The 72,089-nt window shown below is 34.0% G+C and overlaps 4 protein-coding genes across 4 annotated transcripts in view; 2 read left to right on the top strand and 2 right to left on the bottom strand.

The window, feature by feature from the left end:
- LOC125683706 (uncharacterized) overlaps window positions 1-4,272 on the bottom strand; it is a 5,678-nt gene extending 1,406 nt beyond the window's left edge. Inside the window, exons 1-2 of the mRNA XM_048925141.2 lie at window positions 4,106-4,272; window positions 1-835 (exon numbers count right to left, since the gene is read on the bottom strand). The exon at window positions 1-835 is cut by the window's left edge and continues 407 nt beyond it. Of these exons, the coding sequence (XP_048781098.1) occupies window positions 1-437 (437 nt within the window). The 5' untranslated portion in view covers window positions 438-835; window positions 4,106-4,272. The remainder of the gene's footprint in view (window positions 836-4,105) is intronic.
- The window catches only part of LOC125683707 (glutathione S-transferase A-like), a 14,432-nt gene extending 2,217 nt beyond the window's left edge, over window positions 1-12,215 (top strand). The window contains exons 2-6 of the mRNA XM_048925143.2: window positions 1,247-1,312; window positions 3,985-4,065; window positions 7,296-7,376; window positions 8,378-8,446; window positions 11,818-12,215. Of these exons, the coding sequence (XP_048781100.2) occupies window positions 1,247-1,312; window positions 3,985-4,065; window positions 7,296-7,376; window positions 8,378-8,446; window positions 11,818-12,036 (516 nt within the window). The 3' untranslated portion in view covers window positions 12,037-12,215. The remainder of the gene's footprint in view (window positions 1-1,246; window positions 1,313-3,984; window positions 4,066-7,295; window positions 7,377-8,377; window positions 8,447-11,817) is intronic.
- A 5,833-nt stretch (window positions 12,216-18,048) lies between these two features.
- On the bottom strand, window positions 18,049-46,029 carry LOC125646419 (FAS-associated factor 2-like). The gene is made up of 14 exons (XM_048872680.2): window positions 45,730-46,029; window positions 38,628-38,696; window positions 35,964-36,082; window positions 33,972-34,087; window positions 33,499-33,528; window positions 32,785-32,885; window positions 31,196-31,281; window positions 28,114-28,205; window positions 26,896-26,994; window positions 26,480-26,558; window positions 25,909-25,990; window positions 22,332-22,421; window positions 21,783-21,926; window positions 18,049-19,621 (listed from the first exon to the last, which is right to left on the bottom strand). The coding sequence occupies exons 1-14, from the start codon at window positions 45,793-45,795 to the stop codon at window positions 19,442-19,444; spliced, it is 1,353 nt and encodes a 450-aa protein (XP_048728637.1). The 5' UTR covers window positions 45,796-46,029; the 3' UTR covers window positions 18,049-19,441.
- Window positions 46,030-46,178: 149 nt separating this feature from the next.
- LOC125646162 (prenylcysteine oxidase 1-like) lies at window positions 46,179-70,982 on the top strand. The gene is made up of 5 exons (XM_048872334.2): window positions 46,179-46,298; window positions 57,267-57,473; window positions 59,535-59,712; window positions 64,640-64,848; window positions 66,854-70,982. Exons 1-5 carry the CDS (start codon window positions 46,196-46,198, stop codon window positions 67,630-67,632), a joined length of 1,476 nt encoding a protein of 491 aa, XP_048728291.1. The 5' UTR covers window positions 46,179-46,195; the 3' UTR covers window positions 67,633-70,982.
- The last annotated feature ends 1,107 nt before the right edge of the window (window positions 70,983-72,089 follow it).

The following is a 72,089-nucleotide window of genomic DNA, read 5'->3' as shown; positions in this document are numbered from 1 at the left end:
TGATCTGTAAAATTTCTTGTTGCTGTAAGCTTTTCATTTTCAGATCTTGCATTCAAAATGTGCTCTCTGTGGCGCTCACAGGTATTGCATACATCAGATCTGGGGTTGGCAATTTGAATGTTAGGAAGGCAGGCAGACCAGATGGAATAGAATGAGGACAATTTAACAGCACGAATTTGGACCTCATGACAAGCTTCAACATATAACTGATGAATTTCGTTCTTTGGTGTTGAACAAGGTAGAAAAATGGGTGGTTCGGAGTCGCGACCTCTTGGAGCAGCTGGCATAGGAAGTCCATTATCTTCAGAATATCGATTGATAAACTGCACGACAAATTTAATTTCTTCAAAGGACAGGGCATTGTGTGGTTTTTTCCCGATGTTTCCATGTGTCCGTGGTTTTATTCCATGGGTCTTCATATGCTTCACAATATACATAAGGGCCCTTTTTGCATGGGACGGCTTCTATATTATAGATATGGAAATGTATTTTTTTAAAGAAAGTCTTTTAAGAACCATCTAGTTTTATAACTGCTGCTGAATATTATAATTTAGCTAACGCTTAAATGCATGCAGAACTGGAATATTATTATAGATTCCATAGCCCTTGGAGCTAGTGTCATATCTTATTTAGGGGCTTCCGTGGCTGAGTAGTTAGAGCATCGCGCTCAAAATCACGTGGCCTCTTACCTCTGGTCAGCATGGATTCAAATCCCGCTTGCGCCGGTAAGTGAGAAAGTTTCCCAGTTTACTTTCGGAAGGTCGGTGATCTCTTCCCAGGTATATTGTATCTGTGTTCTCTCTTCCACCAATAAAAATTGGGCACCACCAGATAACTGAAAAATTGTTGAATGTGGCGGAAAACAGCAAAACAATCAATCAATCATATCTTTAATTAATACTTGGGTGACTGATAAGGCCTGTGGGCCTATTGTCAATGTTTATAGTAGCTGCATATCCTCAATGTAGTTGAAGAGGAAGGCAATTTTGTTGCACCCTCTTCAATTCTTCCATTTTCCTGAATTTATCCATGCATATTTCACGAACATGTACGACAACATAATTTATACAGATAAGCAGTCGAGATTGAACATTAGATTTATGGTGGATCCTAATGAGAAATGACCAGTACATTGGCATGACGTTTCATATCATTGTCAGTTTATTGTGAAATTCAATGTTTGTTATTAGTTCTGTTTCTATGTAAGATATATATATTTTAGCTATGCTGATTATTTTTATTACAGATGCCAACATTCAAGGATGGTGACATTGTAGTAAATGAGTCCAATGCCGTATGCGATTACCTAGAGGTATTGTACTATTTACTGTCGTTTGTGATTACCTAGGGGTATTGTACTATTTACTGTCGTTTGTGATTACCTAGAGGTATTGTACTATTTACTGTCGTATGCGATTACCTAGAGGTATTGTACTATTTCCTGTCGTTTGTGATTACCTAGAGGTATTGTACTATTCACTGTCTCTTGAAGAGTTTGAGTGACTCAATATTTCTGTCCTTTCTATATTTTATGTAATTTTGATTTCATTACTGATATTTTTATTGTAGCTTTGATTTAATTTTTTACATGTCCATAAGAAATTTTGACACAGAAATTTATAGTAAATGATAAGATTGGGGTCACAATGAAAATCATCATTACATTTAGCTCACCTGAGCCACTGGAAGATTAGTGATTATGCTATGGCACTGTTGTGATTCAGGGTTCTTCTTTATTAGGGCCCCATCTATATGTGTGCGAGTCCGTGCATGCATGTATTGACAGTTTTCTGGACTTCTTTTGGTTATACCTGAAGCTATTAAATTGAATTTTTTTTAATGCATTAATGTTTAAGTTTGGGATTTGTTGACCATTTGTTGAAAGAGTCATGGACCTTGAATTTAGCAAATAATGCCACAGAGTGGGGCCCCTTTGTTATGCAAAACTTTAGAAATTTGAAAGCCATGGGGAGCTATGTATTTACAGTACTGGGTTTCAGACATGAATTTAAAATGGAGCATCTCAATCATCAGAAAAATGGAGTAAAATGTGTTTAGGAAGAAATGATTTTGTAGACTCTACCCTCTCATATAATGGAGGATATGAACACTAACCTCACTGATTTAAATTTTTATGGACTTTAACTTAATTCTGACTATAAAGTGTCAAGTATTCGGGTCTTTTGAGGCATGTCTTAATTGTGCAACTTGTTCTTGTGTTACCTAATGCTGTGCAATCGTTTGTCACCCAACCTGAAAAGATTATAATCTCTTTCAACCATTCACAAATTACAAATAGAATTAAAAAGCTTATCTGTTGTCGAATGTGTAATTTGTGTATGCAAATGATTAGAGTAATACCTGTTTCATTATTTTGTGATAGTTTTTAAACATGCTTTAAAATAACAGACCTAAAAGAGACGGCAAACTTCAAGGTTGTTTGATCAATACGCCAGTTTCGAGATACGAACTCTTCTGTATAGGAGGTGCATTTAGTGGAACTTTGAATGCCTAAGTGGGACAGAGTGGATATACAGTCAACGAGGAAGACGATGAAATGTATTAAAAGCGGCTTCTCTTTAAATATGTAAATGTGGGAAATACTAGATACTATCGAAAGAAATGTTTTACCGAAGTGGAAACATACAAACAATGTCATATTTGCAAGAAATATCTTGGATATGGTACTTATGAATAGCGAAATAACGTGATAGGATAAGAATTTTATGTATTTAAATACTCTCTAAATACGTATCACTTACTTTGTTTGTGTATCAATCGAATTCGGGTTATCAAACAGCATATGAGAAACTTACTGAGTACATTCACTTATGCTGTGATGAATATCTGTCCCACTCCCGCGTGTAAACAAATTCTTTCGCGCCTTACTATGTACGAGAGTTCTCCAAAGGGAAATAACTCGGACGTATCTCGAAACCGGCGTATTATAAGTTCATATTGCTAAGTTATAAAACTTCTGTCCCGATTTAAACTGCAGAACTGTAGCTCTCTGAGAAAATATTGAGACAAATCAGAGACTCTCATCTGATCCAATATTTTCTCAGTAAGCTACAGCTCAACAGCTGCAAGTTCATTTAGTGAATTTGATTCTCCTGGGAACTGTGGTAAATATGGATTCTTAGTGCATTAAAACTTTTACAAGTAGTTTTACAAAATTCTATAACAGATATTTTGGAGGTGATCCACCTGAGATAAAAAGAGAAGAATTATCTCAACATTGTTTGCCAAATTCCCATTACCATTGATCTTGTTTCTTATTGGTCAGTTTCAGAATATATTTTCAAAACTTCTAATGGAAAATAGGCCTCACAATGGCTGTAAGTGTTGTTTTTCCAGTGCATGCAGACAAAGTTAAAAGTCTGCCCTGAGTTAGATGATTATGCCTTGAAATGAAGATACATATTCTCTCAAAAATTAGTGTACAGTTGGAATTTTTTTTTCTTTTCAAAATATACCTCTTGTACACCATGCAGGATTTGCATGAAACACAGCTAAAATTTTGTATGGTATATATGCAATCCAACATCAGATCACTTGAAATTCTGTCGGAAATCTTGTTACGACTGTATATTTGTTGCCATAATATATTCACCTGCATGCAAGATTCTTGTCAAATACAGTTTGTATATCTGAAACACTTCTGTTTAATACCAGACTGTAGACTCTCACAAAAGTGGCAGCTAGAACAAGAGAGAGACAATCATAATACAAATTTATCTCCCAATCAAAACAAAAGATATTTATAAGAGGAAATAAAATAAATTTTTACTTGATTTAGATTTTATCTTCTAATTAAGGTCCATACCTGATAAAGGATCATATGTATATAAACTGAAACAGATGACTTATCTCTTGTGTGTACATATCATTGATGTATTAAAGTCATTGTGGTTTGAAAAACAAAGATTTTGGGGATGGGGGTGTTGAATTTTGAAATCTTTGATTTTGAGTGATATATTGCAGAGCACATACAAAGATAAAGGGACACAACTCATACCAGCTGACACAGCCCAGAGAGCTCAGGTTCTACAGCGTATGCATGAGGTATTCATTTCATATTAAATAAATTTCATTTTATGCTCACCTGAGCTGTAAGCTTTTTTGAGCACCTGTTGTCTGTCCATCTGTCTGTCAACTTTACATGTTTTTTGTTATCTTCTCCAGAACCATTGGGTCAATTTCACCTAAACTTGGCTAAAAGCAGTATTTGGTGTGGTTCTGTTTAAAAGGAAGATAATCAAGAAATAATGAAATTATGGCGACTTTTTAAAGAATCTTCTTTTCAAGATAAAACTTATGTGAAAGCTTTCTTAAAGAATGCAGATTCAAAATTATTTGAATCATGGCCCTAGGAGTAAGGTGGGACTACAAAACAGGTCAGTTTTACATGGAAACATCTTTCAAAATCTTCTCAAGAAATACAGGGCCTTGGTAAGTCATGTTTGTATGCAAGCATTCTCAGGTAGTGCAGATTCAAGTTTGTTCAAATCATGTCCCAGTGGGTGGGATGGGGCCACAATATGGGATCAAAGTTTTATAAAACTTTAAAATCTTGTTATGCCCCAGTACATGTAATTGGATATTCAGGGGTGTATAATTTTGGTCTCTCTCTGTCTGTTTGTCCACAAAAACTTTATCCTGGCAATAATGTTTGAATGGTTAGTGATAGGGCTTTCTTATTTCACATGTGTATTCCTTGTGACAAGATCTTTCTTTGGGTACTAGAATTTGTTAATTACTTTGCTGTACAAGAGCATCAATATTTTATAAACACGTCTTGTTCTGATGAGCATGAGTAGTCATACTGATAAGCTAGCATCATAAGGTAGTGCAATGTCAAGTTTGTTCAATTTGTGGTTCCCGGGGGTTGGATGAGGCCACAATAGGGGATCAAAGTTTTACATGGAAATATATGATAAAAGTGTTTAATAATCTTTAGAAATCTTATGATGAACAGTTCAGTCATAATTTATGATGAACAGTTTAGTCATAATTAGTCATGTTAGCAGACAGACATCAATATCCTCCAGAGTAGGATAGGGCCACAATAGAGGTTATATTGCTAAATTTACATGAGAGTATATGGAGAAAAAACTCCTTTAAAATCCTTAAGAGTAACTGGGCCATGATAAGTGATATTAGAATGCAAACATCCCCAGGTAGTGCAGATTAAATTTTTTTCCTTCAAATCAGTGTCCTGGGGTAGGTATGGGTCACAATACAGATTCAAAGTTTTGCACGAGAATGAATGCAGAAAAATTTGAAAGGGCAGGGGAGGGGGGTATAACATTTTACATGATACATGAATATAGGGCATCCCTATGTTGTGTTGATTGAAGTTGGATTAAGTCATGACCCCATCAAATGGGGTTTGATGGGGGTCATATGGGTTAAAAAAAATTCATGGGAATAAAGGTATAAAAACAATGTTTTATAACAGCAGAACCAAGTTGACTCGGGTGAACATTGTGGCTCATGGGCCTTTTGTTGAAAAATAAGTGATAGCATGAACTGCGACACTTCACGCCGATGTTTTCAAAGGGGAGATGATCATGAAAATGCAAAAATAGGGTGATATCTTTTAAGAATCTTCTTCTCAAAAACCACTGGGCCAGGAAAGATTAAATTTGTAGGAAAGCTTCCTGCAGATTAAATTTTGTTAAAATCAAGGCCCCCGGGGGGTAGGATGGGACCATAGTAGGGGATCAAAGTTTTACATTGGAATATATAGAGAAAATCTTTAAAAATCTTCTTCTAAAGAAACACTGGGCCAGAAAAGTTCAAATTTACATTAAACCTTCTCGACATAGTGCAGATTCAAGTTTGTTAAAATCATGGTCCCCGGGGGTAGGATGGGGCCATAATAGGGGATCAAAGTTTTCATGTGAGTTTATAGGGAAAATCTTTAAAAATCTTCTCAAGAACCACTGGGGCAGGTACATGCAAGTTCAAATTTACATGCCAGTTTGCTGACATAGTGAATATTCAAGTTTGGTAAAATCATGGCCCCCAGGGGTAGGGTGGGGCCACAATAGGGAATCAAAGTTCTACATACAAATATACATTAAAAAAAAGTGGAAATTCGCATGAAAGCTTCCTGAAATAAAGTAGATCCAAATTGTGCTGTTCATAGTCCCAGAGGGGAGGGTGGGGCCACAATAGGGGATCAAAGTTTTACATACGAGTATACGGGGAAAACCTTCAAAAATCTTTTCAAAAGCCTTAGGGTCAGAAAAGTGGAAATTTACATGAAAGCTTCCCGATATAGAGTAGATCCAAATTTGTGCAATTCATAGTCCCCGAGGGTAGGATTGGGCCACAATAGGGGATCAAAGTGTTATATGCTGATATATAGGAAAAGTCTTTAAAAATATAGAACTATTTAAGCTAGGGCTTTCATATTTTATATATATATTCTTTATGATAAGACCTTTCATGTGATGCAATGGTGTGCGATTTTGTTACCTTGACCTGGAAGTTTGACCAACCTTTAATGAAAATCTGACCTATTCAATATCTCCATCTATTTAAGATAGAGCTTTCATATTTTGTATATAGATTACTTTTTGCAAGGTCTTTCGTATTGATCATACCATAATCTATGACCTTGGTCTTATCCAGAACAGCAAGATCATGTCATATTGGTGTGCATTTCTGTGTCATGTGAATTTATTTTCAGTGATGTGATCCTTTGGGATTAGGTTGGGGCCACAATATGGGATCAAAATTTTCTATGAGAATAAAGATTGATAAAAAAATCTTTTTAAAATCAAAACAGCTGAACAATGGCAGGGCAGAGATGATTCAGGTGAGCGATGTGGCCCATGGGCCTCTTGTTACATTTTACTTTGATTTCTGTCAGAATTCCCAGCCATTGAAATAGATGTGCTGTATTTATCAAGATTCATATGCAAATTGTTCACAACTGCAACACATTCATGAAGAAATGGCTATCATTAAGATTAGTTAGATAACATTGGGAAAAACATTAAAACTGTTGATTGATTGATGTACCCACCACATATGCTCCATCCCATCCAACACAAAAGTATAAAAGAAATGTTGGGTGCATTCTAAAGTTTGGAATTCTACTTTCTAGGCATGTACAGTTGAAGATTAAACCTGTGCTTAATTTGTAATACATTGTACTGGAATTCACAAATCTGTTAGTATGGAACATTCATTAGAATCGATTTGGAAAGTTTTGCTCTCAAGATACAATGTAGCAAGTTATTTAGATCAAACATATTCTATTTGTATTTTGTTTTTACAAGGCTTTCAACAACATGCAGCAGAAAATGCTTGTGGATGTACTTTTTTACCTCTTCAGGACAAAAGCAGAGGAACGCTCAGAGGTAAAAGTTTCTTAAGCATATCATTGTGCTCTGTTTCTAGCAGGTCATATTTAGAAGCATCAACATTTTGTTTACAGCATTTGTGGGGATACAGTAACGGAACTGTTCTTGTGTGGGTTTAACTTAGTGTGTATAACACTGAGCTTGTAGACACTCTTGTGTGGGTTAGTATGTGTGTATAACACTGAGCTTGTAGACACTCTTGTGTGGGTTAGTATGTGTGTACAACACTGAGCTTGTAGACACTCTTGTGTGGGTTAGTATGTGTGTATAACACTGAGCTTGTAGACACTCTTGTGTGGGTTTAACGTAGTGTGTATAACACTGAGCTTGTAGACACTCTTGTGTGGGTTAGTATGTGTGTATAACACTGAGCTTGTAGACACTCTTGTGTGGGTTTAACGTAGTGTGTATAACACTGAGCTTGTAGACACTCTTGTGTGGGTTTAACTTAGTGTGTATAACACTGAGCTTGTAGACACTCTTGTGTGGGTTTAACTTAGTGTGTATAACACTGAGCTTGTAGACACTCTTGTGTGGGTTTAACGTAGTGTGTATAACACTGAGCTTGTAGACACTCTTGTGTGGGTTAGTATGTGTGTATAACACTGAGCTTGTAGACACTCTTGTGTGGGTTTAACTTAGTGTGTATAACACTGAGCTTGTAGACACTTTTGTGTGGGTTAGTATGTGTGTATAACACTGTGCTTGTAGACACTCTTGTGTGGGTTAGTATGTGTGTATAACACTGAGCTTGTAGGCCATATATTTGCTCAATTGATTTGATACTTCTCAGGTAGCTTTGTTATCAAGAGAGGAAAAACCCTATTGAATTTGGGATCCAAAGGTCAAGGTCACTACAAGACTTCATAGAAAAAGCTTGTAGAATACATCCCGCCTTGTGTACTTGTTCTATACATATTCCATGCATTTACTGAATATCAAGAATCGTGTACAGTATTGAAGTAAGATATTTCTAGAACATGACTTCTGTGTTGTAGGAAACAATTGCAGAAAAGCTAAAAGCTTTGCGAGAAGAACTGACAATCTGGGAAGGCTACCTAGACAAGGTAATATTGTTTACCGGGAAGATATTCGCATGGGTTTTATTTTTGTTATATTTATGCCTCCCCCCCCCTTCAAAGAAGAGGGGCATATTGGTTTGCACTTGTCGGTCGGTAGACCACATGTTTTCCGCTCAATATTTTGAGAACCATTCACTTGATCGTAATGATATTTCATATGTGGGTTGGTTATGAAATAAAGAGGACCCCTATTGTTTTTAAGGTTAAAGGTCAAGGGTCAATCTACTCTGGACATAGGAATATACTGTGTGCTCAATATCTTGAGAACCCTTTCTTTGACAGACATCAAACTTGGTACACTGGTACATCTTAAGGAGTAGATGACCCCTATTGATTTTGAGGTCACATGGTCAAAGGTCAAGCTGGACATAGGAATATATTGACCACTCAATGTCTCAAGAATCCTTTGCTTGACAGACATCAAACTTGGTACACTGGTATATCTTTAGAAGAAAATGACCCCTATTGATTTTGATGTCACATGGTCAAGGGTCAAACTGGACATTGGAATATACTGTCCGCTCAATATCTTGAGAACCCTTTGCTTGACAGACATCAAACTTGGTACACTGGTACATCTTCAGGAGTTGATGACCCCTATTGATTTTTAGGTCACATGGTCAATCCACTCTTGACATAGGAAGATATTGTCTGCTCAATATTTTGAATTGATGATACTACTCTCAATTAAATGATGTGTGTGTGTATAATCCTTTTCAATTTTGCACCATGGGGGGCATATGTGTTTTACAAACATCTCTTGTTATGATTGCATTAAAAATTGTGAAAATAAAATCATCCCAAAGTATTTTGGGTTATGACTTCATCTAAACATAATTCTATACGTCTCTCCGTTTAGTGTGCTATATACTGGAGACTTGAAAAACACTTGTTAAACTTTATTATATACAAGATAGAGGGATGACCGAGTAATCTTTATTACAGTAAAACACACTTATAAGAAATACGTTGTAATGAATTTTATAATGTTATTGTGAAGTGATATATTTATACCCCTACGAGAGGAAAATAAAAAAAAATATTTGATATAATGAAGTTTCTTTATAATGAACTTTTTTCACTGGCCATAACCATGTTTTACTGGAGGTATATATACAATGTAATAAGTATTATAAACAATTTCATTCTATCATTTGTCAAACTCGAACTGCATCAAGTATGATAATTTAATCATCATCAGTAGTCTGTACTAGTATATATAACTCGTAGAACACAGAATTAATTAAATGTAAATACTGATCTGATCAGTTTATATTGATCGACATTCAACACTGCTCAAGCCACCTACATGTAACACTGCAGATCATTTCATGTCAATTTCTATGTAATTGATATCAGATCCGTCTCTGTAAGATTTTTTGATCTTGCATAATAATTCTGAAAAGAGACAGATGTAAATAACTTCTGTGATTCACAAGTAAACATACCTCATGATTACAAGTGTAGTATTTATTTTTAATATTAAAGGGGAAACTTCCATTACAAGGTCTATCAACAATGGTGAACACTTATCCACAGGGCTCGATATTAACATGTCAGTCCGTGACTGGTTAAAAGTCTGGCGGACTAATTGACATTTGTTTTAGTCAGTCTGACGGTGACATTTGTTTTAGTCAGTCTGACGGGACTGGTCAGTTTTCTATAACGTTATTTTGAAAAACTTGCTTATCGAATCTTAAACACGCCTTTGGCATTCCTCTGTATAGACATCAGACGAACGGGATTGATGTTGCAATATTGTCTGAAGCATATCGAGTTGAATCCCATTATTTTATTTGAATAAAATTAACGAAATATGTTTAAATTACTTCTGGAAAACCCTGATGAAATTTTTCTTTGGACTTGTTGAAAATAAACCCTATCAGAAATTTTTCGTTGGACTTGTTGAAAATAAACCCTATCAGTCCGGCTGGACAGGTGATATAAAGTTAGTTTCAAGCCCTGATCCTAAGGTAAATACGTACTACGAGGTATGGAAGGTAATTCTTGTCAGCATAGGGAGATAAAACACAAAGTATTCACAGGGATTTGTCTGTGAAATTTAAACCATCATGAAGCATTGTATGATTAAAATCTTGAAATTTTAGCCCAGCAAAATGGAAGCCCTTTACAGATTTTATTCTTCAGCCAGCTAGGAGATTTAGGCTTGGTCTGGATTTCTTGGAAAAAATAAGTCGCAACTTTGATTCAATTCTAAGATTTTAATCAGATTTTGACAACTGAAATAAAAGAAAAACATAGTTTGAGAATTTTTTGAGGAATCCAAGCCTGGCTATTTTCTGTTCATTGGTTTTTTAGCCAGTTACAATTCATATGTACATGTATGTAAACAGTCTTGACTTTAACAAAGCTTCTACTTAGTCTTGTCAGGCATATGGAATGTCAAATTAACATAAACTCAAAGAATTGAAGATATCATCAATTCAATTACTGCTCTCTTTGATTTAATTAATGCGCGCATTAAATCATTATTGCTCTCATCAAATGAATTAATGCGCACTTCAATTCAATTATTGATCTCATCAATTGAATTAATGAGAGCAATAATTGATTTAATGCACGCATTAATTCAATTATTGCTCTCTTCAATTCAACTGATGAGAGCATCAATTTCGTAGAAATATTGCTCTCAATAATTAATTTAGACCTTGGTATAAATAATTTGATGATCTCTTTAATTCAAATGAAGAGATCTTTAATTATTTACAATGCTTTTGTATAAGGAATTAATGCGCACATCAATTCTTTTAAAGAGAGCAACAATTCAATTAGAGATCATTAATTCAATTGTGGAAATGTTGAATTGAAGATATCTTTAATTCTATAGTTGCTCTCTCTAAAAGAATTATTGCTCTCTTCAAATGAATTAAAGATATCATTAATTCAATTGAAGAGAGCAATAATTGAATTAATGCGCGCATTTAATCAATTATTGCTCTCATCAAATGATTTAATAAGCGCATTACATCAATTATTGCTCTCATCAATTGAATTGTAGCGTGCATCAATTCAGTTGTTGTTGTCATTAATTCATTTGAAGAGATCATTAATTCAATTAAAGTGCGCATCAATTCAGCTGAAGAATTAATGCTATCATCAAATCAATTAATGTGCGCAATAATTCAGAATTGAAGATATCATTAATTATTTGAAGAGATCTTTAATTGAATTATTGCGTGCATCAAATGAATTGACGATATCTTCAAATAATTGAAGATATATTTAATTATTTGAGTTTATGTTAATTTGGCACTCAAAACAGGCATTTCCTACAAAGAAGATATTTAGGAAATTTTGGAATTGTATTTAACTGTACCACAATTTTTATCTTGCAGACCAAAGCTTTTTTGGCAGGACCAAATTTCACGATGGCGGATGTCTACTTTTACCCATTCATTGCATTTGCTGTTCGTCTAGGCTTTCAATTTGGCGACAAATTCCCAAATCTGAAGAATTACTATGAAAAATTATCAGCCCGCCCAAGTATTGTGGCATCAACTCCCCCTCACTGGAAGGAAGAGCCAGCCAAAGACCAGCCCCTCAAAGCACTCTAAACAAGTCTAATATTGCAGCATATATATGTAATGTTAATTCATAGAGGTTATACATCTTTTGGATGTGTCGTGTTTTGAACTCTTATCATTTTATCTTCATTAATAAAATCTTCAATGACTATAAATGTTCAAGTACCTGCCAATGTAGTTATTTATACTAATAAACAAGTACCTGCCAATGTAGTTATTTATACTAATAAACAAGTACCTGCCAAAGTAGTTATTTATACTAATAAACAAGTTGTCGTCATCTTGTCTTGAAAATTACTTCCTACCAATGTTGAAATTCCTTGTAATTTTTGTACTTTTGTTACAAAATGTGAGAAAGTTCCCTTTTTGGGTCACAGTCACTCAGGTGGCCTACTACTATCCATTTTCATCAGTTGTTTATTAGTCAGATGTAAACTTTTGAATCCTTTACTAGGTTGGGAACACTTCCCCTATAGCGAGATATTCTCGTTAAAATGCGATTATCCCTCTTTAGCGAGAGAGTAAACGTTACCATAAACAGGTATTTTGGCGTCTTTATTGAAAATAATGGCAAATCTCGTGCAACGCTGAATAAGTGCGACACACACTCAACATGATGTGAATTGTTTCGATGAAATTGACAACATAGTCAAGAAATTACTGCATAAGAAGGAAGCAGTCTGAAATCCAATACACATATCGTGAGTGTTTTTGTTTTGATTAATATATTTTTAGAAGTATCAGACATTTTAGCACTTTTCTTTCTTTTCACGTGAAACACGAAGAGATGTACTCCACAGGTGTTTTTCTCGGTTGTACAGGATATATTTAATCTCGCTAGAGAGGGATAATCGCGTTTTAGCGAGAATATCTCAATATAGGGGATGTGTTCCCAACCTGTTTTCCAAAACTGTAAAATTCAAGAGTTCAGGGTTCATGTCCCAGGGTGGAGTCAAGTTGGTCATAAACTGAAAATACATCATACACCTGATCTTGTAGCATCTTTATTCCTGGACGTCAAACTGTTGGCATGATTTAGATAAACAATGAGCCCTCTACCAAAAATGTAAAATTCATGACCTCAGGGTTCATGTCTTGGGGTGGGGCTAATTAAGTTGATCATACACTAAAGATATATCTTAGGAAAACTTGTGCTTTACTTCTGGACATCAAGGAGTTGAACTGTCTGCATGATTTGAAAACTAAAAATTCATTTGCCCTGGGTTCAATCCCCAAACAAAGTTAATCATATAATGAAGATGCATGATATTCTGAAATCCATGGAACCTGGACTGAGGCCCAGGTTGGGGGAAAGTTAATCGTATTAAAAGTGCATTATATTTAAAAATCTTTTATATTGATCTGGATATCCAGCAGGTAAATTAAACTTGTCACATTGAGCAAATGGCCTTCTACCAAAGTTATGGAAATGTCTCGTGGTTGAATAGCAACTTCTAGTCCAAGAATGTATGGAGCACCAAATCAAAATCAACTCAAATAATTGAAGGCACCTTTAAAGTACACTTATACTCGGCCTACGTCACGATCAAATGTAAATGCGGAACCACGCTTCCATTTTCCGAAATGTGATATTTTAACGATATCCATTTGATTTTTACATGGCGATACGAGATATGAATATCCGGTATCAATTCCTTCCTGGGTGTTCTTATCTTCTTGTCAATCAAATCTTAAGTTGATATTTTGTGGTGTGCGTTTTTTTTTTTAAGAAGGGGGAGATAGAGATGATTATAGCTTTAGAAAAAAAAATCGGTTGGAGAACAAACAACAATCTGGTGGATGAGAGTTTGTCAATTACATTGTACATGTCCGTGAGGCATTCAGTGTACATTGACTATTTATGTATGTAAAAGTTTTACTATGATCCAAATGTTGAACATGGGAATTGCAGAGCATCAGAAAGTGGGGGAGACAGATGGGAAAGGGGGGAGGTCAGGCCAATTCAGATTTCCATGAGCATCATGATAATATTTCTTTTGTGAGGATCCGGGTTAGAATAGGTTCCAAATTATCATCAACAAATACTTGGTACGCTCGTGTAAAAAAGAAAAGTTCACATTTTGCTGTTCCAGTGACCACAGATATTGTAGTTGTGTTCGCTGCTACAATGTTACAGATATTGACGCAAGCTTCAAAGATCAGCTGCAAATAATTTGTTTTATTTCACCGACCGTCATGAATTTGTCATTTTTCCCTCATCCTCTCTCCTTTTTCAAAATTATTGGGGCGGCATCTATTCCTTATTGAGATTGCATCTACTTAGACTGGCGTAAGTGGTGTACGTGTACATACATCCAATTTATGTACATGTAAATGATTTCATGACCTGTAGAGATTCATATAAAACTTTGTCCCATGATATAAGATATATCGCACATTACACATACATTAATCATATAAGCAAAATCATCAAAATTCAGTTTGTTACTTTCGTTTTACATTTACATTGTGCAAAGCCTTCTCTAGAATATTTTTTTTCAGATAAAATGTAAAATTTAATTGTAAACCACATGTATCTTATAATAGTTATAGTTTAGCATAGTTCAAATTATTATCCAAGGTTGTAAATATGCTCAAACTTCACATGTCTTATGAAAATATGATAATGTATAATTTTTCAAGATTTTAAGGGGGTGTACTTGTTGTAGAGCTGATGGCTTCTAAAATAAAACTTCAACATATGATTTTCTTACTCAAATCCTTATTCTAATTAGATAATAATCTGTAAATCAAAAACAATTAATTCAAGGTTTAGTCCATAAAAATTAGGGAAAAGACCAATATTGACGTCAAATGGTATTTGCTACAGTATTTCCCTTAACATTTTTGGGCTCACAAAGTATACATTGAAAATATTTATTCCAATTTATTAGAATAAATGATTACATACCATTAAATAAAGGGTATATAGTCTATGTTGCTTATTATAGCCCATTTGTTTGGGGAAATAATAATTATTAAGAAAAATAAAGGAGGAGTGCAGTTTCCTTAATGTTGATGGGGTGCTTACTTTTGAGAAGCAATAACAATGAAAATAGCATGTCAACATATATATTTTTCAATGTCTATCTATTACTGGAATGTATATTTATCTTGTAAAGGCAATTTTTTCATGATTGAGTCCATTTAAGGCCGAGTATAGATCTACCTTAATTATTTGAAAATATTGTTCGCAACAATCAAGTTGGAGATCTCTTCAAATAATTGATACCCTGGTATCTTAAATTCTGAATTATTGTGCACATTGTGTTGATAGCATTAATTGAATTGATGATTGGTAAATTGATGAGCACTATGATTGAATTGGTTCTCTTCAAATGTATCAAGATATCAACAATTGAATTGATGCATGCCACAATTCAATTGAAGAGAGCAATAATTCAATTAATGCACACAATAATTGAATTATTACTCTCTTGAATTGAATTGATGATATTAATCCAATTGATGCATGCAGTAATTTATTTTGGAGAGCAACTATATAATTAAAGATATCTTCAATTCAAATCCACAATTGAATTAATGATCTCTTTAATTGAATTGTTGCTCTCTTTAATATGTGCACATTAATTCCTTATACAAAAGCATTTCAAATTAAATTTTGCGAGCAATATTTCACCACATTGATGCTTGCATTTGAATTGATGAGAGCAATAATTCAATTGATGCACGCATCAAATAAGTTATTGCTCACATCAATTGAATGAATGCACATGTATTAAATATTCTTGTATGGTATGCTTTTTTTCCCATTGCACGTGCTTCTGTTGAGAATGGATGATTATTGTCCTTGGAATAAGAGAGCAACAATTCATTTGATGCACGCATCAAATAAATTATTGCTCACATCAATTGAATGAATGCACATTAATTAAATATTCTTGTATGGTATGCTTTTTTTCCCGTTGCACGTGCTTCTGTTGAGAATGGATGATTATTGTCCTTGGAATAAAAAAGCCGAAAGCCAGGGCAGTTCCACTTGACTGCGTTTCTATTATCTCTTTTAATGAATGGATATGCATTCAAACCAGATTTATTGAAAGAAAATAGAAATTTGCTACCCTTGTCTGTTTATTCCTCCATATCAAAATACACAAACTATGTGCATCTTCATACCAAATATATATTCAGACTTTTAGAACTCTAATTAATAGAAAATTGAAACTTTACTGACGTGTAGATTTTAAATTGTTCAAATCATGACCCCAGGGATAGTGCAGATTTAAGGTTGTCCAAATCAATGCCATAAATGTCAGTTCACCGAAGTATGAGACTCTGCTAAAATTAAATTAATGGTTTCAATGTTATGTAAACTTGCCAGACGCTTACATGCAGATGTTTACAGGTTTGAAGTCTTGATATTTACTGAAATCCATAAAGCATTGGGGATGTTGCAATGACAATGTAAGTGAATTTTCGATAAGATTGATGATAAAGATCTGCAATATGTACATATCCTCATGCCTATAGATTTTATTAGTTATAATGTGGAGAATGAATCAATTTGAGACTTTTCATGTTCATTTGTGTAAATTTTTCAAACACCACTGAGACAATTTCAACCAATCTTCTTGGGTAATAGGGACCCCAAGTTCGTTCAGATGAAGGGGGAGGGGGGGGGGGGGTCACAACTCCTTTCAAGGGGAAATAATTATGGGAAAGTTATAAATGGATGCATTGTACACAAAAGATTCCAGATATAATGAAGATTCATGTTTGTTCAAACCATGATCTCTGGGATCTAAACAAGGCTTCAAAGTTTTACATGGGAATATGCATGAAATTTCTTTTCAAATAAATCTCTCCAGAACCAAAGGCTGCAAATTATAAAATTAATACACAAATATCCTCATGTGGTGAAATTCTATATAAATCTCATTTAATCGAACAATGGTAAAAAATGTCAATATGCAAATAACCTTATGTAGTCACTAGCCCCCCAAGCCTAGCACCAGAACTCCTGACCCAAGGGGACCTTGAACTTGAAATGGCAAAGGGCTCCTCGGTCACCTTGAATTTTTATCTGCTAGATGTCCCTGTATATGATATAAACTCCTACATGTATTATATAGGTACAGCTGTACACTCTATCATGGTACATGTACATGTTTTATGGGGATATCAAAAACAGTGGCAGACATAGGGAAATTGTGCCAACATTGCATATTTATATGATTTTAGCAGTTACCTAGCAAGTCACAAATTCAGCAATGGCATGTAAATAATTTCCAACACTTCCTGATTTCAATAATACCTAGAAATCTAATCTCCATAAATACAGTATTCGAGTCTTTAGATTTCAAAGTTTATGACATCATGAAAGACATACCAAGCTATGAAGTATATGTCCTTGCAGCAACCACATCTGGTTAGTTAACAAGAGGCGGCCACATCGCTTACCTGAGTCACCTTGGCTCATCCTATATATTCGCATGTAAAACTTTGATTCCTATTGTGTCCCCAACCTACTCCCGGGGACCATGATTTTTACAAACTTGAATCTGCACTATGTCAGGAAGCTTACATGTAAACATAAACTTTCCTGGCCCAGTAATTTTTCAGAAGAAGATTTTTGATGATTTTCCCTATATATTTGATGTATGTCACTTCAACTTACCTCCGGGGACCATGATTTTAACAAACTTGAATCTGCACTATGTCCGAAAGCTTTCATGTAAATTTCAGCTCTTCTGGCCCAGTGGTTCTTGAGAAGAAGATTTTTAAGTGACCCCACCCCATTTTTGTGATTATCTCCCCTTTGAAGGGGGCATGACCCTTCATTTGAACAAACTTGAAAGCCCTTCACCCAAGGATGCTTTTGGTTAAGTTTGGTTATAATTGGCCCAATGGTTCTGGAGAAGGTAAAACGTTTACAGACAGACGGATAGATGAGAGAAAACAGGCGATCAGAAAAGCTCACTTGAGCCTTCAGCTCAGGTGAGCTAAAAAGCACATAGACCCCTACTTTTTTCTCAGATTTTGATAGTCATTAAAGATGTACAATAGATAATAAATATATACCCTGCAAGATTTATTTTTATGACTTTCATACTTAGGAGGCAACATTTTTAAATAACCTGTTCATGAAATCAGAACACATAATAAATTGGTGAAGTTTATAAATACAGAATATAATCTTAATCGTAAGAAAATACATAGAGAATGGTATCACTATGACTTAACAAACTACCAATATTTGAAATTTTAGAATTCAACTTGCATGCTACATGTACTTGTATCCCACACTTGGTCAATATTAGCATGTTTGAAAATGTATGAGGCTTGTCTCAAAATTCCATACACAACTGTGATCATCAAGAAACTTTAACCTTTTGGAACAAACAATGTACATACTTTGGTGTATCTTGCAGTGTTTTAACAAAATCTCCCATCAAAATGTCCATGAATGTAACGCACATGTACATGTATACCAAGTTTCACAATATCACTGTCAGTTAAAGGGGTGTTAGCTGTGAAAGCGATGGCAACCTTTTATTCTCCAAATCTCTCTATGACATTGGAATATATATAAATGACTAATAAAAACAAAAACAAGAGAAACCTAATAAAACTACTTTAAATAACCACTTTTAGTGTAAAGAAATATATAAGAAAGAATTATTGTCTTGCAATGCAAAAAATATTTAATCACCAAAATTACATATTCATGTGCCTGCTTTGAAGTTAAAAAGTGTTTAAAATAATCAAATACTGGTGTGATTACTGAAATATATGAAATAAAACTGTTTTCATTGAATTTTTAGTGACAAAATGACAGCTAATCCCCCTTTAAAATCAACATTTGAAACACATTATGATTGTGTTCAACTGTTGAAACACATTATAATTGTGTTGGTGAAACATGAACCACTGTCCATTTACCACTGTAACAAGTATGACTTTGACTAAGTTGTAACCTTGATTGAACATGAAGTTCATATTTTATTAATAGATGAGTTTTAAAATTTGACATTGACCTTAATTTGACATAAGCTTGTCCTTTCGCTTGACCAAAAGTCTTTTCCTGTTATACATGTATCTTGAACGTTATGATCATAGACAAAGCTGTGGACAGATTGTCCCCAGCCTTCAACCTTGGGAAAAACTGACACTTTCTGTGTTTGTAAATACATCTACTTTGTAAATGTAAAAGCATATATAGGTTTCATCTATCAAATATTCTAAAATTGAAACAACTAAAAATAAGAACACACTGTATCCCAGTTGTTCAATGACGGTGCAACAGCAGCCAACAAAATCTGGAAATAGCAATATCCTTGTAAACGCACATCAACATCATATAAAATATCCTTCCTTGGTGTATTCTTGAACAATTCAATTTGCTTTCTAACACTTCCACTTTCCTGACTGTTCTTTCCTGCCATTTTCACGGGTGGACAATATATTGTACACATCATGCCTCATTATCTTGAACGAAGAGCATTTCATTTTTGCCGAGTCCTGCCTCCACAAATGAGGGAGGGTCAGGCCCCTGGGCTGAGGGCTCACAGGGCAGAGTCCGGCGGGGAAAATTTGTCACAATGTGAAAGTCATCAGGACAGTCTTCATGGCAGAAAGCAAAATAATATAAATACTGGAAAAAAATATAACAGCAACATCAGTTATTAAACTACATCATACCCCAAAACAATATAGATACTGGGAAAAAAAGAGCTGCATCAATTATTAAACTGCATCATACATAATAGACTTTTCTAGCTACACATACATGGGGAAGGCAGCCTACCATTAATGTAGTTTTCTTTAGTAATTTCCTATCCAAAAAGGTACTTCCATCTATAACATCATTTTCAAAGGTGCAAAATACTAAGTACTGTATGTGCACGTTAATGAAATTCTACATAAATAAATGTTTGTACAGACAGGGTTTACACATGTCATGTGCATCAGCTATTTGAGAAATTTATTTCATTTTTGAAAATGTATGAAGGTATGAACTGCGATGCTTCATACTGGCATACTTCATGAAGCATGTTAGCCCTTAAGGAAAAGTATGCCAGCATGAAGCATTGTAGTTCATACCCTCATGCATTTTCAAAAATGAAATGATTTTTTTATATTTATATTCTACTTCCATTTCTGTCTGAATTCCCAGCCATTAATTTGAAAATAGATGTACTATATTTATCAAGATTCACATGTGCATTGTTCTCAGCTTCAACGTATTATGAGGAAATGGCTATCGCTACAATTTCTAAAGATATGAAAAACAATCAAAGGCCTCAAGGGCCTCAGAGTCGACTCGTCCACAATTTCCAACAAGGAGTGGTAGTGGGTATATACAGCACCATCTTATATTAAGCTTTAATTCTCAATCTTTAAAGATTGATATTAAAACAAAATGTATATGCATACGTATTATGCTTATCTACGGAATTTCAACGTCACAAACTAGGAACACAACATACCCACTTGAGAAATTTACCCATAAAAGCTTCAAATATTGTGTGAACATAAAAGTTCAAAATCAAAGGTCAGTATCCATGGTACCCAGCACATCTGCATCAGATGATCACTTATCGGTACAAGTCAAATATCAAAAGCCTACCGCAAACACAAAACAGTTACAGCCCAGACACAATTTTTAGCAGGTATTAATAAAAATGATCTCTTGAAGTCTTTAAATATCTTCATCGCCTCTTCCTTCGTTCTGTTTATACGAACTATTCCGACAAAAATGTACTAAGTGTGTACATGTATGTAAATGATGTTAACTCATTCGTTGTTTATCTATTTAAACAAAGCAAATATAGAATTTGTTAATTCTTTACAGATATATTTTCGTCAGAATTCTGTTAGAATATTAGTTAAAGAATCGCCATATCATTTATTTCCAAAGAAAATCGAAGTCTTTATTCATCTAACCCGAGTTCTAACCCTCCCCCTCTTTATATTCATGCGCGATTAAAAATATTATTTCAATAGACTTCATCAGTCTTTCACCATTACTTTTAGGCTAAAATTTGATATCATATCATATATAACTTTACCAACCATGTTAACAAACCTTAAACTCAATGAAAGACATACAGTGTCTGCTTTCATCTTCTCCCAACTGTAGCCTACAGTGTAGGCCTATTCAGTTGCAGATCTGCTAGATCGATGCCCGATTCTAAAATATTTTCACATTCTTTCATAAACAATGTGTGCGTTCCATTGACATTATGAAGAATTTTATGTGCACGGTAATGATTTTATTTACCAAATCAATTAACATACACTGCCAGTCAATCTATATTCAGTTGCGTATGAGCTAGGATGGTTCCGTAGTGAAGCGGTGAATCTGCAGGACGGACGTGATGCCAAGGAGTAGCTCACTATGCGAGTCGACTCAAAAACTTAGAAAATGTGCTTTATCTCACACTTTATTGCATCCAATGAAAAGAAGACTGAAGAAAATAACAGTTACTTGACAGCTGGGAGTTAAATGAATATGAGAGGTGATTTCAAATGATTTCTTTAAGGACAACATTAGTCCTGCTGAAATAATCAATAAAATGACATAATGCCATTTGCTGCAGACACCACCCAATACTATGTGTCTGTTTAAATTGCCTTCCTTTGGTATCATGTACAAATATGTTTAACTGTAACAGCCATATAAAATAGTAAATAATTTTACCTAATTTTCATAAGGACAAAAAAGTAATCATTCTTATAATTTCTTCTACAATACCTTTGTAAACAATGACATAGCTTTCATTCCCTGAAATTCGGTGCATTCTTGACCTCACCTTTAAAGATTGATTTTTGAGAAATTTTCTCTCTATTCTAGATCCATGAGGTAACTTGAGAACTATTCGAACAACATCTGGTTCATCCGCTGTAGGCTCTTCTGGAATTTCATTCTTTAATTCTTCTTTCATTTTCTCCCTCTCCTGTAACATACATGCATCTGTATATTTCTCCTTATCCAGAAAACAAGACGTGCAGTCTGTGAGACACGTGCACTACTAGATTGGCAAATTTTACCTGTACAAATGATCTTCATGTTCACCTAAAATAACACTTTAACCAAATCCAAGATAAGAAGTTCAAATGTTCCCTTTCACAAGTTACAACCAAGGTCATTCCAAACACAGAGAGACCAAGATTTACAACCACGGCCATTTCTATACACAGAGACCAAAAGGGACAAAAATTCCCCAAATGATTGATCACGTATAATTCCATTTGTTTCTAGATTTCAGATTGATAGGAATCCACAACACAAACTTATAAAATCCAATATTAACTGTAGATATATGTTTCTTACACTTTCTAAAAAGTAATTCTCACCCTACCTGTATCATTTGTATTCTTTTGTTTTCTTCGTCCTCTAATCGCTCTTTCTCTTGGTTGATTTTATCTAGTTCTTCTTTCTTTTTCCTTTCCTACAAAATGGAACAAATCCATGATAGAAGCAGCAGATGAACTGAATATTTGGACATGATCAATCTACATTTCAAAATACACACAGTGTACCTGTTGTATGAAATCACAATCACTTTTTGATTTTTCCATCTCTTTATTGATTTTCAGAAATATTTGAACATATTTACCTGAATATTCACATTTCATTTTATATTGCTAAAACTACTGTACCTTTTAAAAACTAGATGTCCAGAGTGACATAAACGCCTTAATTCAATCAGATGTCCAGAGTGACATAAACGCCTTAATTCAATCAGATGTCCAGAGTGACATACACGCCTTAATTCAATCAGATGTCCAGAGTGACATACACGCCTTAATTCAATCAGATGTCCAGAGTGACATAAACGCCTTAATTCAATTAGACGTCCAGAGTGACATAAACGCCTTAATTCAATCAGAACCAAAGGATGTACATGACAGGGGCATAAAAACAGCAGAAACCAACTCTATTCTGCTAAATTTGATATGCGTGTTAACAGTTATTTTTCTATCTCTAATTTTAGTCAAGTTTAAAGTTACATTTAAGCAATGTTATTCACTTTCATTAACCCAGTTATTTTAAAGTATTACTAATCTAATGATGCAATAATTATTCTATAGATTAATAAAACATAATAAAGTGAACATGATATGCCCATCTAGAACCACATGTACATGTACATGATGCATTGTACATTTATTGCATGATAGTGAGGGAGATATGAAGATTTATTCACCAAAGAAAAATCATTTTCCCCGCGGGCAACGCCCAAGGGGAAGATGATTTTTCTTGGGTGAATAAATCTTCATAACTCCCTCACTATCATGCAATAAATTGTTTATTATACCAAAACATAGCAAGATTACAAATATGCATTTGAAATTGGAGTTTGCTCATCTAATAGTATACATTGTACTGAGCTGAGATTGCTCTAATGGTAACACCGCACCGTCAACGTATTAGAAGGTACAAACAACGAAACACAGTGATATGATAACCAGTTTTTGTATTTCCATTCTCCTTGAATGTTGATTTACTTGCTTGTTTTTGTATCAACCAAAACCAGGCGATTTAACTGTGTATCAGAGACTTATTGTGACATCACAATAAACTTTGTCTACCTTGACGTTAAATTTATGGAAAGTGCACGAGGCTGCCCAAGGGGTGAAATATGATGTGGAGATATGATGTTTGAGAGGGAGATATGAAGTTTTATCATCCCTGGCATGTGACTGTCTAGACCAATCAGATTATGTGTTGCATAGAATTCTCATACTGAGATATAATAAATTTATTTGTATGCTTGAAATCACAAGTTGTGACAGTGTCAATTGCAATACCAAAATGAGGCGACAGTGACCTACTTTTGGGTTATGACAAACATTGCCTCCCCCTCCCCAAAGATGCATCAACTGACCAAGGTTAATGTAGCAACAACCACGCTCGCTAGGTGGCGCGTCATGTTCTATTTTTATTTCTACAGGAAAAGTGGGACAAGGTTCCACCCTGTTTTTTACAGGCTAGTATGGATAAACCTAGAGCCTACGAATGATGCGAAGTTGATCGTTCGGATCTAAAATAGCTATATTTAGCGAATCTCACGTGATTAGGCACATTCCAGAAAATCCCTTCGAGATTGAAGTGGTTAAGCAGAGCGAGTATATGTAAACATTGACTTCACGGTGAAATACGCAACAAAGAGTGACATATCAATAAATTTTATGCATGAATAAATTATACTGAGGTCAAGCATGGACGATAATTGCCAGTGTTCATATAGTTTTTGATTGATTTAGATATCCAAGGAAAGATAACTCCCATTATCACCGTACACACAACATACCGGAAGTATACAATAATACAATGTTTATACATTTCTGAATGATGAGTGAATCTTTATTTTCATCAGAATCTTTTCCATCACACTCACAGACTAGGTCCCCATACCCCTACCAGTGTCAATATGTGACTGATAGTAGTGCGGTATTTAATTTGATATAGTCTAGAGGAAATTCGAAATATGGTAGTGACATTTTCTTCCTCACTGAATTAGCTGGATTTTTAGCGTTTAAAAGTGGGGTATGGACTGGGGGTTTAAAATGCTATTTGCCAAATTTTCAACAATATTAATTACAAGGCAAGGCAAATTTAAAAGGGGTCATAAGCTACAGATGATACAATTTTCACTTGCAAGTTGTACTGCCACTAGTTACACTTAATTAGTGACTTACTTACAGATAAATAAAGTAACTTACAGACAAATATTTTATTTATTTATCTATCATTTTATTTTTTTTAAAATATCATGGTTTGTACTTGAAGAGTCATCGCAATAAAGGGACATTAATTATTAGTGTTACAAAAAAATTTGATCATGCAGTTTTTAAATTTCCGAATTTTGAAAAAATAAAAATAAATAAATAATAAACATTTCAACCATTCATTCTCAGACAGATTCTGATACCACTCAGCCCCCCGACTGGCCAGAGAGTTCTGCTTCTGTCAGTTCTGATGCAACTCAGCCCCCAGACTGGCCAAAGAGTCCAGTGTTTCGGTAAATTCTGATAATGATGCAACTCAGCCCCCCCCCCCCTTCCTGACAGCTCTACCAGGAGTTCAAGGAAAAGACTTGCTGATGTTTAATAAATCAGTTTTCCTATTAATTTTACTTTTGCTCCTGTTCATCAGTTCATTAGGCTATGGCCCAATCTGATTAAATTTAAGAGCTTTGATCTGCTCCGTATACCTCTTCCTTTCCTGTATCTGTGAAGTCCAGAGGTGAGATATATTCTTTCCAAAACAACTAAGAATGTTCATGGAACAATTCAGTATCATTTGTTTTCCTTTTATGTTGTATGCCTTATTTCAAGAAATAACTTTGGGTCACTTTTTAATGTGAAATGGAACATTTTCCGTTTTTGACAACCTGACGGTAGGGGTGTTTAAGACACTATACCTCATTTTCTGTAAGGAAGTGGAGTAAAAGGAATTCAGATTTGGATTCAGCATACTCAAAATTGGTAATTACACCTGATTTTTATTCTTTTGGGTAATTTTTAAAAAATGGGTGGTGGTTGCTAGTTAATGGTCCTGAGCTTCACAATGTGAAAGATCTAGATAATTTTATATGTATAGCCATAAAATCCCAAATGAGGCCATAATGACCTCTTTTGTTTGTGACACACCTACTAAGATGTTTAATTGGTCTGTGAGTACTGCGTAACATTTCGTTATATAAATTGCTAGATCACCACAAGTAAAACTCCTTAGGATGCACCTATAAGTCAAACATAAGATTGACTCGGACTTAGACGAGAGTATATCCAGTACAAACTCCTTAGGATGCACCTATAAGTCAAATATAAGATTGACTCGGAATTAGACGAGAGTATATCCTGAACATAATTTTTCTTGGTCAGCTCTCGGGGATTTTAAACATAAGATTGACTTGGACATAGACATACTTTTTCTTGGTCAGCTCTCAGGGATTCTAAATAGGCTGCATCCTGTTCCCTCCTCAGCGTCTGAGTAAAATTTCTTTCTTCCCTGTAGAAGACTTTCATGTATGTACGATGTAACAAAACCAATTCATGTAAAACATATCAGAATCCAAATATCATCTTAGAACATTTTTTATCACATTTGCTCCTTTATCTATTGGATATCACCTATTACATAAATTATAATTATTTCCCCACACCGTTTGTGACGTCACAAACAAACGTCAATTCTACATAGTTTGTTTACAAAATGTCAGGAAGCAAAATTCCAAACAATATAATAGCGTAAATAAATAACCGGTGTGTGTGTGTTGTTCACGTGATAAAAAGAATATTCCCTTGGTGTTTGTGGTTTGATATGATTGGGGATCGAAAACACACAACTCATTGAATGTAAATCCTATCAAACCACAAGAGATCCCATATATAAAGCTTTGGGAATGTCACTATAAAGCAATTGCCTGGGAGGGGGGGGGTGTATCAATAGTTACTGCCTTCCTGCAGCATGAATACTATCTGCTGCACCTGTACTCACCTATCAGCACGTGCTGCTATTAAAGATGCCTCATTATCCTGCATAATTCTGTCTAATTTTTCAATTAGTTCCAATGGACCTGCAAGTAAAACAATGTGAAAATAATTTGCCAATAACATCCTTCAAACATGAAATATCACCCAAAATAAAAAGCACCTACAGTGTATCCGATGATTAAAACTTCTCAATGCTAGTTACAAGTGTAAACAATTAAACTGCAGAATCAATAGAAAATACAAGTGAAATACAAATCTGTAGCATTTGTATAATACCAGAATCCTTTAGATGTAAAGTACAGAGCAAAGGTACAAATGTAATTTGAACCAACAACCTTAGCCATTCAAAGGAAGTATAAACCACCTTGTGCCTGTGCTTATTGAGTCGAGCTTGGAGTGGAGGATTTTTGAATGACTAACCTATAGGTCCCTCTATGCGTGCTACCACTGTCATTCTGTTTTGCCTTAGGACTATCAATGCAAGAAAGGGATATGTGTTTTCTTTCAATGCCCTTGACACTGAAAAATAAGGTATCTAAAATTAAAGTACATGCATCATTAATGTTAGTGTTTTTCACATACAATGTACTATACAGATATAAAGTGCACTGGATTGAGTTATTTATCATGTTAAGTCTGATATCAAAGGAATCTACGATATGATGAGTTATCTAATTCAGATTGGGAAATTCCCACGATGTTTCAAATGTTTTCGCCTTTGATATCTTTACAAATTGCAATGAAATCCATTTCCTCATGAATATGTCACAGTAGTGAACAAAGTGTGTATGAATATAGATAAATACTAGTATTATAGTATTTCAATTATAAGGACTGGAAATCCCGATAGAAATGAATTTCAAAGTAGAATATAATTATGAAAAATAAATTTCATTTTTGAAAATACATGACTGTGTATGGACTGCTTCTTTTAAAATACATGTACATGTATTTATTATACAGGTGACTTGAGATGAATTAAACAGTGACATTGATTTCTCAAAGAAAGATAATATGGTACCAATTTCCACCCAAAGAAACTACATTGTAGTAAATTTACCCTTAAGTTTTTGAACTTCTGCTTTCTAAAAAATCCCTGACCTCTTGTAGTTAAAATTCTAGTTCTGTCACACATATTTAATTTCATCCTTGAAGTACCAGTTTGATATGAAATTGAATGGCATGACAATCTGATTAAAATCAGCTCCTCGATCTGCTCCTTTATTTTGCTGTTGTCGCTAAATGATGCGACAAAAAAAAAAATAAAGGTGCGGATCGAGGAGCTGATTTTAATCAGAATGAATGGCATGAATTCTTCATGCAGGTCTTGTAAATTGTTTACAAATACATCTACATGTGAAACTGCACCGTATGCACAACAAATTTACTGTTATTTATGATGATTAATTACAACTGATGATTAAAGTAATAAATCTAGTAAGACACCTTAGACATTTAAAATTTTGAAGCATGTCACACATTTATGTTGACTAAATCATAACCTACATAATGAAAATGAATATCTACTGCACATGTACAATTATAACAGACAAAGTGACAATCATAGGCCTCCCACAGCTTTGATGCAGTGCTCGAATAACTTGACTGTTAATTGTCCATGGATTCATAATACATTACCTCTAAATCCCTCCGGACTATTTGTATTGCATGCCCAAAACAGCAGCCTCGTGTTCATGAAATTGATTACTTCTTGATTGCCTAAAGTGTTCCTGTTCAAAATAATCACACATGTACAATGCTGACGAATACTGTATATCATGTAGAACTCTGAGCAAGGATCCCATTCTTGCATTCATACAAGGGTGTTGGGATACTGCCTAAGACTTTTGAAATTTTTATGCAGCATTGTGTTACTTGCTTTACATTTTGGTAGCTCAGTCATGCAGAACTTTATACACCAGTTCAATTCCTGCTCAACTTCCTCCGACTCTTGTAGCATAGCTTATACTCACCAAGTTACTGAGCATCCCTAAGCACAGTCAGACTTTGCCCCAAAACATTAGTACTTAGCTTGTAGCTGACTACCACCTGGCAGAATAGTGCATCTTACTGTCCTGGATTAGGGGAGGAACATTAAAGGTATAGATTTTCTACTGTTCTGTTTCGCTTCCAAAAGTACCTTGTGTAGCTGAGTTTGTTCCATTGCCAAATATGTTTTGTTTCTTAATCCAGCACTACGTGTAAATTTCAGTCTTACAGGCAGAACATGTATGAACATGACATTCCCACATGGAGAGTTATTAAATATTACTAGGGAATATAATAAGTATCAGAGATTTGTCAAAAATAAATTTTTCACCATTTTTTCCCGCAAACATCACACAAGTTTTGCATCCCTCCTAAATAACCATACTGTATGAATCAAACAATGTCACAGATCATGTTAAACAAGAGGCCCACAGGCCTTATCGGTCACCTGAATACTAGTGAAAAAATTTCACTACTTTCATGGGCTATGAAATCTAGAACAAATTTCCTGTTCTGAATATCTAAGCTAAATTCTAATATTCGGCAACAGCATAAAACAAGATGTGTTCTTAAAACTTCACTGCCCTCAAAATTGCATACACTGATGAAAGGTTTTAAATAATAGGTGCATTAACATTAACACATCAAAAGATATAACTAATTTGGACTCATCCTAAAGTCATAACCCTGGGTTATGATCGAAATTCACCATTTTTTGTACATCCTTTTCTGCTATTCCTAAGTATGCATTTAGATTTTATACAGTATCAGCAAACTTACACATAAAATACTATATACTAAGTTTGGCCCCACCCTGGGGTCAGAACCCTTACTCCAGGGATCATCAAATTTACAATTTTGGCAAAAGACTACCTGCTCTATCCATTTAGTTTCAATTTAGTATCAATAGCACTAAAGAAGATGTTATCTAAATGCTTTACACATAAACAGTATATAACAAGTTTGGCCCCGCCCTGGGGTCAAAACTCTCTAACCCTGGGATCATGAAATTTACACTTTTAGTAGAGGCCTTCCTGCTCCCATCACCATGCATTTTGTTTTTCTTAGTACATGTGTGCAGTTCTTAAGAAGATTCTTGAAAATTGGTCAATTTTGGGCAGTTTTTGCCCCACCCCTAAGGCCCCATGGGTGCAGGAATCCTGAAATATACAATTTATGTCCCCCTTGTTCCAAAGATGCTTCATACCAAATTTGAAAAGAATTGGAATAATAGTTATCAAGAAGAAATTAAATACAGTAAAATATCTCTATCTCGAAGTCCCGGACGTGCCTGTATGCTTACTTTAAGTTTACTGATGTCCAGGCTCGACTGGAATGTAGTTATTGCGTTGTAATGAAAGAACCTATCACGTAAAAAAAACAAAAAAAATGGATTTGAAAAAAAACAAACCTTTAAATGTTTATTAAATAAATTTTCGTGTTTTCTCTGTACTAGTTTTAATGATGAAGCGTGTATTATTAAGAGCATTACTTCAAGCGTACTTCGACGATTCTGTGCGTTTATCTAACCCACATGTTAATGATAGAGCGTGTGTCATTCAAAACACCATCCCTGGAATCGGGTGTGTTAGGTCATAATTGGCGGTGAACTTTAGCCGTATTGTTGAAGGCTTCACAAATCACCCAAGCTGATGAACCATTTATTGCGACCTGGGTCTACTCGGAAAAGGCGAGCGTGGATTAGCGGTCATTAATTATAATTGATGAAGCCGCGGGTGTGAAAGTGTGACTTAACAACGCCAGGTATAGTAAGCAGAGCTGAAAATTGACTGCACTTCGAGTCAAACCAGGTGAATTTAGGGTATGGGACCTTGAAAATACTTCGACATAAGCGGAGTATTCGAGATTACTGTGTTCGAAATATCAGAAGTTTTTTAAATCATTTATATAGGGAAAACGGCCGGGACCGGTGGTCGACTTCGACTCAAGCGGGGTATTCGAGATAAACCATATTCGAGATACAGATATTTTACTGTATGTCTATTGTTCACACATTTAATAACTGACCATTTTGGCCCCACTCTGATACCAAAACCCTTACCCCTGGGATCATCAAATTTATAATTTTGGTAAAGGACTACCTGCTTTTTCTAAATATCTATTTAGTTTCAATATAATATCAACAGCACTAAAGAAGATGTTATCTAAGTGTTTTACACATAAATACTATATAATAAGTTTGCCCCCCCCCCCCCCCCCCTGGGTCAGAACTCCTACCCCGGGGATCATGAAATTTATAATTTTGGTAGAGGCCTTCCTGCTCTCCATCACCATGCATTTAGTTTTTCTTACTTATGTGTGGTTCTTGAGAAGAAGATTTTTGAAAAATGGTCAATTTTGGACAGTTTTTGCCCCGCCCCTAAGGCCCCAGGGGTGCTGGAGTCCTGAAATTTACACTTTATGTCCCCCTTGTCCCAAAGATGCTTCATACCAAATTTAAAAAGAATTGGACACGTAGTTATCAAGAAGAAGTAAAAAATGTTCAATTGTTAACGCACGACGACGGACAACAACCAATTGCAATAGATAAATGAGGTACACAATATTAGGTGTACGATCAAGCATAAATTACTTACAGTAAAAAAAAGAGCAAATCATTTTAACATGCAAAATATGAATGTATTAAACAGGAAATTGTGGATTAGTAGAGAAAGTGATAAGGAAACATCTGCGTGAATTTAAATGGAGGACAAATTCTACAACGACTTACCTACAAAAGTCAGTCGTATCTTGGTGATCATCACCATGGAGATAGACACATAAGAACCGTAACTCTCTTTTGGCATCATTCAGAGCCTGAAAAATAAATACATGTATAATTGACAAGTAAATTCAATACAGGCCAAAAAACACATTCCTGCACTCACACTTCCGGATACTTGTACAGATCAATACTTACAGGTATAATTCACAAACACAAGTTTTTTAAATCTACACGAAAATATCCTCAATATACAGGTATATACTGAAGGGAATGTTCAGTTTTTCAATAACAATATACATATATTAATACAAGAGGCCCAAGAGCCACATCGCTCACCTGAGTCATCTTGGCTCATATTTAAAAAAATTTCCCTATATATTTGTATCCAAAATCCCCCCTTGTGACCCCATCCTGCCCCTGGGGGGCATGATTTGAACAAACTGAAATCTGACATATGTCAGAAAGCTTTCATGTAAATATCAGCTTTTCTGGCCCAGTGGTTCTTGAGAAGAAGATTTTTAAAGATTTTTCCTATATATTTGCATGTAAAACTTTGATCCCCTATTGTGGCCCCATCCAACCCCCAGGGGCCATGATTTGAACAAACTTGAATCTGCACTATGTCAGGAAGCTTTCATGTAAATTTCAGCTTTTCTGGCCCAGTGGTTCTTGAGAAGAAGATTTTTAAGGATTTTTCCTATTTATTTGTATGTAAAACTGTGATCCCCTATTGTGGCCCCATCCAACCCCCAGGGGCCATGATTTGAACAAACTTGAATCTGCATTATGTCAGGAAACTTTCATGTAAATCTCAGCTTTTCTGGATCAGTGGTTCTTGGGAAGAAAATTTTAAAAAGATTTTTCCTATATATTTGTATGTAAAACTTTGATCCCCTATTGTGGCCCCATCATACCCCCGGGGGCCATGATTTGAACAAACTTGAATCTGTACTATGTCAGGAAGCTTTCATGTAAATTTCAGCTTTTCTGGCCCAGTGGTTTTTGAGGAGAAGATTTTTAAATGACCCCACCCTATTTTTGCATTTTTGTGATTTCTCCCCTTTGAAAGGGACATGGCCCTTCATTTGAACAATCTTGAAAGCCCTTCACCCAAGGATGCTTTGTGGCAAGTTTGGTTGAAATTGGCCCAGCAGTTCTTGAGAAGAAGTCGAAAATGTGAAAAGTTTATGACGACGACAGACAACGGACAAATTTTGATCAGAAAAGCTCACTTGAGCCTTTGGCTCAGGTGAGCTAATAATGGCATCAAAAACCCTTGCTTGTAGGTGCTTCTGTAGTAAATCTGGAAATTAACCTCAAAAGTAAATTTACAGGTACCATGATTGACGTGATAAGCCATCACTATGACTAACCACAGGCAATTATATCACTTGAGTTTGAATTTAATATTAAAGATTTTATAATCCTTTAATAGTAAATTCCAATCCAAGTGATACAATTGCCTGTGTGACTAACGCACTCAATGGAGCTTTCCTTTCTTCCATTTATAAGGCAACTGAGATAATTCTAAAGCTTCAGGCAATGGCAATGCAAAAATGATTTCAACTTCATAAATTTCATCATTTCAAACTTACCTGACTGTATGAGCCTTGGTAAAATGTGGGGTGCGGGGTGCCTAACATCTCATCATAGTTTGCTATAAATCTTGTTATATCCCCTATAGGGTCTGTTACATCTTTGAGAGAAAAATAAAGTTTATGTACAAATGAAATTAATATAACAAAAAGACAAGCACTAAGACAAAAGTTGGGCTCAAGACTTGACGAGTGCACAAAAATCTGAGAAAACTTTGACAAATATTAATTGTATATTATTCATTTCATTGCAAATCAAAATCACACATCAAAACCATTTCTCATAGCCACCCCCCCCCCCCTCCCGGAAACAAGTGTACTACTATGCATTAAAATTCAATGAATCAATGGCCTTTCCACTGAAACTTATGATGCCACCTCTTGAATATAATATTCAGATAAAATACAAAACATACGCACAAAAAACAACAACCATTTTTGAAATATCGAGGACAAAAAAAAAATTGAATAGGACTGATATGAATAAGTCAGTAACATCACAGAATAGTTTTACTGACAGAAATTTTTTTAATCTGTAAAAAGGACCATGCTGATTACTTGAAAACAAAGGAATGAGCTCAAAACAAATTCCTGTGAACAGTAATGCTTATTCAGTATAACAGATGAAACAACCCTCACAGATAGACCTTTGTAGTGTTTATAGAATGATCAGAATTAAAGTTACATGACTGAAAAACTTCATCTAAAACTTACTTCTTCTGGGGTCTGGACGAATTAGCCGAACTACAAAAGATCAATAAATAAATAATGTGACTAACTGTAAAATAGTACATTAAATTTTAAATCATCAACTGTATCATAAATGATATTCAATTCTGAACATCAAAATTTCTGGGAAGAATCTCCCAAGCTTTTATTTCAATTCAGTCTCAAACTAAACTTTTCTTAACTAGACTAAAATTCAATATACATTAATCTTTCCTAACTGGACTAAAATCCAATACGGGGCTCATCTTCCCTATCTAGACTAAAATCCAATACTGGGCTCATCTTTCCTGACTAGACTAAAATCCAATACTGGGCCCATCTTTCCTAACTATACACAGGCTCAAACACATCCACATATTCATCATGGTCTCGAAATCCCTGAAAATATTGTGCAAGGATAATAAACTTTCATTGCACAAAACAAATTCTAAAATTTTTCATACAGACATAATACTTACCAGTAAATCTGATCAAATCTAATAGAGAAGTGTAAACTAATCGAAATGGAAAGAAGACAACATGGTACAACCACTGGAAAATGCCTTGAGGAGGAGGTCTGGACACTGTGAAAACTCTACAAAACACAAAAATAACTGCTATCAAATAAAACAATGTATATACATGTATATATATACATGTAAATCAGATTTAGTCTACCATATATAACAAGTACCGTAAAACATGTTTATAGCTAAGCGTGAATTCATTATACACGTATTCAGTTCAACAGTGTTTGCATTGTTTATACAACAAAGATACATTAAATGTCTCAGATGATGTATATAGTGAATAGTATGTAATTTGGTCATAGTAACAATCTTTAAGTTTTTCAAATAACTGAATAATGCTTGTATGTATTAAGAAACAAGAGGCCCATGGACCACATTGCTCACCTGAGTCACCTTGGCCATGCCATTGTTCAGCTGTTGGGATTTTTAAATGATTTTTTTTATCAATCTTTATTCCCATGACAAATTTTGACCCCATATTGTGGCCCCAACCTAGCCCGAAAGGATCACAACATAACTGAAATTGATGGGTGTTAGGTAATTGGCATTATTATCGAGGGTAAACCCTATAAAATTGGTGAAAATCAGTGGCATATGGCATTATGTGGGGTTGGCATTTTAAAGGGGGTGTTAACGTGGGAGGAAATCTATTCTTTAGAATTTTCAGGCAATAAGCATTCAGGTATTATAATGGGGGGGGGGGGGGGGGGGGGGGGGGGGGGGGGGGGGGGGACAACACTGTATACAAGATATGAAAGATCTACCTTAAATAGTTCAGGAGATACGAAATAGGAAAGTTTTTAATTTTAAGTAGGTCAGACTTCCAGGTCTAGGTCACAAGATCACATACAACATTGCATCACATGAAATGTCTTTTATAAAAAAAATGTATATTCAAAATATGAAAGTCCTAGCTTAAATAGTTCAAGAGATTTTTTATAAGATTTTCCCCATATATCAGCTGAGCACTTAACATTTTGATCCCCCATAGTGGCCACACCCTACCACCGGAGACCATGAATTGCACAAACTTGGATTTTCTCTGTTAGAAAGCTTTCATGTAAATTTGAACTTTTTTTGGCCTAGTGGGTTTTTAGAAGAAGATTGTCAAAGATTTCCCTATGTACTCGAATGTAAACTTTGATCCCCCATTGTGAGCCCACCCTACCCCTGGGGGCCATGATTTGAACAAACTTAAATCTAATCTATATCAGAAAGCTTTCATGTAAGTTTCTACTTTTCTGGCCCAGTGGTTATTGAGAAGATTTTTAAAGATTTTCTCTATATACCCGCATGTAAAACTTTGATCCCCCTATTGTGGCCCATCCTACCCGGGGATCATATTTGAACAAACTTTAATCTGCACTACGTCAGGAAGCTTTCATATAATTTTGAACTTTTCTGGCCCAGTGGTTCTTGAGAAGATTTTAAAAAAGATTTTCCCTATATATTTGCATGTAAAACTTTGATCCCCTATTGTGGCCCCACCCTACCCCCTGAGGTCATGATTTAAACAAACTTGAATCTGCTCTATATCAGGAAGCTTTCATGCAAGTTTAAACTTTTCTGGCCCAGTGGTTCCTCAGAAGATTTTTAAATGATCTTTTTTTGCATTTGCGTGATTATCACCCCTTTGAAGGGAGCATGGCTTTTCATTTGAACAAACTTGAATCTCCTTTACCCATGAATGATGTTTACCAAGTTTGACTGAAATTGGCCCAGTGGTTCTGGAGAAGAAGGTGAAAGTGTGAAAGGTTTACAGACAGACGATGGACAACCGGTGATCTAAATAGCTCACTTGAGTTTTCAGCTTAGGTGAGCTAAAAAATCATTCAAACCTGATATTCTTTATAAGCCAATATTCATCAAATATTAACCATTGAGACAATTTGCTATTATTGTATTTGACCTTTAATAAAAGCTATGTTTAGGTGTATATACCTTTGATCAGTGGGTTGAAAATTCATTGAGGGTTCTCTTGGTTCATTATTGACAGCCTCAGGTTGACTGAAGACATTTGGTGCTCCTTCTCTCTTGTTAAATGTGTCCTGTACTGCAATCTAAAAAACAAATGTAGAAAAATTAAAATGTGTAATTGTAGGGCTGAAATGATAAACCCCATTCATGATATGTAGTGTGATGAATTGATATCTATCCATCCATTTATTATAATCAAAAGCTCTACATTCAAAAATTTATATCAAAATGACATTGACACAGAAAAGAATATTATTGATTTCAAATTAAAGTTTTAATAATTTCTTTATCTTTAAACATACATTCACATAACAAGAGGCCCACAGGCCTTACTGGTCACCTGAGTACTAGTTAAAAGTATCACTTGTCCCAAGGGCTATGGAATCTAGGAAAAAAAATTCCTATTCTGAATATCTGAGCTAAATTCTAATATTCAGCAACAGCATAAACAAGATGTGTTCTGAAAACTTCAATGCCCACAAGAGTGCATATACTGATGAAAGGCTTTGCATAATATAATAGATATGTATTTAAAACAATACGACTAATTTGGACCCATCCTAGAGTCAAAACCCTAGGGTTACGAAATTCACTATTTTTTCCTTTTCTGCTATTCCTATATATATGCATTTAGATTTTATACTGTATCAGCAAAGTTGAAGAAGTCCTTAAAATTATTAAGACAATAATCATTGTAATAATTTTGGACTACCCTGATACCAAATACCTACCCCTGGGATCAAGAAATTTATGATTTTGGTAGATGACTACCTGTTCTTTCTAAATATCCATTTAGTATGAATAGCACTAAAGAAGATGTTATTTAAGTGTTTTACACATAAACATTATAAACTAAGTTTGGCCCCACCCTAGAGTCAGAACCCCTACCCCAGGGATCATGAAATTTACAATTTTGGTTGAGGCCTTTCTGCTCTACATCATTGTGTCTATGCATTTAGTTTTTCTTACAGATGTGCAGGTGTAGAGAAGAAGATTTTTGAAAATTAGTCAATTTTTGCTCTGCCCTAGGGCTCCGTGAGTCCTAAAATTTATAATTTATGTCCTCCTTGTCCTAAAGATGCTTCATACCAAATTTGAAAAAAATTGGACTGGTAGTTATCAAGAAGAAAATAAAAATGTTCAATTGTTAACGCATGACGACAGACGACAACAAATTGCAATAGGTCATCAGAGATTACTCAGGTGAATAATTACTTCCATACATCTAATTCTTCCAAGCATGACATGTATTATCTCTATTTTGTTAATTTGATGTCTTAACTGCTGCAAATCATTCAAAATCAATCCCAATATTTTGAAAGACTTTTAACTTATTTCAGCAATGCAAAACACTGATTTAAAACTAGACTTTAAAAAGTGCATCATTTATAAGTGATACATACATGTAATATGCCTATCTGGAACCACAAGATATGCATATCATTCTATGTTTGCATGTTTGAATTCACAAGCTATGACACTTCATTGCAATTCCAAAATAAGGCCACATTGACCTACTTTTGGATTGTGACAGATATACCAACTGATCAAGTTTGATGGTCATAGGCCTAACAGTGATCAGGACATAATCTGAGTATGCATAACCATAAAATTTGGCATTTGTAACTATTAAAGCCTTTTATTTTGATATGTGTCAGGAAAAATAAACTAAACAGGAAATTTTATATTCATGGAAATGTACTGACAAGAGTTTTGTTTTTTGATATCACCATTTTTTCTCAATGAGTATGCTGCTACCCTATAGTTGTGATATTTACTTTGTTACATTTAACCCTTTAGTTTTGAACAAGTTTTTCCTCGAAATTATGGCTAGACTTGATCAATGGTGATCGTTTTCTCTGTAGTCGATACTGTTAATAAATATGCATCCGTGCATTTAAATCCCGACCCTTGAAGAGTTTGTAAGTTTTCGCACATTCCAATCCCAAACAATTTAATTATGTGGCTAGTATCTGGGATATAAGTAAGGATTTTGCAATTGGAAATGAGACTGAAATTCAACCCTGGACAGTGCAGTGGAAAATGAGGAAACAGCAACCTACATTTTGTTTCCGACACTGTCCTCCAAAGATGCATCCAGTGACCAAATTTAATGGTCCTACCAATCACAGTATAAAAGATATGATCCATACACGATTTGAGTATGTATAACCATTAAATTCCAAAAAGTTAGTGAGCTATTTTGGGTTCACAACATCCCCCCCCCCCTAAAGATGAAACAGCTGACCTGATAGACCTGTCTTAGGCCTCACAGTGTTCAAAATATGATCTAGAGGTAATATGAATATGTATAGCCATAACATTCCATAAGGAGGCCACAGTGATCTATTTTTGGGTTGCCATACACTTTCTCTCCACTATGTATTAACTGACTAAGTTTGATAATTTTAAGCCTCAGTGTGTAAGACACCATCCAGACATAAAAAAGCAAACACACCAACAGACAGACCGACAGACGGAAAAGCCTATACCATAATACAGCCCTTCATAAGACAGGCATATGAAACTACACTGCATAATGAATATAGAATAATACAAATTCATTTATGGATAACAAATTCCATTTGAGTATGAACAATTTTATTTTTTCATTAATGAATGATTTACCTCTATGTCCCAGTTATGCTGTTGAAGAATCTCTCTGCACCTGTCAATATCTTCAATTCCAGTCAGGTCCTAAACAATTATCAAAAAAATGTTATCAAATTTCATCACAACGTGATACTCCTAACTGATTATCGATCCTTAGCATTTACTTTATTCAACATCTATGGTTCCCTTTTGGATAATGTCAGCATCTCATAGGAACAGGGGCTAAGCCCAATTTGGGCCTGAACTCTGTAATACCACAAATAGATCTATATTACAAAATTCCGGCCCCAAACGGGCTTAATCCCTGTGGGTAAGTGGATTAACTTAAACCTTTAACTCTATAGATAGCAGTTGATCCAACATAGGATGAAGGGGTTATCCGAGATGCATGAGCTGTCCCTACAGTAGGCTATAAAATGAGAGGGGAACAGCTGTTTAAAACCAACTAGGATATTCATGCAGCTCATCCTTGTGACCTACTCAAAATTGTTTTTTTCTAATAAAGAACAATTATCTATTCTATAATGTCATAGTATACTATAATGTCATAGTATACTACAATGTCATAGTATCTATAATGTCATAGTATCTATAATGTCATAGTATCTATAATGTCATAGTATCTATAATGTCATAGTATACTACAATGTCATAGTATCTATAATGTCATAGTATCTATAATGTCATAGTATCTATAATGTCATAGTATCTATAATGTCATAGTATCTATAATGTCATAGTATACTACAATGTCATAGTATCTATAATGTCATAGTATCTATAATGTCATAGTATCTATAATGTCATAGTATACTACAATGTCATAGTATCTATAATGTCATAGTATCTATAATGTCATAGTATACTACAATGTCATAGTATCTATAATGTCATAGTATCTATAATGTCATAGTATACTACAATGTCATAGTATCTATAATGTCATAGTATCTATAATGTCATAGTATACTACAATGTCATAGTATCTATAATGTGATAGTATCTATAATGTTATAATATCTATAATGTCATAGTATCTATAATGTCATAGTATACTACAATGTCATAGTATACTACAATGTCATAGTATCTATAATGTCATAGTATACTATAATGTCATAGTATCTATAATGTCATAGTATACTACAATGTCATAGTATCTATAATGTCATAGTATCTATAATGTCATAGTATACTATAATGTCATAGTATCTATAATGTCATAGTATCTATAATGTCATAGTATCTATAATGTCATAGTATCTATAATGTCATAGTATACTACAATGTCATAGTATACTATAATGTCATAGTATCTATAATGTCATAGTATCTATAATGTCATAGTATACTACAATGTCATAGTATCTATAATGTCATAGTATCTATAATGTCATAGTATCTATAATGTCATAGTATACTACAATGTCATAGTATCTATAATGTCATAGTATCTATAATGTCATAGTATACTACAATGTCATAGTATATATAATGTCATAGTATCTATAATGTCATAGTATACTATAATGTCATAGTATCTATAATGTCATAGTATCTATAATGTCATAGTATACTACAATGTCATAGTATACTACAATGTCATAGTATCTATAATGTCATAGTATCTATAATGTCATAGTATCTATAATGTCATAGTATCTATAATGTTATAATATCTATAATGTCATAGTATCTATAATGTCATAGTATCTATAATGTGATAGTATCTATAATGTCATAGTATACTACAATGTCATAGTATACTACAATGTCATAGTATACTACAATGTCATAGTATCTATAATGTCATAGTATCTATAATGTCATAGTATCTATAATGTCATAGTATCTATAATGTCATAGTATCTATAATGTCATAGTATCTATAATGTCATAGTATACTACAATGTCATAGTATCTATAATGTCATAGTATCTATAATGTCATAGTATACTACAATGTCATAGTATCTATAATGTCATAGTATACTATAATGTCATAGTATCTATAATGTCATAGTATCTATAATGTCATAGTATACTACAATGTCATAGTATACTACAATGTCATAGTATACTACAATGTCATAGTATACTACAATGTCATAGTATCTATAATGTCATAGTATCTATAATGTCATAGTATACTATAATGTCATAGTATACTACAATGTCATAGTATCTATAATGTCATAGTATCTATAATGTCATAGTATCTATAATGTCATAGTATACTACAATGTCATAGTATCTATAATGTCATAGTATACTACAATGTCATAGTATCTATAATGTCATAGTATCTATAATGTCATAGTATCTATAATGTCATAGTATCTATAATGTCATAGTATCTATAATGTCATAGTATCTATAATGTCATAGTATCTATAATGTCATAGTATACTACAATGTCATAGTATCTATAATGTCATAGTATACTACAATGTCATAGTATCTATAATGTCATAGTATCTATAATGTCATAGTATACTATAATGTCATAGTATACTATAATGTCATAGTATACTATAATGTCATAGTATCTATAATGTCATAGTATACTATAATGTCATAGTATCTATAATGTCATAGTATACTACAATGTCATAGTATACTACAATGTCATAGTATACTACAATGTCATAGTATCTATAATGTCATAGTATACTATAATGTCATAGTATCTATAATGTCATAGTATACTATAATGTCATAGTATCTATAATGTCATAGTATACTACAATGTCATAGTATCTATAATGTCATAGTATCTATAATGTCATAGTATCTATAATGTCATAGTATACTACAATGTCATAGTATCTATAATGTCATAGTATCTATAATGTCATAGTATCTATAATGTCATAGTATACTATAATGTCATAGTATCTATAATGTCATAGTATACTACAATGTCATAGTATACTACAATGTCATAGTATCTATAATGTCATAGTATCTATAATGTCATAGTATCTATAATGTCATAGTATACTATAATGTCATAGTATCTATAATGTCATAGTATACTACAATGTCATAGTATACTACAATGTCATAGTATCTATAATGTCATAGTATACTATAATGTCATAGTATCTATAATGTCATAGTATACTATAATGTCATAGTATCTATAATGTCATAGTATACTACAATGTCATAGTATACTATTCATAGTATACTATAATGTCATAGTATCTATAATGTCATAGTATACTATAATGTCATAGTATCTATAATGTCATAGTATACTACAATGTCATAGTATCTATAATGTCATAGTATCTATAATTTCATAGTATCTATAATGTCATAGTATACTATAATGTCATAGTATACTATAATGTCATAGTATCTATAATGTCATAGTATCTATAATGTCATAGTATCTATAATGTCATAGTATACTACAATGTCATAGTATCTATAATGTCATAGTATACTACAATGTCATAGTATCTATAATGTCATAGTATCTATAATGTCATAGTATACTATAATGTCATAGTATCTATAATGTCATAGTATCTATAATGTCATAGTATACTATAATGTCATAGTATCTATAATGTCATAGTATCTATAATGTCATAGTATCTATAATGTCATAGTATACTACAATGTCATAGTATCTATAATGTCATAGTATCTATAATGTCATAGTATACTATAATGTCATAGTATCTATAATGTCATAGTATCTATAATGTCATAGTATCTATAATGTCATAGTATCTATAATGTCATAGTATCTATAATGTCATAGTATCTATAATGTCATAGTATCTATAATGTCATAGTATCTATAATGTCATAGTATCTATAATGTCATAGTATCTATAATGTCATAGTATCTATAATGTCATAGTATCTATAATGTCATAGTATCTATAATGTCATAGTATACTACAATGTCATAGTATCTATAATGTGATAGTATCTATAATGTTATAATATCTATAATGTCATAGTATACTACAATGTAGTTATGTGATGGAAATCACTTTCATTTTATTCAGGTATAAAATGTCACAGAATGTCCTGAATATGATAATGAAAGGATTAAATCTCAGCACTATGCAATTAACAAAAATTAGGAGTTTGTGCACACATACACACGGTCACATGTGCAATAGGCACGATATAAACAATATTATACATAAGGATGGCCCATAAAGGCTTATTTCCAAAGAGATCCTAATGTTATAATTCCAAATAGGTTGATAATAAAAAATTACAAGGAAAAAACTAAACACAGGAATTTAGGCAAGTACACAATTCAGATGTTGAAGTTATGCATTTTATATATATATAGATAATGACTACTGTACGTATAAAATACGGAAAATATAAAATTATACAAGCCGTTTACGGTAAATATGTAAAATTATATAAGCCGTTTACAGTAACAAGACTACAACAATTGGGCAGAATTTCTAGTTTAATACATTATATTTGTCAAGGATAATCTTTCAATGGTGAGTTTAACGAGATTTACGAACAAAACTTGTTTCCCCTCTTTTTAATTAGTCTGACAATTACCATAATTCTGGATTTTGGTGGATATATTTAGTTTGCCTGTTTTTAAATGACAAAATTGCTCAATGTAAATAAAGTGCCATTTCCTTCTTCCCTCTGCATGATGTGTCTTAGGGGTTTTATAACATTGGCAATTCTACATGATGTGTCTTAGGGGTTTTATAACATTGGCAATTGAGATACTTTTTCCTGTAAATATTATGTGTCTTAGGGGTTTTATAACACTGGCAATTCAGAGAATTTTTCCTGTAAATATTACGAGTGATTATGTATCGATGTTTATGATTAGTTCTAGGGTTAAAATAAAAAGTTAATGTGAAGGAAAAATCTTATTTAGCATTTAATTTTGTAAACGATTCAAAATAAGATTGCGTCAATTGAGTAATTAGGGGTTTAGGTACAAATTCAGAGAATGAAATAATCTTAAACATCGTAATTCTTTTTTTCCATAACCTTGTGCTCAATCATGCAAATGTTGCTTACAAAAGGGGCTGCCTTTAAACAGTGTACATAAGTAACTCAGAAAAAATCTAATGGACCAGCAGGGCTGACCACATCTGCCAGCCCTGCTATAAACCAGAAAACAGAAATGATGCTTGAAATAAATACTGTATATTCTTTTTCATTTAAGCTGCAAATTAAAAGTTAACACACAATAATACTAAATTAAATATTCCGAACTAATTTTATTCAATGTTCATTTCCTGAAAAATCAACTAAATTTGATAAATCTGAGTCATAATGATTAATCAGAGTTATTCACATCATGATTGCCATCTTTGGGCCTAAATTTGACTGATCTTCAGCAACTTCATTGTCACATCATCAACAGACATTGCCTCCACAATCTACATTTCAAAGTGACGTAGCTGGTCGAATGACTTGTGTGACCAAGGCTAAATTTTACGTTCACTAAAACACTTATAATTAATAACAGATTTGATTCATCGTTAAAAATTCTTTAATAACTAATAAAAGTAAAAATAATCATAACACTGAACCTCATTTAAATTGAAAACGAATAGGATTCTAGGTCAAATCAACACATCCAAGCAGTTGGATGCTAAGTAAAATTTGTACATCCTCTTTCAACTTAATACATCTCGGGCGTGTGGACAGACTCCAATTCCATACACTACCTTTAAAACTAAAAACTTGTTTAAATCCTACACTTGTTTTGTCCAGATTTTAACATATTAAAGTCATGTAATTGTTGCTTGTAAAGATCACTGGAAACTTTTAAATAATATAGTTGCTTTGTTTGCATCAAATGCAAGTGATGAATAATCATGAGATTATGTAATACTTGACATAAAAAAAATTCCTAAACAAGGCAAGAAAGGATTTTTAGGTTATTATCCATAATGATCAGTCTTCATCTACTCCATTTAATTTCACACAAACGTTTTGACAGGGGGCTTGAATTATGTTTATTTATTGCACAATTTTTGATCATCTTTTTAAAAATTATATTTTCTGATCACTAATGTGATTTAATCAGGTCCAGTCCAAAGACTATTTCTACCTACGTAGCTATAATAAAGCTATTTAAACCTACTCCAGAAAGCTATTTTTACCTACTTTTTCTTTTACTTGCATTTCGTGTCCAAATGCAGGAACGGCGCAATATAGTGTGTACCAAATTTCTTGATTCACTTACACTGACGATGAATGCCACAAAAATATTGGACAAAAAATTATTACTTTCTAACCTTTTAAATTTGCATCAATACCTGCACCCAGTTCCATTTTCTAGGAGCTTAGGATCAAAGCTACGTGATAAAAAGTCTAGAATGTCTTACAAATCTGTATTGATTTTAAAGTCTACCTTAATGCATTTTGACATTAAAGGTTTTTGGGGTGAATTTTCATGCATTTCCTCTGCATTCTCCACCCTTGTAAAGTATTCAAATTTACACTCCGAATTTTGCGTGCACAACATGATACATTAAATGACTGACCAGTTTAAAAGATGCGCCTTAATCATTATTTATTTATATTTTCAAAAACAGGTAACAGTAGGTAGAAGTAGCTACTTTAAGTAGGTTTAAATACCTAGGTAGCTATTAATAGCTACGTAGGTAGAAATAGTCTTTGGACTGGACTGGACCTGTTAACTATTAGTGCTGTAATAGTACACTACTTTTCAGCAGTATCCTGTTTAGATGCCATTTCTATGAGACCGGTACACTAGATTTCAGAATAGTTCCGAGTAGATGGCACACATTGTAACATTGAATTAAACAAAGGCACAGGTAGATTAGAGATTCGTGAATGTAAATTACTATTTAAAAAAAATCTCCGAGGTCATTATTAACTTTTTACCATTCAATTACTTTTATGGGAAATGAATGCGCCATGAGACTGCAGATTTTCTATCCGTGTAACGCTGTTTTATTGTCTGCATTATCCATATCACCAAAAGCGTACAGGGACTCTTACAGCTGTCTCACGTAGTATCCACACAGTTTGTGCGAAAGCTTCTAAGAGAGACCGATTATCCTTTTAGAAAATTATATCAATCAATCAAAAAACGCATATGTGCTATAAAATATGGACTTATATACCTGAAAATGAAGAAGCTTCTCTGTTTGATCTTGAGAAAGATCCACATCTCCATTCTCTTCTGCCATGATAATGTGTATATATTGCAACTTCCTGTCAAAAAGGCGTATAGCGAATTAATCCATTTTTGTGCTCAAAACATTTTACATGTGAAATTATTCGTGTTTAAAAGATATTACATGAAATTTTAATATAGACATTGCTACATTCAATGCTTAACTCGCAATTAGCAGTTTTAAAATTAATAATTGAAATCCTTCCGGCACAAATGTATTTCAATATTCCTGGAATTACCCTGTCCCAATCCTCAGGGGTTTCGTATTTTCAGATTTTACTGCACGTGTCCACCAAATGTATAGAAAAATTAAGAAATATATTCTGATTACTTGTTTAAATTGATTATAAAAGCAGCTTAGTCACATTCAAATATTTTATACGAAAAATACAATGTAAAATAAACACTAAAATATGTCAGCTTCCGGTGGTAGTATGTGGCCTTTGCGATTTATTATTTTGGGATGTTTCCTGCCAATTACGCTTTCTAATGAAGCAAAAGAATCGCCTTCAATAGGTAAACAATATCTTCAATTAAGCCTATCAACTTAACATTTACGTCTCAGCAATATCATCTGTTCAAGTGATATTACTGTATATCGGATAAGGAAAGTACAAGTTAACAGCTGTTGCATTTTGCATTCAGTAAATGTCAGGTGTCCAATGGCAGTATAGAATCGTAATTATGCAATGGTTTTCATATTCAGCAACAAAATTATTTGCTAAAATCAAGATTAAATATATCACAGGAGTCGGCAATTTTATCAATAAAGTAGAAATATATGAGAAATGGGCATAAATACTACCACTGAGCTTCGCGAGCGAAGCGACAGGAATGCAACGCGATTTCGGCAAAATCTGCTCCGGTGCTATATTGCGTAAAAAACATAGCTGTACCCTGTATAAATAACATCAGTCGATGTGCCCCACCTGATTTCTGGATCGATCACCCGGGTGTTTTAATACTTATCATTTCCATTAGTGGAACTCTTCAAATTAAAGGCGCGTAAAGTCGTGCTACCGGGACAACATACGTAAAAATTACTTACGCATACGTAATATAAATTATGGTATCGAATACATGTTACATGTATAACCGACTGCAAACCATGACACTGATTAAAATTCTAAAGGCAAAGTTAGGAATTGATTATTCTTACAAGAAAACAGACGAACTTATTAAACTATGTGAAGAATCTGACAGGTATAAAGCATCAATCGCAAGAAGAATGTGAAGGGAAAAACCAAAATGCACATCCGACACAATAACTTTTCTTGTAATTAATGGGATTCATATGTTATTAGAATTATTCTGTCAGACTATGAAGACATTCCATTTTATCATACAATTTGGACAGGTTCATATGGGCATGGACTTTGTAATCGTTCATGTACACCCCCCCCCTCTCTCTCTCTCTCTCTCTCATTTTTCAATATTTTAGAATAAGTTATATATTTGCCAAACTGCATTTTTTAAGACGTTTATAACACTAATTAACACAACAAATGCGTTTCCAAACGACATCTAAGCTATTTTGAAAATTACAAAATATTGATTGACTGCCTTAGGACAGAGAACATCGTTGTTTGGAATTTTTAAAATTAGGTGTAGTAGAGTTTTAAAAAACATGTAACATCCTTGATAAACTAGTGTTAGAATATTTAAAAATGCAGTTTGACCAATGGCTATTCTATTTAAAGATACACAATGTACTTTAACTTAAAAAAAAGGGGGGGGGGGGGTTGCTATGAACGTTTCGTTTATGTCCCAGTAATCTCGCACTTACTCGCGAGACTTGTGCATTTTCTTACCAATGACGCACAAAAGTCATCAAAGTGCCATAACTCTAATGATCTGGTAATGAGAAGTATTGCCGTCAATTACACTAAAATCCAAAATAAACACACTTTCGAAAATATTCACTCTCCATAAGTTTTTGTGTGATGTCACGCCATATGCTGTTGAACCAATCGGATCACGCGCTCGTCTTTTTCCGTAACCGGTAAGAAGACTCGGATGTGGATTGGTGCAAGAATTGCATCAAATTGATGCATTTCTTCGCCAGAAGCGCACCCGTGGATGAGAGTTAAAAGGCCAGAACCGAATCCCTGAATAATATGTTATTTATATTTTCATCACAGATTCAGTTTTGGTATCATTAACGTCTTATTCACTCTAATACATAACATGTAAGTGGAAATTGAAAGTGGTACAATACCTTAGATGTGTATAATATCTTAAATGCATTTGAAAGTTCACGTTTCATAGTGTAACGTACGACTGTGACGTCAAAGTTACGTTTATGTATACGTAACAACCAACTCTGATTGTGTTGATCCACATACGATGTTCATTTGCGGTTACGGAAATAGCCGAGTAGTTACGATTGCTGCTGAACTATCGCTGTAAAATCAAAATTGACACTGAGAAATTCCGGATAATCACGGCATGTGATGGCCTAGATATTGTTGTAATTTTACATCACACATAACAAAAGTTTTTAAAAGATAGAAATCTTTATTGATTGCAAAATTCTTGGTAGTACAGTTTATCAAGTTTCTTTTTCCAATATATCACCTGAGTCACTCAGATGTCAACCTCCCCTGCTTTTTTATGCCCCCGAGACCGAAGATCGGAGGGCATATTGTTTTTGTCCTGTCTGTCATTCTGTAATTCTGTCTGAAACTTTAACCTTGCTAATAACTTTTGAACAGTAAGTGATAGAGCTTTGATATTTCACATGAGTATCCCTTGTGACAAGACCTTTCCGTGGGTACCAACATTTTTTACCCCCGTGACCTTGACCTTGGAGTATGACCTACTTTTTGAAAACTTTAACCTTGCTAATAACTTTTGAACAGTAAGTGATAGAGCTTTGATATTTCACATGAGTGTTCCATGTGACAAGACTTTTTCGTGGGTACCAATATTTTTGACCCTGTGACATTGACCTTGGAGTATGACCTACTTTTTGAAAACTTTAACCTTGCTAATAACCTTTGAACAATAAGTGATAGAGCTTTGATATTTCACATGAGTGTTCCTTGTGACAAGACCTTTCCGTTGGTATTAAACCTTTTGACCTTGACATTTAACTTACTTTTAATTTTTTTTACATTGGTCATAACTTCTAAATGGTAAATATTAGAGCTTTCATATTATACATGAGTATTTCTTTTGACAAGATCTTTCTACTGGTACCAATATAATTTGCCCTTGTGACCTTGGCCATCTTTGGAATTGGCCATTATCGGGGGCATTTGTGTTTCACAAACACATCTTGTTTACAAATATTCTGCTATACAATGTCAGTTTATACTTGTGTTTACCCAAATTACTTAATAAAGATATCGATATGTTGATAGTATATTTATTTGACAAGCTTAAGCATCACCATGATTATGTAGAGTATATAGTAGATGTAACTTAATGGGCATAAAAAATTGCAAACTGTTGCAAAAGGCCACCTTAAACCAGAAATAAAACACTGAAGTTGTTTTACCTGCTTATGACTGTATATAAGTCAGTTTGAGGAAATTTGGTTTAAGGTGGCCCTCTTGTTGAAAATGGCTAAAATATGAAAATATAGTTCTCAAAATTTACCTTGAGATTTAGCAGCCTGTCAAAAGTTAAACCTTTAAACTTACAAGCCTGGGTGGCCTAGTGGTTTAGGTGCTCGGTAATCTTACACTTAAACCATACATTCCTAGAGTTCAAGTCCAATATTTTTCCAGTCTTTTTTTTTTTTTGCTTTTCATTTTTGGGGTCGTTTTCTTGAGGAGGGGGGGGGGGTGGGGGGGTAAATGTGATACATATATTATAACAAATATTAGTCATTTTCATCATAACTTCTAATATTTGCAAGTTACGACTTAAAGTAAGGGAATTTATTCCGAAATCATTGTAGTTCCGCTTGTTTACACGAACATGTTCCTGTGTACACAGGAATTCCAAACCGTAATGTGGCTGACGAAAAGCTAAACAAATACTACAAGAAAAATGACACAAATGCACAGCATGTAATAAGTCAAGGGAGGAAAAGAACTGTTATACAAAAAAAAAAAATAAAAAAATAAAAACTCATGTAGCAACTGTCATATGATATTTAGGCAAAGATAAACACTCGAATTATCAACCAATGGCAAATGAACTGATGACATCTATTAAAGACGCTGCAGTCATGTCAGAACAGTGAGTTAAGTAATGCCATATGTAAAAGGATTGTTGTGTAATATGAATGCACAGGTCTATGAAAATATTGTACTGTTCATCATTCCAAATAGGGAAATGGTTTATTAAGTAAAGAATGACTCATATAAATGTCAGTAATGCTAAACTGCGGCAGTTATTTATCTTGGTTAACGAAACTTCAAAAACGTTGGCCTTATATTTAAATATAACACGCCAGTCTATTATTGGAAACCGGTGTTTTCCATTTAGATTTCTGAGTCGGCCGTATCATCAGCAAATGCGCTATACCTCTTTAGGCAGATACTCGGCGCTTTCAGCCTTTGAGCAGAGAAGGATCTTTATTGTGCCACACCTGCTGTGACATGGGGCCTCGGATTTTGCCTCTTACGACAAGCAGCTGCAAGGGGTACTGAGGCCCTATTCTAACCTGAATCCCATAAGAACAAAAACAGAAGTCTAGAGCTCTATTCCTATCCCATGAAAACAAAATCGAGATCTAAAGTATGGGATTATTGGTTTGGTGATGCGGGCGTCAACAATTGGTTTCCGGATGATAACTCGAAAAGTTTACAATCTATTCAAATGAAACTTAGATATATTGTTGGGTACTAAGTAAGGAAGACCCCTATCAATTTTGGAGAAAAATGGTGAAAGGTCAAGGTCACAGTGACCAAAAATAGATTTAAAATTCGAAAAAAAAATTGGTTTCAGGAGGATAACTCGAAAATTTTTAATTTAAATCAAATGTAACTTGAAAAGTTTAAAACTGAATCAAATGAAACTTGGTTATATTGTTGGATAGCAGTAGCAACCACCACCCATTTTTTAAAAATTACCCAAAACAATAAAAATCAGGTGCAATTACCAATTTTGAGTATGCTGATTTCAAATCTGGATTCCTTTTACTTCAATTTCTTATAGAAAATGAGGTATAGTGTCTTAAACACCCCTACCGTCAGGTTGCCAAAAACGGAAAATGTTTCATTTCGCATCAAAAAGTGACCCAACTTTATTCCTTGAAACACAATTACCCAAAACAATAAAAAGCAGGTGTAATTACCAATTTTGAGTATGCTGAATCCAAATCTGAATTCCTTTTACTCCACTTCCTTACAGAAAATGAGGTATAGTGTCTTAAACACCCCTACCATCAGGTTGTCAAAAATGGAAAATGTTCCATTTTACATTAAAAAGTGACCTGAAAGTTATTTCTTGAAATAAGGCATACAACATAAAAGGAAAACAATTAATACTAAATTGTTCCATGAACATTCTTACTTGTTTTGGAAAGAATATATCTCACCTCTGGACTTCACAGATACAGGAAAGGAAGAGGAATACGGAGCGGATCAACGATCTTAAATTTAATCAGATTGGGCCATAGCCTAATGAACTGATGAACAGGAGCAAAAGTAAAATTAATAGGAAAACTGATTTATTAAACATCAGCAAGTCTTTTCCGAGAGCTGTTGGGGGGGGGGGGGGGGGTGCTGAGTTGCATCATTATCAGAATTTAACGAAACAGTGGACAGTCTCTCTGGCCAGTCTGGGGGCTGAGCTAGTTGCATCAGAACTAACAGAAGCAGAACTCTCTGGCCAGTCGAGGGGCTGAGTGTTATCAGAATCTATTATTTATTTATTTTTTCAAAATTCAGAAATTTAAAAACTGCATGATCAGATTTTTTTGTAACACTAATAATTAATGTAATGTCCCTTTATTGCGATGACTCTTCAAGTACAAACCATGATATTAAAAAAATGAAATGAAATGATAGATAAATAAATAAATAAAAATATTTGTAAGTTACTTTATTTATCTGTAAGTAAGTCACTAATTAAGTGTAACTAGCGGCAGTGCAACTTGCAAGTGAAAATTGCATCATCTGTAGTTTAATTATGACCCCTTTTGCCTTGCCTTGTAATTAATATTGTTGAAAATTTGGCAAATAGCATTTTTAACCCCCCAGTCCATACCCCACTTTTCTTTAAACGTTAAAAATCCAGCTAATTCAGTGAGGAAGAAATGGCACTACCATATTTCGAATTTCCTCTACACTATATCAAATTGAATACTGCACTGCTATCAGTCACAGATTGACACTGGTAGGGGTATGGGGACCTGGTCTGCGAGTGTGATGGAAAAGATTCTGATGAAAATAAAGATTCACTCATCATTCAGAAATGTATAAACATTGTATTATTGTATACCACCGGTACGTTGTGAGTACGTTAATAATGGGAGTTATCTTTCCTTGGATATCTAAATCAATCAAATACTATATAAACACGGGCAATTATCGTCCATGTTTGACCTCAGTATAATTTATTCATGCATAAAATGTATTAATATGTCATTCTTTGTTGCGTATTTCACCATTAAGTAAATGTTTACATATACTCGCTCTGCTTAATCACTTCAATCTCAAAGGTATTTTCTGGAATGTGCCTAATCATGTGAGATACGCTAAATATAGCTATTTTAGATCCGAACGATCAACTTCGCATCATTCGTAGGCTCTAGGTTTATCCATACTAGCCCGTAAAAAACAGGGTGGAACCTCGTCCCACTTTTCCTGTAGAAATAAAAATAGAACATGACGCGCCACCTAGCGAGCGTGGTTGTTACTAATAGCAGGTTAGGAAGACCCCCTATTGATTTTGGAGAAAAAAGGTCAAGGTCACAGTCCTGAAAAAAGATTGAAAATTTTAGAAATATCTGGATCTGCGTGATAACTCTAAAAGTTTAAATCTGAAAATTCACAATTATAAATATGCCAAATCATTCCTGACTTTACAATGTATCCCATGCAACTCGGCTCATGCACCCCTGGGTGCATATATTGATTTTTAACATCTAATTTTGAATTATTTTATTCTAATTAAGACAAGAGGCCCAAGGGCCTAGAATCGCTCTTCTGATAAATTGTACAACCCCACCATTTCTATTCTTAGCCTCTTAGTATTCTGAATCTTTAGTTAAATCCTAAGAATTCAAAAAAAGTAGGTCAATGTGACCTACTTTTTGGTTTACACATTTTGAGAACCCAAGAAATATCAACTGACAAAGTTTGATGATTTTAAGCCAATTACAATCTGAATATTGAAATATAGCTGTCAAATTCCAATTGTAGGTCATGGTGACCTACTTTTTGGTCAGCGAACTCCGAACATGCAAGACCCATCAACTGACAACGTTTGATGACTGTAGGTCAGATAGTATCTGAAATATATAAATATAGCCGTCAAATTCCAAAAGTAGGTCAAGGTGACTTACTTTTTCGTCAACACCCTTCAAACATGCAAGACCCAACAACTGACAAAGTTTGATGACTGTAGGTCAAATAGTATCTGAATTATATAAATATAGCCGTCAAATTCCAAAAGTAGGTCAAGGTGACTTACTTTTTGGTCGACACCCTTCGAACATGCAAGACGCATCAACTGACAAAGTTTGATGACTGTAGGTCAAATAGTATCTGAAATATATAAATATAGCCATCCAATTCCAAAAGTAGGTCAAGTTGACCTACTTTTTGGTCGAAACCCTTCGAACATGCAAGACCCAACAACTGACAAAGTTTGATGACTGTAGGTCAAATAGTATCTGAATATATAAATATAGCCGTCAAATTCCAAAAGTAGGTCAAGGTGACCTACTTTTTGGTCGAAACCCTTCGAACATGCAAGACCCATCAACTGACACACTCCGTAGACTCAAGATGCATCAAATGTCAAAGTTTGATGATTGTAGGTCAAATAGTATCTGAAATATATAAATATAGCTGTCCAATTCCAAAAGTAGGTCAAGTTGACCTACTTTTTGGTCGAAACCCTTCGAACATGCAAGACCCAACAACTGACAAAGTTTGATGACTGTAGGTCAAATAGTATCTGAAATATATAAATATAGCCGTCCAATTCCAAAAGTAGGTCAAGGTGTCCTACTTTCTGGTCGAAACCCTTCGAACATGCAAGACCCATCAACTGACACACTCCGTAGACTCAAGATGCATCAACTGTCAAAGTTTGATGATTGTAGGTCAATTAGTGACTGAAATAAATAAATATAACTGTCAAATGCCAAAAGTAGGTCACAGTGACCTACTTTTTGGTCGATACACTCCGAAGACTCAAGATGCATCAACTGACAAAGTTTGATGATTGTAGGTCAAATAGTGTCTGAAATATAGTAATTTAGCTGTCAAATACCAAAAGTAGGTCACGGTGACCTACTTTTTGGTCGACACAAACCGAAGACTGAAGACGCATCAACTGACAAAGTTTGATGATCCTAGGTTTTACAGTGCCCAAAATATGCATCTAAAATTGAAAATGTGAAATTTGAATATCTGCAAAATTCAAAAAGTAGGTCACTGTGACCTACTTTTTTATAAATATGTTTCAAGGCGTCAAGATGCATCAACTTACAAGATTTGATGATTCTAAACCTCTCGGTATTTGAAATAACAACTTAAAATATATCTATAAATGATAAGCCATAAAATTCAGAAAGTAGGTCACGGTGACCTATTTTTCAGTTGACGCATTTCAAGGTCCCATGATCCACCAACTGACAAGTTTTGATGATCATTGGCTTCAAAGTGTCCAAGATATGCATCAAAATTAATTTTAAAATAAATACCTGCAAAATTCAAAAAGTAGGTCACCGTGACCTACTTTTGAGACAACTTGACACAAGGTCCTAAGATGCATCAACTGTCAAAATTTGATGATCCTAGTCCTTATAATGACTAAAATATCAAAGATTTAAGGAAATATAAATTTAGGTCAACTTTGAAGTGACCTTGAGACCACGCCCTTTGCCCCAGGGTAATGCCTTGAACAATTTTTAATCTACAACATATCCTCATCCTTATGTGTAAGTTTGGTGATAATCTGCCCTGTGGTTCTTGAGAAGAAGATTTTTTAGCAACCACTACTTTTGTTTGTATTTTCCTGATTATCTCCCCTTGTTAAAGGGTCACATCCCTCTATTTAGTATGTATGAAAGCCCTTGGGCCAATGATACCCTGTAACAAATTTGAAAAAAATTGGCCAAGGGGTTCTTGAGTTATAGCCCTTTTTCTAAAAAGTTTACGCACACCACACAAATGGCCATAGCATTAGCTCTTTGAGCCTTCGGCTCAGAAGAGCTAATAATATTTAGGGTAAAAAATAAAGTAAATTTAATATATTTATGCCATAAATTTGAAATGAATGAAATTTGATTATTTGTCGATTAATAATCGAAAAGGTGTATCTGATTAATCCAATTATCCATCTGCCCATCACTAATTGTCGCCCGAACACAAACCCACAATAAACGAACCAACTACATTAATACGTTTGAAAAGGGAGAAGGCTTCCGTTATCATCATCATGGATATTGAAATCATCTCGAGAATCATGAAGTTGATAACTAATCCAAGATTTACCCTGGACGCTTTTATATTGTGACATTTAGAGGAGAGTCAGAGTGGACTCCTTGTTGAAAAGTGGAAATTTAGCGACACCAGCTAGAATCTCTGCTTTGCCTACCGTTGACAACTTTATTTCGCAGATCTAGATAGGATTCAGTTATTGAATGAGTATTCTTCAGATTAATCATGACTACTTTGCCGCCAATTGGAATTTTGTGTATTTGTGTGCTGACATCATGCACAAAGAAATGGCAAGGAGGCAACCAAAGTTAAGTGATGCTTCATTTGTCAGTGGTAGAGCTTTTATCACAGCATTAGCATCATATTAGTCCTGATTAACTTGTAGAATAATCATTTGATAACCTAATCCTCGCGTCTTGGATATTAGATCTAAAGGTAATCAGCACTGACTCTCCCACACCCATGTCGCGATATAAAAGCGGCCGGAGGCTAAGAGTCAGAAGAGTATCAGATTAATTGATAGCTGATATATATCCCTGCCCAGTGAAAGCCAAGGTCAGATGTCTTGAAATTATTTTGGTTTCTTAAGTTAAAGCAAATCTGGGTGTCATGGCTAGAAAAAAAAACCCATGTCTTCCCTCGTTAATAGGCTAATAGATGCGTGTATGTTGCACATGTATATCCATAAAACTAAAAAGAAATAACTCCCAAAAACAACAAGATTTATCAACTATGTGTAAATACCAATCATTTATCAATACAGTTCTTCTGATTTTGACCAATTATTGATTATGAAATTTTTCTGATTATTCAACACTAATAATAACAAATTACACAGCTTGTATTTTATCCTGGTTGAGACCTGTGATTGGGGGATTTTTTGTTTGTCACTTCTTTTAACTTTAAAGTTTCACTACTATTCTGTGAGGAGTGAGGTATGTACAATGATATACAGGTTTTTTTTTACTATTCAATAATTTAGACATTTTGGGAGTTTTATTTTAAAAATATGCACTTCTAATTAGGCTTAACTAGCACGAATACTGGCACTGTAACATTTTACAAATTTATGCTGATTATGTCGTATAACTAGCATGAAGTCTGGTATTTGTACAGATTTGTTGTAAATGTTCTTTTTCAAGCATACTGTAAACATCGAGTTGTTTGTGAGAGCACTAGGAGTCCAAAGTGTGTTAAAAGGTGTAATATCCATGTAATATAAATTGATTAATATGCAAATGATCCACACACTAATTGATGAGGTACATGTAGATATATACCCCAAGGGGAAATTATCACTTGTTAGATAGTTAATTATCTATTCTATATCTGTTAGATAGTTAATTATCTATTCTATATCTGTTAGATAGTTAATTATCTATTCTATATCTGTTAGATAGTTAATTATCTATTCTATATCTGTTAGATAGTTAATTATCTATTCTATATCTGTTAGATAGTTAATTATCTATTCTATATCTGTTAGATTGTTAATTATCTATTCTATATCTGTTAGATAGTTAATTATCTATTCTATATCTGTTAGATAGTTAATTACCTATTCTATATCTGTTTGTATGATATTTGAAAATGTTTTAGCAAAAAATTAGATGTCAATTTAAAACTGAATGAAACATTTACAATGAAATTGACTGGACTAAGATCTTGACTATGAGACTATGAGAGTTCCTGTAATATTTTGAACAATGTATGAATACTTTACACACACTATAATATGTAGTACTGTGCTCAAAAGCTCTAGAATGACTTTGATATCTTACTATACAGGCATTGTTGGCGGAGGTATTGGAGGGACCTCCACTGAATGACTTTGAAATCTTACTATACAGGCATTGTTGGCGGAGGTATTGGAGGGACCTCCACTGAATAACTTTGATATCTTACTATACAGGCATTGTTGGCGGAGGTATTGGAGGGACTTCCACTGCCTACTTCCTCAGACAACTCTTTGGTGATGATGCAAAAATTGACATCTTTGAGAAGAGGCAAGTGGGAGGAAGACTGGCCACCATTTCCATTGGTAACCAGCAGTTCGAGGCTGGAGGGGCAGTCATTCATCCTAAAAACATGTACATGGTCAACTTCACCAAATTACTGGGTAAGTTCCATATGTGACATGTAACTAAGTTTACAATTTCAGTGTGTATGTTTTTTGCCTAAAAGATGCAGATTGTTCTCCTCTGTTTAACTGAGGGGACTACAGGGTGTACCAGTTGTTCTCCTCTGTTTAACTGAAGGGACTACAGGGTGTACCAATTGTTCTCCTCTGTTTAACTGAAGAAACTACAGGGTGTACCTATTCCTCTGTTTAACTGAAGGGACTACAGGGTGTACTAGTTGTTCTCCTCTGTTTAACTGAAGAAACTACAGGGTGTACCTATTCCTCTGTTTAACTGAAGGGACTACAGGGTGTACCAATTGTTCTCCTCTGTTTAACTGAAGAAACTACAGGGTGTACCTATTCCTCTGTTTAACTGAAGGGACTACAGGGTGTACCAATTGTTCTCCTCTGTTTAACTGAAGAAACTACAGGGTGTACCTATTCCTCTGTTTAACTGAAGGACTACAGGGTGTACCAATTGTTCTCCTCTGTTTAACTGAAGAAACTACAGGGTGTACCTATTCCTCTTTTTAACTGAATGGACTACAGGGTGTACCTTCATCTAACGATTGTTGTATAAAAATGAATGTTTTTGTTTTATGGCATGGATGTTTCTGTGTTCCTGTCTTGACAGAACTTTCATAATTCACGTGTGTATTCCTTGTAATGAGATCTTTCTTTTGGTATCAGTGGTTTTGACCTTGCAACCTTCATCTTGAAGCTTGACCTACTTAAAGAAAAACTTTTAACCTAGGCCATAACTTTTGAATGGTTTGTGATAGGGCTTTCATATTTCACATGTGTGTTTCTTTTGACAAGACCTTTCTTTAGGTAACAAATTCATTTAACTTATGAATTCAAACTTGGAGGCTTTTCATCTAAAAGGAGATATACAACGTTTCTCAATGCTATATAATTTTTGCCACATTTCATTTGCATCCCATTTTAATTGTTCCTATACAAAACTACTTGGGGTATATTACCAGGTTTGTATCAGAGTTAGTGTATTTTGATTCAGAGTTAGTGTATTTTGATAGTTCCTGATTGTGGCAGATAGTAATGTAAAGTCAGCTAGATTGTATTACAGAAGGTTGTATGAACATTACTAAGTTATTGAAGCAAAGAAAGGGTGGGGGGGATCCATCATTGGATCAATTAGTAATTCAGTCTGAGACCCTTACAGTACTAAGGAAGTGATCTAACCACTGGGCTAACCAGACTGATTTACAATGTATATTAATTCTACCACAATATAGAATTTAAACCTAATTCAGTATATTATTCATTTAAGGTAACTCCATACTCGCAGTTTTATCTGATACAAGTTTGAAAAATGTATTTATTTCCATTCATTAGAGTTAAAACTAACAAATTATCAAATAAAATACATAGGTCGATCATCACACTTTTTAAGATACGAGACATACATAAACCGAATCATATATCACAGTCAGAAAATTGCAATTTTCCTAAACAGCGTTATCAAAATTTCATACAAACTGGTTATGACGATATAGTAGCATTCATAACAATTTCATGAAACTGTATCTTCACAAAAATGTACTAAATGTTGTAAAAAAAAATAAAGGAAATCTATCGCATAATAGACTTGATAAAGAAATCAATAGAAACAGAGTTATTGTCCTTGGATTCAATATTTTGAAACGTATCATTGATTATTCATCTATAACTTAGACTTTTAAAATAGTTTATTTTTAACAAGATTTTTTACAATAACTATCGGAAAAGACTCCAACAAAATTTATGTTCCTATCATGCATAAACCTAAATAAATCATTGATATTGCAAAATATGATGACATCACAGGAGGGTGGAATTACTTTAAGGGAATAAACACAAAAATTACACTAGTCTAAATGATATTGTAATATATAGCTACATATTTTAAGTGATTATACCAAATGATGTTGTAATAACTAATTAATGATACATTTGATATTCATTTTAACATTTGACACTGTTATAGCCAATGAGAACTTATCCATTTTACATGTGATGGCGAATGAAAAAAAAAAGACATGTTTTAATATTCATCAGGTCTGGAACATGTAAATGGTGATATGGGATCATTTGGGATTTTTGATGGAAGTTCCATGAGGATTACAAGCAATAAATATAGGGTGGTTACACTGGCCAAGCTTTTCTGGAGATATGGCATGGATATTTATAACATTGACAACTGGATCAATGAAAAACTCCTTGCTAAATTTATGAGGTAAGATGGTGTGTGTGCGTGCGTGTGTGTGTGTAGTACATATAGGTGATATCATTCAGAAATCAACATTAAATGAATATAAAATTTTAAAATAAGATCTACCCCTGGCCTCTTACTGAATATTTAATCACATTTTATTTGATAGTCTCAATGGACGGCTACTAGAGTTTTACAACATTAAATAATTATTTCAGTAAGTTAAATAATTGTTTTAGTAAGTTAAATAATTATTTCAGTAAGTTATATAATTGTTTTAGTAAGTTGAATAATTGTTCCAGTAAGTTATATAATTGTTGCAGTAAGTTATATAATTGTTCCATGAAGTAAGTTAAATCAAATAAACTCAGAGTACCTGCATTTTGTGATGAATGGTCACAATACTTTTAAAAGTCATCACGCTTTCGCACCGGAAGAGCTTGTAATTACAGAAGATTTGAACTTTCATTTAGACATTCAAAATGACCAACACTCTCAAAAATTTCTACAATCATTACATTAGCATGGTCTGAAGCAACTGGTTAACAAACCAACTCCATGGACATATTCTTGATGTGGTAGTTACCAGAGAAAATGGCCATGTTTTGCAATCAACGCCGACTGTGGATGATCATTTTTATTTGTGACTCTAGAGGATTGCCATATGGCTATCACAAAGGCATAACTTCTTTGATTCACTTGTGCAAACAACCAAAACAGGGCAAAACAGTGAGTTTAAAAAATTCTGGAAAATTGGTATTTGTGAATTTGCGAAGGACATTATCAAGGAGTCAGTCACACCAAGTTCTGATAATCTTAGTCATGAAGATCTAGTTGATTTGTATCATGAGGGTGTTCGGTTGACTATTGAAAAACATGTACCAATGCAAACCAAAACAATTACTATACAACCAAACACGCAATGGTATAATGAGGAGCTACATTCCGCTAAAAGGGAGAAACATAAAGCCGAAAGGGTTTGAAGACGAACCAAATTAGAAATACATCGTCAAATTTACAAGGAAACAGTTACTGCAATTTTCAAAAGTAAACAGGAATATTATTTAAAAGGCATATTGGAATGTGGAAATAATAGAAAAAAGTTGTTCAAACTTACAAACAAACTTCTTGGTGGTAACAACGAAGTTATTTAATTTTTACCAGTCGCTGATAGTGACCGGTTTTTAGCCGAGTTGCGTAGCAAATCTCAGCTTTTAAATTGGCAAAGGATGGGCGTCCACAATTAGCTTGTCCGGTCTCTAACTTTCATACTACTAGGGGCATCTTTGTGAAACTTACATAACATGATCACACCCAAAAGAGGAAGGTTCCTATTTATTTTGAGGTCCAAAGGTCAAGGTCATTTTGTCACTAAATGCCATAGATTTGAGCTTGTCTGGGCTCTAACTTTTATACTACTTGGTGCGTCTTTGTCAGACTTGCATATTTTGATCACATACAAAAGAGGAAGGTTCCTATTTATTTTGAGGTCAAAGGTCAAGGTCTCTTTTTCACTCTATACTGTAGATTTGAGCTTGCCTCTAACTTTTATACATGTACTTGCTGGTGCATGTTTATCAGACTTCAAATCCTGATGACATTCAAGATTCATGTTGCTTTTGAAATCCAAAGGTCAAGGTCACTATCACACTAAATACCTATTGTGGCCATTCAAAGCTTCATACTTATAAACTATATTAAATACGTGCATTTTTTTACTTCGTGAATGCAAGCCTGCATAATTTTCCAAACTGCAACTCAGCCATATGCATCTTTGATGCGTTTCAGCGATTTTTTGTTGAATGATTTTGGAAATTATTTTCTTGGTAAAATTCAAACTTTCAGAGACACTTTACAATCTCAAAACGATACAACTGGAAATTCTGCATGTCTTATAAGCTGATATAAAATTTACTGGTGACCCGTTAATTGAATTTTCTCCGACATCTCCTGAGGAAATTAGGAAGCTTCTGATGAGTTTGCCTTCTAAGAGCTGTGAAATTGATCCTATACCAACATACCTATTAAAACAATGTATAGAAAGCTTTATTCCGATGGTAACATCTTTAGTCAACAAATCTCTTAGTGATTCATCTGTTCCAAACATCTTCAAACAGGCAACTATCCAATGGTGAACCACTCTTAAAGAAACCTGGATTAAATAAGGAAAACCTGAAGAACTATCATCCAGTTTCAAATCTCTCTTTTGTGTCCAAAATTGTTGAAAAAGTAGTTTCGGCAAGAATTAATAAGCATCTAAACACGAACAACTTAATGGATAGTAAGCAGTCAGTGTACCGGTCTGGCCACTCAACCGAGACTGCTTTTGTGCTTTATTGAAAGTGCATCACGACGTAGTTGTTGTATTCTGGTGATATTGGATCTCTCAGCCGCATTTGATGTTATTGACCATCAGATTCTTTTTCAACAAATTGACTATACTTACGGTATATCTGGGTCAGCTTTATCTTGGATCAGATCATAGCCGAGTGGTAGACGTCAGTGTGTGGCCATCAGTTCTGAATTATCCAAATCCCAAGAAATAAAGATTGGCGTCCCGCAAGATTCCGTTCTCGAGCCTCGACTTTACTGTCTGTTTAGTAAACCCAGATATCTGTCATATATGTAATATTCACAACATGGATTATCATTGCTACACTGATGACAGTCAGATATATATTGCGGTTGAACCACGTAACAGCAGGGATGATATTTCAGAATGACTTGTGGCATATTTAACAGATATTCGCAACTGGATGGGTTCAAACCTATCAAAGCTGAATCAGGACAAAACAGAACTCATGGTGTTCATTCTGAAACGAAATAGATCTGAAAATTTTGACTTCCACATTTCGTTCGGAGGAAACATTATAACTAAGGTCGATTGTGTAAAAAATCTTAGGACAATTTTTGACAAGTCACTTACTATGGACAAGCAGTGTAGTTCCGTTGCAAGATCATGCTAGATGCATATCCGTCGGATAGGTAGCAATCTTCCATTCATCTCTGAGGTCTTATATAAGATACTTGTGAACTCTTTGGTAACACCGAGATTAGATAATGGAAATGCCCTATTATATGGAGTGAACAAGCAATACACGAACAAACTTCAGCGTGTACAGAACACTGCTGCCAGAGTGGTAATGCGGACAGGAAAATACGAACACAATACGCCGGTTCTGATCCAATTGCATAGGCTTCCAGTCGAGTATCGTATTCAATACAAAATTCTGTTGTATGTTTACAAGTGCCTTCACAACCTGGCTCCTAGATATTTGTCGAAACTGATAACACCATACACACCGGCGAGATCAGTAAGATCAGAATCAGCCTGTCTGGTTACAGTCCCTGTAACCAATACAAAGACTTATGGGGAGAGGAGGTTTGACATGGCGGCAGCGACACTTTGGAACGGTCTGCCATGTGCACTTAAAAATGTACAGAAACTCGACTGTTTTAAAAGAGATTTAAAGACCCACCTATTTCGTCTTGCTTTTAATGTTTGATCTGTGATTTTGTTTTTTTTTCCCCTAAAACATTTATGCCAATAGTGTTTTAGCTTTTATTATTTTTTTTTCACGCTGTTTTAGAAATCTGGTATTTTAAGTGTGTTTATTGTTCGGAGAGTTTGATCTTTGTATATTTTTAGCGTACCATCCTAAAACATTTTAGAGTACTTTTTAGATACAGGTACATGTACTTTGCATCTTAATAATAATGTTTTATTTGGATAATTTTACAGATCTATGTAAGATTTAAATGTCATACTGTCCTTTAATTTCATTTAATTGTGTTTTATTGTTACATTCCTCATCTCTACCCTTGTAAATCGCCTCAGAGTAATTTGTTTTACATAAGGCGCTATATAAATCTTATTTACAAATGTATTATTATTATTAATTGTGATAAACTTTGTAGTCTCAATAGACAGCTACTTTCACAGATAATTTTCAAATGTAAAATAACAATTGAAAATATGTAACTAAAACAAGTTTATCTTATAGACCTGGACAATTGAAAATGTGTAACTATTATAAACCAAGTTTATCTTATAGACCCGGACAATTGAAAATGTGTAACTATTATAAACCAAGTTTATTTTATAGACCCGGACAATTGAAAATGTGTAACTATTATAAACCAAGTTTATTTTATAGACCTGGACAATTGAAAATGTGTAACTGTTATATACCAATTTGAAATTTTAGCGACAGAAGCGACGTTCTCACACTGTGACAAATATAAAACTCATTGAACGCTAGAATAATATGCTACAGGTTTATTTACAAAATTCAACACTACACGCAATACAGATCTTGGGTGCAACATTTGGCAATACAGTGTCTCAATCGGCACGTGCTATCTAACATATCATCACACACCACCTAATTAAAGGGAGATGTTGACAGGTAATCGCTTCAATTAGATAGTTGGGCTTGTTTTCTTTATAATTTACACCTTGCTAAAATTGTCTGACTCAGACATTCCCTAAAAAAATTACCGTCCGGATTAACGGTACAATTTTCAATGCATTTTAACGTTTTGTAGTAAAAAATGACCATCCAGATCCGGAACGCGAATTTCCGGATTAATGATGCAAAATAATGTACAAAAATTCCGTTCCCTAGAAAAAGCGTCCGGAAGGTGAAGGGTCCGGATTAATGGCATCCGGATTACCGAGGCTCCACTGTAGTTCTAAAAACTCATAAACCTAATTACTTTTGTGATATTATACGGATATAAAATTACCTAATTAAATTCTTCTTATTCACATTAATATCACAAGTTAATCAATGTAAAGAATAAAATCAATTGCAAAAGAAGATTTTTGTAATTAATTTTATAATATGCCAAAAAAAATCTTTAGAGTATTATTGAAATGTGTTAATGGAGTAAAACCCTGGTGATATTTATGTTTTCTATTAGGCTTATTATTTTTTGCTGTTTACAGGATTTATGACATTCAGAGGGCTGGACACGCCTACACAACAGTCCCCGATTTGATTGGTGCTATGGATTCTGCTTTTCTTTCCTACATGAAAAAATCCATCAAATTTGTAATGAGGACTGCAGGATTTGGTGATGCGTTTATTGATGAAATGGTGATGGGGGCCTTGAGAACAAACTACGGTCAAAGTACAGAAATTCCAGGTTTTGTAGGTTGGTATAAAATTTAGGAAATGTGATGCATAATATAGCTTGTAGTTACATGTATTCTTTTAAAATGGTGAAAATCACAAAATATTAATTTAGTAAAATATGTATCAGTAATACACATTTACTTTATTTACTTAGTAAAGTATGTATCAGTATTACAAATTTACTATATTTACTTAATAAAGTATGTATCAGTATTACAAATTTACTTTATTATACCTCCCGCAACAAGTTGGTGGGGGGGGGGGGGGGGGGGGGGGGTATACTGGAATCGGGTTGTTCGTCCATCCGTCTGTCCATCCGTCTGTAGACGCAATGGTTTCCGGGTTCTAAAGCATTATCCTTTCCACCTACCGTCACCATATCATATATATGGACTACCCATGGGATGAAGATGTTCCCTATCGATTTTGGGGTCAAAAGGTCAAAGGTCAAGCGCACTGGACATCGAAGTAGCAATATGGTTTCCGGGCTCTAAAGCGTTATCCTTTCCACCTACAGTCACCATATCATACATATGGACTACCCATGGGATGAAGATGTTCCCTATCGATTTTGGGGTCAAAAGGTCAAAGGTTACGCGCACTGGACATCGAAGTAGCAATATGGTTCGGTTTGTCATGCCATTTGTTTTTTACACTCAGAAAAGAGGTAGTTTATACCTATTACCAACACCCTTTGGGAGATTGGGGTAAGCGGGGGGTATTCTTAGTGAGCATTGCTCACAGTACCTCTTGTTTACTTTGTAAAGTATGTATCAGTAATACACATTTACTTTATTTACTTAGTAAAGTATGTATCAGTATTACACATTTACTATATTTACTTAGTAAAGTATGTATCAGTATTACACATTTACTTTATTTACTTAGTAAAATATGTATCAGAAATACACATTTACTTTATTTACCTAGTAAAGTATGTATCAGTATTACACATTTACTTAGTAAAGTATGTATCAGTAATACACATTTACTTTATTAGCCGAGTTGCGAAGCAAATCTCGGCTTTTAAATTGGCAAAGAATGGGTATCCAGTCGGGCGGGCAGGCGGCGTCCACAATTAGCTTGTTCGGTCTCTAACTTTCATACTACTAGGGGCATCTTTGTGAAACTTACATAACATGATCACATCCAAAAGAGGAAGGTTCCTATTTATTTTGAGGTTAAAGGTCGAGGTCACTTTGTCACTAAATGCCATAGACTTGAGCTTGTCCGGTCTCTAACTTTCATACTACATGGGGCATCTTTGTGAAACTTACATATCATGATCACATCCAAAAGAGGAAGGTTCCCATATATTTTGAGGTCAAAAGGACAAAAGTTAAGGTCTCTTTGTCACTAAATGCCATAGATTTGAGCTTGTCCGGTCTCTAACTTTCATACTACTTGGTGCGTCTTTGTCAGACTTGCATATTTTGATCACATACAAAGAGGAAGGTCAAAAGGTCAAGGTCTCTTTTTCACTATATACTGTAGATTTGAGCTTGCCTCTAAGTTTTATACATGTACTTGCTGGTGCATGTTTATCAGACTTCAAATCCTGATGACATTCAAGATTCTTGTTGTTTTTGAAATCCAAAAACCAAAGGTCAAGGTCATTATCACACTAAATACCTATTGTGGCCATTCAAAGCTTCATACTCATAAACTATATTAAATACGTGCATGTTTTTACTTCGTGAATGCAAGTCTGCATAATTTTCCAAACTGCAACTCGGCCATACACATCTTTGATGCGTTTTAGCAATTTTATGCTTAGTAAAATATGTATCAGTAATACACATTTACTTTTAACTTACTACATGTATTATTCAGCATTCCTTTCACACAGATGTTTTGTTGTCACAGTTATTTATGCAAAAGGTGAAAATTCTGGCTCACTCACAAATTATATTAATTACACATGTTACAAATATTGTTTCACATTGGCTATAATGAATTGAGATGCAATTTTAAAGTTGATTTATGGTAGCAGAAATTTTTTACGCTAGTTTGTATTTTTGCAGGTGCTGTTTCTTTAGCTGGGGTACAACCAGGACTGTGGGCTGTAAAGGGAGGTAATAAACAAGTGCCAGAAAAACTGGTCACAGAGGCCAAGGCTCAGGTAATTCAGGGGACCGTCATGTCAGTGCAGCTTCTGCAGTACCAGGACAAAACTTACAGAGTGGAATATGTTGATGCTGAAAAGAAAGAACAACACAGAGATTATGATATAGTTATCATTGCCACACCATTACATGATGAAATGTCAGACATAGATTTTGAAGATTTCCCTAGTCCCATTGAAAATTTTCCTCAACATTATCATAAACTGACATCTACATTTGTAGATGGAACTCCTAACTCTAAATATTTTGGAGTTGATAATCCTGAAGACTTATCAGAGGAAATTTTAACATGCAATGACACAATTCTAGTCAATTCTTGTGGCAAAAAGACAGATGTTCTTGGAAGTCCGGCACAGGTTTACAAAGTTTTTTCCAACTCACCACCAAAAGAAGATGACATAAAACAGATGTTTACTAGTAAAAAGGACATAAGGATGTTTTCCATGATGGCCTACCCTGATTATTCCACAGTTGGGGAGGAGTTACCCCCCTTTGTGCTGCACGATCAGTTGTATTATGTGAATGCAATAGAACTGGCAGCATCTGCCATGGAAATGAGCTCCATTGCTGGGAAGAATGTGGCTTTGTTAGCATACAATCACTGGCATGGAAGTCTAGAAAAGATTGATGAACCCTATGCAGACTCGACCTCAGAGACAGAAAAGACAGAGTTATAAAGATTGCTTATTTAATAGGAATAGCTTGTGTGTCATACATGCAAACAAATAATTGTCATACATCATTATGCACAACATATTACACTCAGCCACATTTTCTATCATATTTTTTCTGATTCCAGTATTTCATCAAAATCATAAATTTCCATATGAGGAGGTATTGAAAGTTTGTAAACTTTGTTCAATATGTTTTAAAAACCTTGTCTTATTCCTTGTACTGTGTACATTCCTCAGCAGTCATTCTTATGTGGGTATTAGAGTACTTGGTCATGTAAATTTCGACATTCATATTCTCAGAATGAGATGCACTTTATCCTCAGTGACAGCATAGAGACTGCAATACAGTGTTGATGCAAACGAAATCCAGTGAATGGAATATAAAATGGAGGTTTAAGTCTCGTAGCCATGTTTTCTTCTCAATACAATGACAATTACCATGTAAGTAGAAATTTTATGAGGATTTAATTTTGGCATTATTAGAGCCAGTATTGAGGTTGCTAAAATTGAATATCGATAACAATTTATCTCCTATCGTGAGTAATAGTTATCTTTGTTGGAATTATAAAGTTGCTAAACTAAGCTCTCGCAAAGTATATATACCCATGATTCCTGGACAAATCGCTAAATTTGTGTCTCGCTAAAACTACCACTTACACGGTATTTGAGTTGTTACCGCTGTATGTTAAGTTAATGAATACCAAGAAAAATCAATTGTAAACTTTGGAACTGCAAGCTTAAATGTTGCTGTATTTTACATTCAAAGTTTTATGATCTACAATCTTAAGGCCCTAATAATTAATGGATTGCATTGATTCCTTTATCGATAAAGGAAAAATCAATATTTTTATAACCGAGTTCATAAACCTATAAAAAGAATTTGCTGACTTGACAGTATTTTCCATTTGAAGATAAATTTTCTTTCCTTCAGATTTCATGTAATGTAAATAGTTCTCTTTGTTAAAGAAATCAATGTCTAGGTTATTTATACATGTATTATAGGGCTATACAAACAATCATGTTTATAGGACTGTAAATAGTTCACTTTATTTAAGGAAGATTTATGGAGGTTGTATGTATTGTGGAGTTATGCAAACAATGGAGGTCATTTGTATCATCTGTAGCGCTGATTATGTTAAAGTTAACAATGGAGGTCATTTGTATCATCTATAACGCTGATTATGTTAAAGTTAACAATGGAGGTCATTTGTATCATCTATAGCGCCGATCATGCTAAAGTTAACAATGGAGGTCATTTGTATCATCTATAACGCTGATTATGTTAAAGTTAACAATGGAGGTCATTTGTATCATCTATAAAGCTGATTATGTTAAAGTTAACAATAGAGGTCATTTGTATCATCTATAGCGCTGCATGGTCATGCTAAAGTTAACAATGGAGGTCATTTGTATCATCTATAAAGCTGATCATGCTAAAGTTAACAATAGAGGTCATTTGTATCATCTATAGCGCTGATCATGCTAAAGTTAACAATGGAGGTCATTTGTATCATCTATAGCGCTGATCATGTTAAAATTAACAATAGAGGTCATTTGTATCATTTATAGCGCTGATCATGCTAAAGTTAACCTATACTTTCATTATTTTTAAATCCCTACAATACAGGATAAAAATACTCGTTGATTTGAAATGAAAATGGATGCTTTTAAAGAGAAATATGATATATTGAAATACTTTAATATTATCACTAACGAAACATTAAGTGAATGTAAATATTTAGGGTTAGAAGGTTGTATATATTTTTTTTAATTCCATTTACAGTTAAACAGGCATATAGTGAAGCGCTGTGGACAAACAATTTTGATTCGTTATATTTCCAATAAGTTCTTAATAAGTTTTAGAACTACAGGGAAGGAAAATGACTTTGCTGTAAGCAGGAATCGCTATAGGCGTGTTTGTTGTACCAAATTTTATTGTATAGCATGTGCTCCGATATCGATAATTAGAGGGTCGAGATTTCAAACATGTACAGGTATAAGGGAATCCCCAAAATTACTCGCATATTACATCACCATTTTTGGTGATGACAAGGTTTTTACATGTTCTCATACTTGTGAGGTGGCATCTACACGCAAGTACAAACTTGTACATTCAGCTTTTACGATAAAAACTGATTGATGTATGGATATTTCATTTTTAAACATTGTATAGGATTTCTAGTTTCATCTAAACATATTTTGAACATATTTATCCATTAACTGCTCAAAGTCCTCGTACACATTTATTTTACATGTCATGAAAATCTCAACATGCAGACAAAATACGAAAAATGGGTTCGTGCACATGTTGTCCACATACATGTTTGAAATCTCAACCTCTTCAATATTTGGGGTTTTCAGCAAGGTTCATTCATTTGGTACTTGTCACAGATCTGTATATTATTAACTGATTGCTTAGGCTGTTTGATCTTGCTGCACTTATTTCTAGGTATCTTCATCATGGTGTGGTAGTCTCTGTTGCAGTTTCATGTAATCGTGTTTGGGATGCTACCTAGAAGCGGACAAAAACTAGGTTCTACTGCATCATGAATCAATTTATTGTTTGGATTTGTCAACAATTTTGTGTTCCCGTTATTAAGTTTGTTTAGGTATGTATTGCATTATGGAAGAATTATTTTTCATATTACTTGATGATGCTGGGGATTAGCTATTGTCAACATTGTCCATTTAGCGAAAAAAGTGGAGAAAAAAAAATTGTAGCACATTTTTCCAAAAAATTAAGCAGCACAACTTACTTAGCAGTTTATAATCTAGTCAGTCATCAGTATATGTTGTCATACACCCATCAGGTCCTGTATTAACCTGTTGATTTATACCTGTGTATGTTATCATACACCCATCAGGTCCTGTATTAACCTGTTGATTTATACCTGTGTATGTTATCATACACCCATCAGGTCCTGTATTAACCTGTTGATTTATACCTGTGTATGTTATCATACACCCATCAGGTCCTGTATTAACCTGTTGATTTATACCTGTGTATGGATGGTCCTTGTTTTCCTGGGTTAGCTGACATTTTAGTCTATTTGTTGTCAATTTATGTCCTTTGAAATCATCAGTTAACATACAAAGTGAAAGTAAAGAAGAGAGAACTGAATGCAAGATTTTCAGCCATTAAATATTTTTGATAAATTGAAATACGTCCCGCGTATTATTTATACTCGTTCATTATGAACACGAGTCATTTACTGTTGTTACATTTTTGTCCGAGTTACATTTACAATATTTTCATCTACTGTTCGATTTGTGTGCATGGATGGGGTGATATTGTTGAAAAATGTTTTAAAAATTGTGACCATTTCATTTCAAAATAAAAAAAGTGAATTTAATTGTTGATGTGATTTATCCAGAACATGAGCACATATGTAACAGGTTTCTCTTTCCCTTAAGTAATAACAGGAACACCTGTTTGGGTTCTCGACAAGACGTTTATTCAGGAGTTACCATGCAATGCACGAATTGTCCAATGATGAAACCCTATAACAACAATGTTTAACAATTTTAAGTAATATGCTATATAAAACATGAATACTATAATTTCACATAATTACTGATGTACAACCAATATACGATTATAGCATTACATGGGTGATCTATATCAAGGGAGATAACTCTATACCTGTATACATCACATATTAAATCTCCCAAGTCCTATAGACTTTAACTTTATCATAAAACTTTACAATAATTATCATTATAATATGTATTAACATTATTAATTATTGAATTAAATAAAAACCATATGGTGAGCATACCATTCTATGGGAATAGGTTCGAGTGAACAATATTTACAGATGACACCAAACTGGTCTGATCTATAAATTAATTATGATATCTACAATATCTTGTAAGTCATAAAACATACTTTTACTTTAAAATAATATCACAGTGAGACGAATCATATACATTACTATCACAGATATTTACATTATATAAGTCTCACTCTCACTGATCATTTATTCCAGGAATGTGGCAACAAAAGGAATTTTATGCAAAATTACAGATTTAACATTTAGTAAAGGAATTATAGAATAGATTAGCATTAGTAATAAATTAGTAACTTACCATTCAAGAGGAAAAATGTCGGTCTATGTCTAATTGTCAAAATATGTCAGATCTACTGAAATCAACTCTCTTCTTCAAAAACTGAATAAAGACTGACCACAAAGAACAGAACTCTTGGAGGGAAAATCTCCAAGACCAATCCAATGACATAAGACAAACTAAAACACCAATGAAATTAAAAGACACAAGGGACATTTGGCCAAAATATAATTATATACCCCAGGCCATTACACTGGGAAAGTGACCAAATTTTTATGCTTGACTGCATGTTTAAATTACATTACCTTGCCTAAGCATTTTATTCAATGAACCGATTCTTCATACATATACCCATCATATTATACAATATACATGTATAATATGAGTCTGTC

The sequence above is a fragment of the Ostrea edulis genome, chromosome 6 (assembly GCF_947568905.1).
Source record: "Ostrea edulis chromosome 6, xbOstEdul1.1, whole genome shotgun sequence".
Taxonomy (NCBI): Eukaryota; Metazoa; Mollusca; class Bivalvia; order Ostreida; family Ostreidae; genus Ostrea; species Ostrea edulis.
The sequence above is the reverse complement of the archived record's forward strand: the minus strand, read 5'-3'. Positions and strand labels throughout refer to the sequence as shown.

Bases quoted from the DNA above. Each gene is read 5' to 3' on its own strand.
- LOC125646162 (XM_048872334.2), top strand. From the start codon at position 46,196: ATGTCAGCTTCCGGTGGTAGTATGTGGCCTTTGCGATTTATTATTTTG. The intron at 59,713-64,639 runs GTAAGATGGTGT...TGCTGTTTACAG, and splicing joins CTCCTTGCTAAATTTATGAG to GATTTATGACATTCAGAGGG. The intron at 64,849-66,853 runs GTTGGTATAAAA...GTATTTTTGCAG, and splicing joins AGAAATTCCAGGTTTTGTAG to GTGCTGTTTCTTTAGCTGGG.
- LOC125646419 (XM_048872680.2), bottom strand. From the start codon at position 45,795: ATGGCAGAAGAGAATGGAGATGTGGATCTTTCTCAAGATCAAACAGAG. The intron at 31,282-32,784 runs GTAAGTTTGAAA...TTTATTTTTCAG, and splicing joins ACCAAGGCTCATACAGTCAG to GCTCTGAATGATGCCAAAAG. The intron at 21,927-22,331 runs GTAGGGTGAGAA...TGTATGTTACAG, and splicing joins AAAGAATACAAATGATACAG to GAGAGGGAGAAAATGAAAGA.